General features: G+C 40.7%; 8 protein-coding genes and 2 non-coding genes across 14 annotated transcripts; 2 read left to right on the plus strand and 8 right to left on the minus strand.

Annotated features, from left to right (window-relative positions):
* The first annotated feature begins 817 nt into the window (after positions 1–817).
* Positions 818–9,915, plus strand: abhd11 (abhydrolase domain containing 11). The gene is made up of 6 exons (XM_068716081.1): positions 818–1,056; positions 3,389–3,524; positions 3,896–4,069; positions 5,926–6,096; positions 6,325–6,506; positions 7,786–9,915. The coding sequence occupies exons 1-6, from the start codon at positions 923–925 to the stop codon at positions 7,919–7,921; spliced, it is 933 nt and encodes a 310-aa protein (XP_068572182.1). The 5' UTR covers positions 818–922; the 3' UTR covers positions 7,922–9,915.
* bicdl2l (bicaudal-D-related protein 2-like) lies at positions 9,848–14,561 on the minus strand. Its single transcript, XM_068716079.1, has 6 exons — positions 13,895–14,561; positions 13,115–13,234; positions 12,858–13,019; positions 12,289–12,371; positions 12,032–12,152; positions 9,848–10,923 (listed from the first exon to the last, which is right to left on the minus strand). The coding sequence occupies exons 1-6, from the start codon at positions 14,417–14,419 to the stop codon at positions 10,570–10,572; spliced, it is 1,365 nt and encodes a 454-aa protein (XP_068572180.1). The 5' UTR covers positions 14,420–14,561; the 3' UTR covers positions 9,848–10,569.
* Positions 14,562–15,176: 615 nt separating this feature from the next.
* sumf2 (sulfatase modifying factor 2) lies at positions 15,177–19,097 on the minus strand. Of its 2 annotated transcripts, none has more exons than XM_068716541.1 (9): positions 18,914–19,097; positions 18,680–18,824; positions 18,470–18,584; positions 18,113–18,157; positions 17,860–18,010; positions 17,612–17,667; positions 17,066–17,150; positions 16,712–16,853; positions 15,177–16,612 (listed from the first exon to the last, which is right to left on the minus strand). In XM_068716541.1, the coding sequence occupies exons 1-9, from the start codon at positions 18,966–18,968 to the stop codon at positions 16,510–16,512; spliced, it is 897 nt and encodes a 298-aa protein (XP_068572642.1). In that variant the 5' UTR covers positions 18,969–19,097; the 3' UTR covers positions 15,177–16,509. The 2 variants fall into 2 exon arrangements, with proteins under 2 accessions (XP_068572642.1, XP_068572641.1); XM_068716540.1 differs by having other exon boundaries at positions 15,184–16,612; positions 18,680–18,827.
* Positions 19,098–20,061: 964 nt separating this feature from the next.
* Positions 20,062–27,033, minus strand: cct6a (chaperonin containing TCP1, subunit 6A (zeta 1)). Its single transcript, XM_068716082.1, has 13 exons — positions 26,809–27,033; positions 26,061–26,124; positions 25,557–25,691; positions 24,903–25,076; positions 24,524–24,627; positions 24,139–24,409; positions 22,977–23,059; positions 22,342–22,438; positions 21,916–22,063; positions 21,430–21,563; positions 21,170–21,272; positions 20,545–20,617; positions 20,062–20,440 (listed from the first exon to the last, which is right to left on the minus strand). The coding sequence occupies exons 1-13, from the start codon at positions 26,943–26,945 to the stop codon at positions 20,368–20,370; spliced, it is 1,596 nt and encodes a 531-aa protein (XP_068572183.1). The 5' UTR covers positions 26,946–27,033; the 3' UTR covers positions 20,062–20,367.
* Positions 23,146–23,282, minus strand: LOC137876865 (small nucleolar RNA SNORA22). Its single transcript, XR_011103478.1, has one exon. It is a non-coding gene; the product is annotated as a small nucleolar RNA SNORA22 (small nucleolar RNA).
* Positions 25,216–25,352, minus strand: LOC137876866 (small nucleolar RNA SNORA22). Its single transcript, XR_011103479.1, has one exon. It is a non-coding gene; the product is annotated as a small nucleolar RNA SNORA22 (small nucleolar RNA).
* A 6,851-nt stretch (positions 27,034–33,884) lies between the features above and the next one.
* On the plus strand, positions 33,885–35,057 carry LOC137876745 (ribosomal RNA-processing protein 8-like). The gene is made up of 3 exons (XM_068716542.1): positions 33,885–34,622; positions 34,766–34,856; positions 34,967–35,057. Exons 1-2 carry the CDS (start codon positions 34,252–34,254, stop codon positions 34,842–34,844), a joined length of 450 nt encoding a protein of 149 aa, XP_068572643.1. The 5' UTR covers positions 33,885–34,251; the 3' UTR covers positions 34,845–34,856; positions 34,967–35,057.
* Positions 35,058–35,351: 294 nt separating this feature from the next.
* On the minus strand, positions 35,352–41,254 carry LOC137876746 (LHFPL tetraspan subfamily member 6 protein-like). 4 transcript variants are annotated; one of them, XM_068716545.1, is made up of 8 exons: positions 40,798–40,846; positions 40,616–40,690; positions 40,364–40,459; positions 39,221–39,304; positions 38,794–39,002; positions 36,823–37,681; positions 36,592–36,727; positions 35,352–36,497 (listed from the first exon to the last, which is right to left on the minus strand). In XM_068716545.1, exon 6 carries the CDS (start codon positions 37,544–37,546, stop codon positions 37,190–37,192), a length of 357 nt encoding a protein of 118 aa, XP_068572646.1. In that variant the 5' UTR covers positions 37,547–37,681; positions 38,794–39,002; positions 39,221–39,304; positions 40,364–40,459; positions 40,616–40,690; positions 40,798–40,846; the 3' UTR covers positions 35,352–36,497; positions 36,592–36,727; positions 36,823–37,189. The 4 variants fall into 4 exon arrangements, with proteins under 4 accessions (XP_068572646.1, XP_068572644.1, XP_068572647.1 ...); XM_068716543.1 differs by lacking the exon at positions 39,221–39,304; XM_068716546.1 differs by lacking the exons at positions 39,221–39,304; positions 40,616–40,690; positions 40,798–40,846 and adding an exon at positions 41,224–41,254.
* Positions 41,255–43,086: 1,832 nt separating this feature from the next.
* On the minus strand, positions 43,087–51,095 carry LOC137876482 (protein NipSnap homolog 2-like). Its single transcript, XM_068716083.1, has 10 exons — positions 50,867–51,095; positions 49,688–49,815; positions 49,495–49,540; positions 49,303–49,397; positions 46,626–46,696; positions 46,247–46,387; positions 46,094–46,125; positions 45,414–45,508; positions 45,023–45,106; positions 43,087–44,532 (listed from the first exon to the last, which is right to left on the minus strand). The coding sequence occupies exons 1-10, from the start codon at positions 50,956–50,958 to the stop codon at positions 44,468–44,470; spliced, it is 849 nt and encodes a 282-aa protein (XP_068572184.1). The 5' UTR covers positions 50,959–51,095; the 3' UTR covers positions 43,087–44,467.
* Positions 51,096–51,436: 341 nt separating this feature from the next.
* mrps17 (mitochondrial ribosomal protein S17) lies at positions 51,437–53,502 on the minus strand. Its single transcript, XM_068716084.1, has 3 exons — positions 53,416–53,502; positions 52,810–52,953; positions 51,437–51,990 (listed from the first exon to the last, which is right to left on the minus strand). Exons 2-3 carry the CDS (start codon positions 52,930–52,932, stop codon positions 51,667–51,669), a joined length of 447 nt encoding a protein of 148 aa, XP_068572185.1. The 5' UTR covers positions 52,933–52,953; positions 53,416–53,502; the 3' UTR covers positions 51,437–51,666.
* Positions 53,503–68,808: the final 15,306 nt, after the last annotated feature.

Consider the following 68,808-nt stretch of genomic DNA (forward strand, 5'->3'; position numbering starts at 1 on the left):
ACTCTCCTGATGTACAGTGTAAACCCATATACAATGCAGCAGTAGGCCCCAACATAATATGGTGTTTTAGCCTTTTTCAAAATGAAAGAGCAGCTTGGTGAGGGAGACATTGACATCTACAGAGTTAGGTATCCGCTACAAGGCAATTAAAAGTTCTGGTCATTAACGGCCAGCTGTTCTCACAGCGTACAGCTCTATATTCAGTGCAGTAAGGAAATAATTGTGATGGGGAAGAGGTGTAGCCCACATCGTGCTGCTCTGTCGCCACCTAGTGGCCCAACAAAGAAATGTGTATATTTACTTCTTGGTGCTGCTTTTTCCTCCTCTTTTATTGTCCAAATGCAAAGTGCATGCATTTAAAAAAGACTAAAACCATATTGAACAAATCCGAGATTCAGATCCACGTCTAGGATCATTTTAAATTAACAAACTAATAAGGCTATGGAAATAAGAGGGTTTACACAGAGGCTACATTCATCTCAAGTCATGTCTCACCTCTTAACTGGAGGTTTATTTTTAATAAACAAAAACCTACAAGTAAAAAAACAACAACTATTATTTAACATTAAAAAGTTTGTCTTTGAATATATCAGCTTAGACGGGCAATTCATTTAAATGAGTACAAATTCATACCTTAGATTGAAGTCAGCTCGATACGGGTCAAACAAAAATATTCATACTAAATCGCAGCAGAAATATATAATGTGTTACGCTCATAATGCAGCCTGAGAGACTAAACTCAGGGAAAAACGCATCACACTACGTAACACGTGTGCGTTCTACGTCATGACGCAACCTCAGCTGTGCTCTTCTCGACCTCCCGGGCGCTCAGTGCATACTCTGTCAGAGTCCTGTCATTCTAGCCGTTTTTTTTAACGCACATGCGGTTTGTCGATCGCCGGGTAACGGAGCATATGCTGCTATGAGTGCTTTCTGTCGCCTGATCCACAGAGGACTGTTGAGGCTCCGACCGTCATGTCGTTTGTTCCCTGGACAGCAGGATGTGTGTGGAGGGGCTCCGGTGGCTCCCACGGTCCGGGCAGCCAGCTCATCCAGGTATCCCTGCTAGCTCCCCGGCTAACTGATGCCCTCTGCGGTGTGGTGTGATGCTGCTGGGTGGACATGGCAGCTCAATGTTCGTCTTTTAAAGCAGCGCGTTCAATTCATCACCGTGTCTTTGTATCTCTATTAGCTAATGTAACGGTTAACTTTAAACAGTTTAAACATAAATGACATTCAGACGGTTAGCACGATGGTTCACCAGCAGTTGAGCTATCATCAAAGAGGATGTTAGTTATGGATTCCATGTCTGTTGCTTTATTTTATTTGGTTATTATGCAGCTATATATAAACGATGATTGGTGTCATATTTTGTATATAGTACGCTATGCTACATATGTGCTAAGCTGCCAGTTTATTAGGTAAGCTTAGCTAAAATTAATGCTGTCTAATACAACACCCCGTTCAATAAATGCAATATTTATGAATGGTAGGTTTGTGTTGAAACTGGTTTTGAGAGGAATTGTTTACACTTACTGTCTGTGATATTGATTTTAAACAGAGAAGAGTGTCTACTATTTCAGACACACTATTAGAAACACCTCTATGAAGGTGAGATGTATTGCAGGGCTGTTGTACTAGACTGCATGAGATTTAGCTAGGTGTAGTCATTGCAATGTAATATATCAGCAGAGGTGACAAGAGTACTACAATATTATACTACTCAGGTAAAAGTACTGTTACTTTAAAGACATTTTACTCAAGCAAAAATACTTGTGGAAAATGTACTAAAGTAGGTATAAAATGTGATATAAAACTACTAAATTAAGGAGTAGGCTACAAACTAGATTAAATATCGACTTGTACACAAGTTAGACAATATCAGCAACAAGTCCTATTTAGTCCAAACAGACGGGCACTCTGCAGTCAGTCCATACAACTGATTAATTATACATAATATGGATATTATAAATAAACAACTGCCTTCTTCAGTGTAGCCTCACAAGAATTAATCAGAAAAGAGAGAAAACTCAGACAATGAAACAAAAATGATCGACAATAATCAAAACGAGCTATGGACAAAACAGCACTTGAATCTTCTTTCAACAGTAGAACAAAACATCACCAAAGCAGACAACACGTCCACACTTGCTGCAGCCACAAACACACATATTACAGCTAAGCAGAGACTGCACAGTTTTAACACACCACACATGCACACTCCACTACATCGTTGCTGCAACAAAGTAGTTGTTGGCGTTCTGCTCTGCAGTGTGTTGATGTACTCACTTGTCTGAACGACAGACCTGAAGCACTTCACAATCTGGTTCAACTTCTCTACTCGTTCTTTCACTCAAACATAATACAACCAGTGCACTCGGCCTCTCTTGTCCCACTGCAGTGCTCAAACTAAAACGTTTAAGCATCAGGGTTTAACAGTTTTAATAAACAGCACAAAGTCCTCACACACCTCACTGAAGTTAAAACCTCGTGCACTGACTGTTCAGGTCACAAACATTGCATGTGTGGCACTTTGTGCTCACCAGGTGGCGCATTAAATCAGTCATTAATCAGGATAGATGAAACTATGCTGAGGTACAATAATGCTAACTATAACCACACCCTATATGTGATCCTTCATTTAACTGGGCTTGAATTGGCCCAGACCCATGAATGCAAACATTCATAACGTATCATTTCTGCAGGGTCACCCCTTTGGGTGTACCCTTTAACACAGTACAACATATCACAAACCACAGGGCCCTTAAAGTTATTATTGAGTTTATCGCTGAAGTTATTATTGATTTATCAGTTCATTGAACGACTGAATAATAATCTTTTAAGTAATTTATCCCCCCAAAAATGGGCCAATGTCGACTCAAATGTAAATATTTTCATGTTTTCTCTGTTCAGTATCATTTTAATTTAACAAATGAGTAATTTCAGGCTCTGAGACTCTGTCAAGTGCATTTTCCATTATTTTGTCACATTTTATAGACTGAGGACGAAGGATCCAAAAAAGTCACAACCCTTATAGAGTTGAGTCAACACCATTTCAACTTTTAAAAACAATGTATTTCTACATGTGTGTTTACTTAATGTTGAACCAGCAAAATAGATACCTCACATATCATTGAACAATGCTGCCACTGCCTTCCTCTCTTTGAATAATATCCCTTGATATCCTGTTTGAAACTGTCAAATTAGGAGAGCAAGGTGCTCTGCAAATTCTTTGTCACTGTGAGTTTAAGCAATCAAGTCAGCATTTCACCTCCCTGACAGTTTCATCAGTTGTGTACCTTATATGCAACTGTAGTTTTGACATAGTTCTCACCACAGACATTACCAGATTCTACCTGATTTTTCCAACCGTTTTTCTTTCCCTCAGCCCAGTCAACTTGACCTATGATGTCTTCGATGGGAAGGGTGACAGCACTCCCCTGGTGTTTCTTCATGGCCTTTTTGGCAGCAAATCTAACTTCCACTCAATAGCGAAGTCCTTGGTGCAGCGCACAGGCCGAAAGGTAATGCAGTGATGAAGACATCACACCTGTCTGTGTTGTTACACCAAAAACAATTCACCTTTATGTGTTTGAGTTTGTTCTCAGCAGCCTGACAATAGCACTCTTACAAAAGGCATGGGAATGCACAACAACCAGTCATTTGATACAACTCCTCACCAGTCTGTACAGTTGTAATAAATACTGAGAGAGAATCTGCTCTTTGGCTTGCTTGAGGAAACTCATCACCTTATGTGCACAATACAGCCTTTGTTTGTGCTGCCACTTTCAAAGCCAAAAGAAACAATCCAGCTGACATAAAGTGTTCTTGTTTCCACTCTGTTGGCTCTTTTCCCCCCCATTCCAAGTGTCCTAACTGTCCTTTGTCCAGTTAGGTGCTGACTGTAGATGCCCGTAACCACGGCAACAGCCCTCACAGCTCGGAGCTGACCTACGAAGCGATGACCGATGACTTGAAACACCTCCTCGCCCAGCTGCACATCGAGAAGTGTGTCCTCGTCGGCCACAGCATGGGCGGGAAAACGGCCATGACGACCGCCCTGACTCAGGTTAGCAGCCAAAGAGAAATGTCACCATGACTTAATGATGACACTGCAGTCGCTGGATGTCACCTGATCCTTCTCACTGTACATTCCTGTCCTCTCTGAACCTAATAATCCTCCTCTGGTCTGCATGCCACAACTTGCTGTCCTGATTGGTTTTCCCCCAATTACAGTACCTTGCAAAAGTATTGACCCCCCCCTTGGCGTTTTTCTTTTTTTGTTGCCTGGAATTAAAATTGATTTTTTCGGGGTTTGTATCATTTGATTTACACAACATGCCTACCACTTTGAAGATGCAAAATATGTTTTATTGTGAAACAAACAAGAAATAAGACAAAAAAACAGAAAACTTGAGCGTGCATAACTATTCACCCCCCCAAAGTCAATACTTTGTAGAGCCACCTTTTGCAGCAATTACAGCTGCAAGTCTCTTGGGGTATGTATCTATAAGCTTGGCACATCTAGCCACTGGGAGTTTTGCCCATTCTTCAAGGCAAAACTGCTCCAGCTCCTTCAAGTTGGATGGGTTCCGCTGGTGTACAGCAATCTTTAAGTCATACCACAGATTCTCAATTGGATTGAGGTCTGGGCTTTGACTAGGCCATTCCAGGACATTTAAATGTTTCCCCTTAAACCACTCGAGTGTTGCTTTAGCAATATGCTTAGGGTCATTGTCCTGCTGGAAGGTGAACCTCCATCCCAGTCTCAAATCTCTGGAAGACTGAAACAGGTTTCCCTCAAGAATTTCCCTGTATTTAGCGTCATCCATCATTCCTTTAATTCTGACCAGTTTCCCAGTCCCTGCCGATGAAAAACATCCCCACAGCATGATGCTGCCACCACCATGCTTCACTGTGGGGATGGTGTTTTCGGGGTGATGAGAGGTGTTGGGTTTGCGCCAGACATAGCGTTTTCCTTGATGGCCAAAAAGCTCAATTTTAGTCTCATCTGACCAGAGTACCTTCTTCCATATGTTTGGGGAGTCTCCCACATGCCTTTTGGCGAACACCAAACGTGTTTGCTTATTTTTTTCTTTAAGCAATGGCTTTTTTCTGGCCACTCTTCCGTAACGCCCAGCTCTGTGGAGTGTACGGCTTAAAGTGGTCCTATAGACAGAAACTCCAATCTTCGCTATGGAGCTTTGCAGCTCCTTCAGGGTTATCTTTGGTCTCTTTGTTGCCTCTCTGATTAATGCCCTCCTTGCCTGGTCCGTGTGAGTTTTGGTGGGCGGCCCTCTCTTGCCAGGTTTGTTGTGGTGCCATATTCTTTCCATTTTTTAATAATGGCTTTAATGGTGCAACGTGGGATGTTCAAAGTTTTGGATATTTTTTTATAACCCAACCCTGATCTGTACTTCTCCACAACTTTGTCCCTGACCTGTTTGGAGAGCTCCTTGGTCTTCATGGTGCCGCTTGCTTGGTGGTGCCCCTTGCTTAGTGGTGTTGTAGACTCTGGGGCCTTTCAGAACAGGTGTGTATATATATATATATATACTGAGATCATGTGACACTTAGATTGCACACAGGTGGACTTTATTTAACCAAATACGTGACTTCTGAAGGTAATTGGTTGCACCAGATCTTATTTAGAAGCTTAATAGCAAAGGGGGTGAATACATATGCACGCACCACTTTTCCGTTATTTATTTTTTAGAAGTTTTTGAAACAAGTTATTTTTTTCATTTCATTTCACCAATTTGGAGTATTTTGTGTATGTCCATTACATGAAATCCAAATAAAAATCAATTTTAATTCCAAGTTGTAAGGCAACAAAATAGGAAAAACACCAAGGGGGGTCAATACTTTTGCAAGGCACTGTACATCTCTCTACCTACCGGTTTGCCTATCTCTCTCTCTTTGCAGTCTGGTTTAGTGGAGAGGCTGGTGGTAGTGGACATCAGTCCAGCCCAGACCACCACACGCACCAACTTCCGCTATTACATCCAGGCCATGCAGGAGGTGAAGATCTCCAGCGACATCCCACGTTCCACCGCCAGGCGGATGGCTGAGGATCAGCTGCGCAGTTTAGTCAAGGTCAGTTTCTTCTAGTTTGTCTAGAACTTTATGAATAGTAAATATATATTTCTGCTCAGGTAGACACTACTCTATTATATCGATAATAGTTGTTTGCTGCTATATTAATGCTCTGAATGTTAAATACAGATCCTTTAATAGAAAAATCTGGATTGTAGCTGCTTTAAAGTCAAACTGTGAAACTAAAAAAGTATTTGTCTAATCATTGATTGTCCTTGCCTCCCTCAGGAACGCTCAGTGCGTCAGTTCCTGCTGACTAACCTGGTGGAGCTGAATGGCCACTATGCCTGGAGGGTCAACCTGGAGGCCATCTCTGCGCACCTTGAAGACATCATGAGCTTCCCCAGCTTCAACACAGTCTATGACGGACCTACATTGTTTTTGGGTGGAGCCAGTTCTGCTTATATCAGGTATAAAACCACAGACAGGTGGCTTATTTTTTTTATAGGAACAGATACATAAGCTTAGAATACTTAAATTGCCAATTAAATGTTTTTATATTTATATTTTTCCATCAATCACATCTTCTTTAGCCACAAACAGCACTAACAAACATCACATTATTTATTTATTTATATATTCATATATATAGTAGCGGATTTGGCAATTTGAAAATGCCAGTCAGAGTCTGACGAATAATAATAATGAAATAGAAAGACAATTGCTCAGTCAATACTCAGTAGCAATCAAATATATGTCACCAAACATCAGTACCGCAAAAACAAATAGACCACAACTCAATTCAGCTTCCAATAGTGTTATTCAACCCACCAGGCAAAGCAATGTGGATGTGTGAGCGTGCAAGAGCCTCCGAGTTCAGTCCACCCGGTAAAACACACAGAAACAAAAGAAAAAGACAACTCAAAACTCCGCTCCGGGTTTTCACGCGGATCCTCACAGACAAACCAATCGAGAGGTCAAATTAAAAATAAAAACAGCGTCTGTATTCGCAGTTGACAAACAGTGGTTATTCACTACAGGCTACCAGGTACTCACGGTCAGTCAGGTTTGCAGCGTTCACTCCGCCAAGATACCGGCGACTCCTGCAGAAAACTCCGATTAGGAAATTTATTTATTATTTTCTCCTCCTGACACGGAGTTGTCTACAAAGACGCGGACTGTACGATGAAAAACGATGCCGGTGGTGAAGCTGCCTCCTTCGTTGACTTCCACATGTTGGCGTCTCTGAGACACACTGATGGAGTTGTGATGAGGGTTGTTTCATACTACGCGGTTTGTTCGAGGGTTGTGATTGGATTGTTAGAAGATTGTGGGCGTTTACCGTTAAAAGCGTGAATGAACTCTTGACGGGTGATTTAATTCATCTTACATGTGATGATCACATAGATACACACATTTTAAAATGATGGCAATCCACAACAGGCGACCAAACTTGAAAGCATTCCCCCATAAATATAAACTGCATATGCAATAACAGAAAAGTAATAATGACAATAAATGTACAATTAAAATTTTAAAAATCACCAGAACCATGTCAACACCCCTGATGAAATGATTAGTTCACGCTTCATTTGAATTTATACTGCAGCAACTGAATGTGTGAACACACCCACTGTGTTTCATCGTTACCTGTTCATCTTCCTCTCTCTTATGCCCTCCCATCACCTCGTTTTGCTTGATATTCTAATGACTCCTCCCCGCCCCCTCGTGTCTCCACTCCTGATCCAGCTCCGACGATTACCCAGAAATCCAGAGGCTGTTCCCTAACGCTGACATCCAGTACATCCCGGATGCAAGCCACTGGATCCACGCAGATAAACCCTTAGATTTCATCAGCTCCATCAGCTCCTTTCTCCAGTCCTAGCTGCCTCCCGCCTACGCCTCAGGACTTTTATCAATGCTCAGCACTCCTGAGCGAGCCCTCACTGAAAATGACGGTTAGTATTCTGCAGCCTCAGCAAGAGCAAGTGGAGTCACTAATGATGCTAATATTTGCCAACACTGGACCAAACTTGCCCTTTACAGCAGCCAATCCTCCTCTTAACATTATTAGTGTAGTGTAGCGTAGCGTAGGTGAACATTTCTTTTGTTTTCTGCAGGTAGTGCTACTAGCTTGGCTGGTTTTTAGATGTGGTTTTATTGGTCGGTAGGGAGACAATATATAATTTAATGGGGCTGTTTAGGAGGTGATGTACTAATCCAAAGAAACTCTCATTTGCAGAGTGCTTTCTTTATGTTATGCCAGTAGGAAAAGTTTCATTAGGCCAAGTATATTCTGTGACGGCTGAGGTGGACCAGCAGTAAGACGGTTGGATTTGAAAGTGTTGACAGCACTGGAATGGAATGAATACTGTATATACGAGAAGCTGAGTTAAGATTATTCTAAGCAAAAGATGTTTCTTTGCCCGAGGGAGTTTGGTGTTGTGTCAGGAGATTTGAGCTCTGCAGAGAGACTGTAATGCAGACTTTACGTGTACAGATGGTTTGTTGTAGAGACTTATTTTGATGTTGATAAGTGTGATATATATATATTCGATATTTTGGCCTGGAACTATTTCTCAAGGTCCTCTCCTCCGTGTACCTGCTGCACGTCAGAGACGAGGATTTACAGGTCAATGACTCGAGGTGATCGAGAGCGCTGGTTATATTTTTATGGCAACATGATCTATAATCTATAAACATAATATATGAAAACCAATCTGAAACATTCAAATGCAGTATTGTCACAATCTGTTTCCTGAATATCTCAGGTTACAAGTGGATATGCTAATTATTAAACGATTATACTATTCTCCCGTCTGTCTGGCAATAAGCCGTAGTAACGTAGTTATGTCTTTGTATTTGTCCATGCAGTGTTTTGATTAAACATGTTTTATCGAGTTATTATCTATATCTCACTTATCTTTTTGATTAAAGACAAGGTGATATGGGTATCTCAAAAATATATGCTGCAGCAATGTATGTTGTTATCTAATCGTAACAGTGTTAATATTATTTCTGTTTCCTCTGTTTGGAGCAGGACAGTCCTGTAGTGAAACTGCCATCTGTATGAATAAGCAGGGTGTTGTAAATGTGTGCCTCTTCTGTCAAGAGCTCCTTTTTCCATTTCTGTAAGACTTGATAAGAAAAATGAAACAAAAAAAATGATTCTTCAATATTAACTAGCAGACTTCCAATTGGCAGCTGGGTTGCCAGTTCTGTGTGAATTTTCTCACAAGGAAGCTTAACGGATGAGGGCGTATCCCTTCATGGCGCTAGATGTTTACAACAATCTTGTGTTTTATGTTCGTTTGGGGTGAGTACAGAAGTCTAAAAGGCTTTAAACGGTTGGATTTTATGAGTTAAACTCTTAGTTTTTATAAAGCTCTAGTTAGTGGAGAAGCATCCCCCTGTGCTCCTCAGCCACAGGACAGATTTGTCTTGGTGCATGCACCATATGAATAGATTGTTGGGGTGTTGGGTGACGCTTTGAATGCAGGCCCTGCTTCAGCTTCTGTAGTGTTGCACTGCTATGAGTGTCTCTGTTTAAAGGGGGGGGGGGGGACTCTCTGTGTCAACAATATAGAAGATTGAATTTATTCAAGCCTACTGAAAAGCTGTTAGAAGACTGTAATCAACTGTTCAGGATTGTATATTGGTCCACTATGAGCATGCCTTTTCTCTCGTCATCAGGTGTAACTTTGCTGTGCTATATACGTCTCAGTTTGTTCAACATGTTGCCACAATGGTGGCACTTATTCTAGAATAGTGGCATATATACATTTTAAATATGACAAAGAAGCATATAGGAGTGGGTTGATTATATAATTGAAAATGTACAAACTGATATTACACAATAAAATGACAAATCTGCAACAACGTTTATGCTTTTTTCTTTTGAATCTTGAAAATGCAACAATAAAAACAAGTGCAGACAATGAAAGTTCTAAAGTGAAGTGTAAGGCATTCAACTGTCACAGTATTAAACCATTATATGGGTCATTTATGATCCCAGTTATATTTTATGAATAAATTACAACAGTCAAAGATCCAAAGCATGTTTTCCCAAGAATGTATGAAAGATCCCCTCCCACAAAGAGGTTCAATTACCTTGTTAAACTTCTTAAAATGACATCTATTCCTCCCTCATTGAATCTATGAATATGTAAATATTAACTTCAGAGATTTAACTGCTGGACTCAAGATGTCTTCCGAACTCAATGAAAAGTCCATTCTCAGTGTTTGTGCACTGGAGGCTTTGTGTTTCCACATCACACTTAATATAAGTTGCATACTGGACCACCATTGGTTACTATCTGTGATGTCACAAATCATTCATGTACGTACACGTGTTGGACTCAGATTTAAATAAGCACAGAGAAACTTTCCCCCTTCAGCAGATGAATGTGAAAACAGCCTTCTTGTGTCACAAGTGATGCACAAGTGATGATAAGTTAAACACATTTGTGACTGGAGGGGGACTTTAAATTGCCAGACATGAGTAATTGTACTCAGTGCAAAGTCGTCTCCGCTTCAATCGAGTGATATGACCTGGAAGTTGCCGCCATCCTTTCCCCCTGACTCCTGCGGCGCTGCACTCTGGCCTCCATCAGGAGCGTTCTTGGTCCTCCTCAGCTTGTCCCTCCAGTTGCGTTGGGGAGGAGGCGTGCTGGGAGTCGGAGCAGCCGAAGCTGCAGCTCTGGGGATGAAGATCTGGTTGGGGTTGGTTACGGGAGCGACAGGCTGTGACAACGGGAAGTTTGTTGGCCGCTGGAGGGGTGCTTTGTTGGTTCTCCTCAGGATGCCCAGACGGGAGGGCTTCCTCTGGGCCTGCTCTGCCTGCTGCTGAGTCTGCAGCTGCTGGTGGAGGATACGCTGAATGTCCTCCTGAATCAAAAGGGAAACAAACAGGCTGTCAGAGCACACATATACATAAAAAAGGATGAAATTGTCACAAATGAAAGGTTTAGTGTACAAATTGGTCATGAAGGTGCCTTTTTATGTCACATCACAGTCAACTAGTTCCCCCTTTAGCATTTAGTGAAATGTCTAATATTAGGTTGGCTCATATTATAATTCAAGTGTAGCCTTTAATTTTGTATCTCTTCATTCTAAAATAGTGGCTGTAATATTCATAATTTTCTATTTTCCATACATTTGTAAATTACTAATTCCACTTCTAGTGTGTGTTTTGGTGATTATTGGAAAAATAAATGTGATTCCACTGATGGTGGAAATAATGGTGAAACAAGTATCAAGTCAGTACTATAATTTAAGACAATAAAAAGTGAAACAAATGAAATTGTGTTCCACTGTCTGACCAAAAGACAGTTTAAAGGTACAAAGAGAGGAGGGTACAGAGTGCAACTTTACTAAAAAAATTCAAATTAAAATACACCAAAGACAAATATCAAGAGAAATGGAGCCAGTGATGGTTCGATCATATCCAGAGATGGAATTGACCAAAATAGAATGGAAAAAAAATAAATAATGGCAATCCTGACATTTTGGTATTTTAGCTCTAAATAGCAAACACTTACTGCAAAATATGCAATATGTTACACAAAAAAAAACGAAATCTTTTTTTTCTTTTATTAAAGCAGTTGAGGTAAAATCTGTTTGGATTTCGAGGTTACAGCTGAAGCACACGCTGCTGCTTCTGTCACCAGTAAACTCAACAAAATGCAAAGTAGTTTAAGTTTAACCCTGCAGGGAGCCAGACGCTCACCAGATGTGGGCCGAGGCCAACACACAACACTGGCAGGATATCAGCTGGCAGTAACGCCTGCAATGTGCTGAATATAATGTGTGTGGACTTCAATTGTTTATTGTATTGTGTGTGTTTTAAGGCTGAACACGGTCTGAGTCCTGAAAGTATCATGTTTACTTAAACTTCTGTATTTCATTTATATTTTAGTTATTTATTTGTCTTTCCCAGTTCAGTATATTCACTGTTTTTGTCTCTGTTAAACTTTAAACCTGTCTCAGGTTTTACCTTCCAGTTCTCGACCTCCAGCGACAGCTCCAGACGTTTCTGCACAGCCTCCAGCAGCTGGTTGTTCAGCAACATCATCTCTGTTTTACTCCGCAGTAGCTCGGTCTCCATCGCCTTCTTCCTGCACAGCGGAACAGAAAGAATGACACATTCCTCAAAATAGATTCATGACTCCTAGCTTCCTTTTTTTCCCTTCTTGAATCTTGATTCATTTGTTCTTTAGAGGAGGTGACTGCGTGCGTCATGTTTGTACTTACTTCTCTATGGCCTCATCTCTGTCCCGTAACGCCTGCTGCAGAATAGTGCTCTCATCTGCTCCTTCTCCTTTTCCAGATTTGAACTTTCGAACGAACAAGAAAGGGAGGCAGGTTATGTTTGGGCAGGACTCTTGTTATTCTGTCTCTAACCTCACTGACTTCACTTTGTATCTTTTTTTTTTTAAACAGTATTCTGATCTAATCCCACCGACAGTCACACGCCTCGTGACTTTCTCTACAGTAAAAACCAGAAAGACTCAGATCACTGATACCGTTGCTTGTAAACCTGTCAGGCCACATAGCTGGGCTATCTTGTTGATGGCATAAATTCCGTGCTGTGTTGCCAAAAATGCATTCATGGCTCTTTTTTTGTAAAGGTGAAAAAGTCTTGCCACTTCTTGTATCAAGTTAATATAGTCAGTTATAATTAGCTGCCACCTTTCCTTTAGTTCTACTTGTACATGCAAAGCAGACATTCTTCTGGGTAACACGCCCACAAAAATGTACTCAATCACATCAACCTCAGTTTAACGGGTAAGGAGCTTTATCTCAGTGGGTGTTGCCTTTACCTGTTTGGTGTGGCTGAATGCCAGTTCGCGGGCCACATTCTGCAGCTGGGCCAGGGAAGTGTCCAGTTGGTTTTCCCCATGAGATGTTTTAGGATCAAGGCTGGACCCCGACTCTGTAAGGGGGCGCAGCAGCCGCAGAATGGACAGAACCTCGTCTGTGACCTGGGGATAGAAAGGAACAGAAAGAAATTATAACAATCCTGCAGAGTTCTGCGGAGGTGATGTACACTTTGCCCTGATGGTGTGTGTATTCTTACCTGCTCTCTGTGCTGGCTCCATGCCGGTCCATCTCTGTTCTCCTGCAGTTTGTCCACCTGCGCCTTAAGCTTGATACTTCGTTTCCGAGACAGCGCCACCTCTCTGCGAACTTCTTTAAGCTGCAAACAACAATAAACATCACATCAGTACATTTTCACAAGTCAACACTTTTTTTTACACAATGTAAACAGAAACTGCTGATCTAGATTACTGAGTGAAACTGTAGACAAGAAATGCAGTTGTACAAGCTGAGGAGTCATTCAGCGCTTGCAAACATTGCAAATATGCACGAAAGAATGCATTTATTAAGACACTCAAAGACACGTGAAGATAATAGGGTTATGAAAGTCATTGACAAAGTATGAGGCACAAAACATTTCCCACCAACGCTGTTTCCATCATTACTCTCTTAACCACAAATCAAGTCGTGTCAGGTGTAAAATCATAAAAGTTCTTCACTGCAAAACTGAAGTTTATTGCTCTTTGACGTCAGAGCATCAAACTCATCTACACTCATCACACTACGTTATGTTGCAGTACAGGATTTCTTGGTGTTCTGGGAACAAATTTGCATCTTAAATTCTGTGCTTTTCTGTTTGGCATACCGATACTCCTGAGTGGCCGATGGGACTAACCCCTCCCTGAATAACAGGTTTTGTTGTTCGACAAGCTTGTTTGTTGCAGATTAGATTTAAATTCATGCACTGTAAAAGAAAAGTGTTTGTGGACACTGACAAATTCTCCCCCATTTCAAACACATACAAAGACCATCATCCTACCGTCTCTGAGACATGTCCCAGTGTACGACGTCTGCCGAGCATCTTGCCACTGTTGAGCAGGTCTGGTAATGTCCCGTTCATGCCGCTCCTCTGGAAGGGGCCCTCACCTTCACCGTCCAAAGGTACCGACTGTGAGGAATGGCCTGACCCCTCTGAGGCCAGCTCACCTGGTTGGTCTTTCTCCTCAGACGAGGAAATGCTTCTGTTGTCGTCAGCCAGCTCCACTCCTCGAAAGTCGTTTAAACTTATCTCAGTGATGAGGATTGGGCTGTTCAACAGATCAGCACAGTTGTCTTCGTCAGAGACCAAACCTTCCTGCTCCGAGTCGTCTTCAGGTTCGGTTTGGGAGACTTTCGGTTCTGGTTCTGTTGGCACAACTGTGGGTCGGCTGGATGACGATTTGCTCCTGAGCGAGGCCACCTGTCTGTCCTCCAATCTGTTCAGAGAGGAGTGGAGCTGTTCATTGGCGGTGAATCGAGGTCTCAGCCTCTCGTTGAGGACTGAGAAAGAATGAGCGTGTTCCATGATCCGCTTGGTTGAAAGTCGCAGGCAGAAGCAGAGTCAATCAAACCGTCTGCAGATACTGTCTGGTTATATATAACCACAGAAGAGCGAGGCAGAAAAATAAGGAGGGAAGGTGAAAACAGAATGTCCCCAAACTCGTTTTTCCTGACTTGCGTGCGTCTTCACAGAGACGCGACATGACATGATATGATGTCACTGCTGCCTGTGGCCTGCATTTTTTTCTTCCTCCTTCGCAGTTGCTATTCAAACATGTGACGTTCAAACATACCAGAGCTGCAGGGGAACAAAAGGAGGAGGACTGTTGATCCCTCGCGACGATCAGATTGTTCAGGCTTGATTCATGATACCTGATTTAAACTGCTCTTATAATCAAGCAACGTGCGGCACACAAAGCAAAGGGCTGGAGATGGAGACCAGAAAAAACAGATAAAGTTATCTACAGTCAGTGTCAGATGAAGCCATGTTTAATCTCTGTGTTGTAACTTCTAAGTCATTTTTTCCTTCGCCTAAGCCATCAATTTATTTTTAGGTTAAAATGCTTTGTGGGAAAACACCAGTTGTAGTCATTTCTTGCAGTTAAGAGAGGGGATTTTTGGTGACAAATCACCCACATACATGAGCAGAGTTTATGAGTCGGTAACACATAAACTTCTTTTATAACTGATTACTTGCCGATGTTTTTGTTGGTACAAGAGAAAGCTTCATGCAGGTGTGAGTTGATTTGAAGGTTACACCCAAAGAACAAAACTACACTACAATTATCAGTTATTTTAAATTCAATTAAAGAATTTATTTTCAAGTTTATGACCATGTTTCAGAGGGCCACATACTGTTCTGCCAGCTTTTCAGTCATGCCACGTTTTAAGTTGTCACGTTGTACATGAGTGACGTACTCTAGTTACACTTTGTACATTCTTTTCTAGGAAGTAGGTCACTGCTTAATAAGGTAGGTGGAATCTTCAGATTAAAACCATTTTCTCCTTTGTCATCTCCAATCATTTGCATTTTATTCTAAATAGGTGAAACTTAATTTAGTCTCATAACAGGTTGATTTATTATTCAACACGTGGAAATAATGTCACGTTGTTGACTAAACTTTGAGTCATGAGTTTGCAAGCATCCAGATTGTGCATGTAAACAATTAATTTATTATGCAGCAGGCTCACATCATGAGACTAATATAGGAGACTGCAAGAAATAGAAAAAAGTCCAATTTAAAATAGTTTTGCATAATTTGCTTCTTTTTTTTCTTCTTTTTTTTTAAACTACACGTTACATTTTTGTCTATTTAAAAATTGCAACAGTGTCCATGTTACAAGAACAAAACAGTCAGCTCTGATTTTCCCTTGTGTAAATATTTGGCAATACAAATTTGTACTAAAACCACTTTTCACTCCACTTGCATAATATCTATGATTGTGTGACCAGATCAAAAATACCTGATCACTTCTTGGCTTTTATACAGTTACTTGATACTCAAAACAAAACTGGAGTATAAATAAAAACTTCTTATCTCTGGTGTTTAACAGAATGAGTCCAAACGTCCACTCAGCGGGGTATTCATAATGAGAAAGTAAACAAAAAGACAAAGACGGGATTATACGAGGCGGTGACTAAACAGACGGACCGATTTACTCTCCAGTCACATAAGACGCTCAACAAAAGACAGATCCCAGCGTGTCAAAGGAAGACTGGCAATAACAGTGAAAGAGTGTCCTACTTACATTCAGTGGTTAATCAACAAGTCTCTTCAGTCATTCCTTTATAATGATATGGATATTCTTGTTCAGTGGTGTGAACTAAATTATGAAAAACATTTCATAATTTTTTAGTCTTTGCAAAAGTATTTATTTCTTGAATGTTAGGTATTAGTATGTTTGTGTTTATTCTTTTAATTCATAAAAAAGAAAAGGGTTCTCCACAGGAGAAATACAGTTTGTTTCCTCCTGTCACCATCATCATCATCCATTAAAATTCATGGTTAGTCATTGATACTTACTCTGTCCCTTGATTTTTTTTTCCATTATCTTTGTTTCGCTCCGAAGAACATTATTGTCCTTCTCTTAATTTTTAGGACTTCCTGTGAGTTGCTAAAGTTCAGTTTTGTCTTTTTTCTTCCCTTGTTTGTGTCCATCGCCGGCAGCACACCTGAATCCCAGGTTGTCAGAGGCAGAGTCAGGAGTGTTGCCCATCCTTTAGGACACAGAATCAGAACATCAGTCACTGTCGTACTGATGCTCTGGGGACTTAAGAGTCTGAAAGTGTAGCGTCTCTTACTTTTAAAGAACTCACCTGGTTGTGATTCGTGCTTTATGATTGGCTGAACCATCCGCGGTGTCGATCCAGGAGCCCCCGCGCAGCACGTACATTGGTTGTGCTGCTGGAAAGAGTGTGGACGTCCATTCCCATGTGTTTCCCATCATGTCATACAGTCCTGCATGAGGAATCAACATTGTTGTATATACTATTAGGAAGCACACCTATATAATATTACATGGCCTGGACTCTCTTCGGTTTGTACATTTTCTGGAAAAATGTATTTCTGTCTATTGCTTTCAACTAAAGTCATCTCTGTTTCAAACTAGCACTTTTAATCTTATATCATCTCATTAATGTTTTTTTCAACTTCAATACATGGACAGTTACCATAACTGTTCTGAGAAGGAAAGGCTGTGACAGGAGAGACCCCATGATATCCATCCTCTGCAGTGTCTCCATCCGGAAATGAACCCTAAAACATTACGAAGATTAAGTTATTGCAAGGCATGTGTGTTCACATTTCCATATGCTTTCACAAGAACATTTCTATGTGAAAGCGTGACAACATATCTATAATATCTGTTGGTATTCACTGATTTAAAGAGTAAAATAGTACCAAACACGATATTTTGGTGCAACGTCTTTTTCTAAATGTATCTAAGTTAATACAAATTAACATTTTGGTCAAGTCAATATGGTCTATTATAAAACAACCCCACATAATTATCTTTAGAAAGGTAGATCTTATGAAGTTTACTAAGTTCTGCACCCACATTTTTATATTTAGCTCAATATCTATCTGCAGAAATTAGCAGAAAACTTCCACATCACTGAAAAAGAAAAACATATCAGCGAATCCCTAGTCAAAGCTTCCTATGGGGACAATGAACTGTGCTAATGCTACTGCAACATGCATTAATGTTATAAGCTGACCTGCCACAGGTTGGTTCTGTTGCCCTGGAACTTGTTTCCCCACGGGTAATTCCGACCTGGAACACAAGAGGAAGGAGAGACTTAAGAGGACAGCAAAAAATTAAATATATAGTCTTTGACTAAGCGTTAATGTAAGTAAAAGCATGGTTCTAGCTGTGTTCAATAAATGTTAGTCATGTGTAGAAAAAGTATCATAATGATGGTACATACAGTATTTCTTCAATATATTCAGTGTGTAAACTGTGTACCTTGCAGCCCCCCACGCGCAGCCCACTCCCACTCCTCCTCAGTAGGCAGTCTCTTGTTCTTCCACCGGCAGAAGGCCTGAGCATCGTTCCAGCTCACCTGAACCACCGGGAAGCTCAGGCGCTCCCGAATGCCTGAACCGGGTCCTGCAGGCTAGACAGTAGAGGGTCAAAGGAGTGAAAGGCGGGCAATAAAGGCGTGCTAGGAGATGTACAAAAAACCATAGCAGAGATAGGGATTCACTCGTGACCTCACCTGTCTCCAAAACACTCGTTCTATGGGCAACCACCAAGGAGCTGACTGGATGGGAAATAAGAGCCACAAGTTATTCACCAGAGGACCTTACGAATGGTAATTGCGATCCATACATTTTGTAGATAGAGAATTTCAATAGTGTACTTACATTATGTGTCAGCCAAATGTTTATTGTAATGTTTATAGAGCACCAACTACTGACTATGTTTTCATTATCAACTGATCTACTTATCCTTTGAATAATATAGTAATTGTTTAGCCTTTAAAATGTTTTTAAAAACTGTCAGAATTCTCACAATGAAGTTAGTATTACAATTAGACTAACAATTAAAAATGATTAACTCAAAACCCCAGTACCTCAATTCTCTGTGTGACTTTGCTCTTCTGCTCTTCTGGCACAAAGTCTTGAAACACAAAGCTCCAACCAAACGTCTCAGCTTCAGTTTTGTACTTCTGCGCTCTCACAAAGTCTCTGTGGTGAATGAAGGCCAAGTGAATGGCTTTGTTACATCTTTTTTTATCATTTATTATCAAAAACACCCCAATATCAATGTCAAGTTTGATTACCTGAAATCGGCATTGGTGACAGGATATGTGTCTATTTCAAAGGGCTGCAGTTGAACCTCCTTGGTGGGAGCCTCTCCGTCTCTCCCATCAGCTGCACTGGTTCCCATTAACATATTTCCTCCCGGTATATTCAACATCTCACCTGCTGCTGTTTGTTGGGAGGAAACTTAACTCCATCATGTTGATATATTTCATGTTTTGTTATGTTTAGAATTTAAAAAGGTGATTTCTTACCCGCCACTGCCAGTAAAAACACCGCAGATATCAAGTAAACCGTGTTAACGTTCATTTTTGACGGGCTGGTTTTCGCTAACGTTAATTTGACAATAGCGGTATATTTAAATACAAGTTTAAGATTAAACTAGCTGAAAAAACTTCTCATACTTCGATTAATGGTTACATTTCTCTGTCGGAGACATTTCACCGTCGCAACGGAAATGTGTTCAACGATAAAAAGGTTCCGTGTAAAACAAAAATCCCGAATTATTTAAAACTCCAACACACCAGCGTTAATTTATTTTTTGCAGAAAAACAGAAACTTTTCATGTTATCAATAATAAGCTGCGGGTCAGTTGCGCAAAGAACTGAAACAAAGGGTTTTGTACCATCTGAGCTATTAAAGATTTACTACCACCATAGAAATAGTTCTACTACTAAGCGACTCATCGAGCCAGAAAAACACATCGCTCCCCTTTATAAATACATTTGTAGCTATGATTTATACATTAAACTACTGTATGTCCCAGTTTTAAAACGTGAAGAGTACTGCGATCTAAAAAAAAAAAAGGCTAAATATTTTTATTTTGTGTTTATACTAAAGCTTAACTTTAGACTCTTAAAATGCTAATTCATCATGCATAGATTTAGTTTCAGCAAATGCAATCACTTACGTTCTTACAGTTCAGTTGTGTGCAGGTGTAGCAGAAACGTTATCAAGTAGTAGATAATATAGGTTTATAATGTATTCTTGTGAGAAGCACTTTAATGTAACAGGTGGAGATGAAGCCAAGTTCAATTATCATATACAGTCGGACAGTTTAATCTCTAACAGTGCGTATTTAAGTGTACGTTTTGTGTAAAATATGTTTGAAGTAAATATAGCTTCTATTATAATAGTGTTAAAAGTAAAATATTTATTTTGAAATTAAGTAGCAGAAAATTGTGACGCTCAAGTCCAAGTACCAAAAACTATAAAAAGTTACACTCCACCTCTGTTTGTGTTACTGTTCCAACAGCTTAGTCTGGATGTAGTTTTTAATACAACACTTCCAAGCAAAAAAAATATATATATATATATTTTTGAGGTTGAGCACCCAGCTTCTGTCTCACAAATCAGCAAATATATTTTATGGATCCAATTACTATTCAAGAACAACCAAATCTTTCAAGAGCCAAGAAAATCTTTAATGGGTAGAAACAGAACTGAGGGGTAGAGGCCAGTGCTTTTAACAAAATCTCATAAATAAACCAATCAGAGGAGGGCATTGACAAATCCATGAAAAAACAAAAACTATGACTAGCATAACAATGGTTCTGACGGACGCTGTGATGGATGCCATGGGGTTTATAGCTGGTCGTCCATCAGACTGGGGTGCTTCAGACTTCCTGGAGCAGGTCCACTTTGACTGAACCATCAGGTAAACAACTGTCGCCATGAATATCAAAACAGCTGCTTCTTCAGTTCACCTTTAACCTTTGAGAGAAGACATTCCAGCGCGCATGATCTCATCCACTAACAAGATGTTGCTGGCGATGACCGTGCTGTAGAGGAATAAAAAGCCACATGAGAGATTAATGGAGACAATGCATAGGAGAATTTAAAATATTTAAAAGGTCTTAGACCATTTAGAAATGTGTATTCTCACCATGAATGGAGAAGCTGTTTCTTTACACTGTAATTATCCCAAACGCCTGCTTCTCCTGCCACCATGGGTTCCCCTGAAGAACAACGCAATTCAATTCAAAACAAGTTTGTGATAAAAGTGCAACCAAACTAGGTTTTGGAAAGAATCCAACACGGCTCAAACAGTAAAAATAAATAAAAATCAAAGAAAACAGCGAGACTCAAAATACAAAACGTACAGTCTCAGAGTGGAACAATTGATGAAGTGTTTGCCTCATTGATTATGCTTTCTGATACTACGGTGGCGGTGAATCCTCTTTTAAAAGCATGTTACTCTGCAGCTCTTCTGCTCTGTTTGTTCAGTCTTTTGCCAATTTATTGCCGTATGTACCACAGTGAGCATGTACTTGATGTTCAGTGTGTTAAAAAGGCTCAAATTTGCTACACTTTATTAGACAGTTTGATCTCAATTAAACTGTCGTTTAAAGAAACTTGAAAAGGAAAACACCTCAAAATTCGTTATGTTAATAGTCTTGTTATGGATTGCTGCTTTAGAAAATCAAAAACTGATATTGCAATGTATTGTGGAGGGCTTGAAATCTATTGCGTGGCACAATCTTCTAATAACGGTGTGTTGTGGTTCTAACCTGTGCTGAGGTCCACTCCCACCAGCTGACCACTTTCTTTGTACTCCGTCTGCAGCTTCAGCAAGGTCTCCATTTGGTCGTAGCCAGAGTTCTGGGCCAGAACCTACCCAGGAAGATGCATTATTAAAATCAACAGAGGTTGATACAGTATGAACGTTGACGAATAATAAATCCTGTTTACCATTTATTTTCTGTCTAATATAACTTTGGTAAGAGGACCATAGATATTATTGGTAGCATAATGCAGAAGCAACCTTTACCTTGGGGATGACGAGAAGAGCATCTGCAAAAGCTTGGACTCCCAGCTGGGCTCTGCCTTTCACATTGGGCTTGTGTTTCACCAGAGCGTCGGCCACAGCCACCTCGAACGCACCCGCGCCGGACACAACACATCCTGAAGAGACGAAGAGAAGACACTCAGAAAACACATGTCGAATTGCCTTTGTCCAAGAAGGCAAGAACAATGCATTTGAAAAAAAAAAAATTAAAAAAAATCACTGGGGAGTTTGTTCTGATCAGCTAATACATGTAGGAGAGACTGAAACGCTCCCAATGCAGAGGAAAAGACCAGAGTCACTGTAGCACAGACATGAAAGGCCAGGGAGAGCCATGTTAGCATCCCCGGGTGTTCGCTGTGCAAACGAGACCTATTGCAATTTACAGGAACACATAACTGACCACAATTTTCAGGTGTCAAATGACACAAACGCACAGAAAAAATTATGTTAGGTTCCATAGTGTCTTACCATCTTCTATGGCGTTCTTGACTGCCCGTAAACCATCTCTCACGGCATCTTTGATCTGTGTCAGGGTGTGTTTGTTGGGTCCCTTCACCAGCAGGGTAACTGAGCGAGGGTTCCCACACTTCTCGATGAACGTGAACTTCTCCTCTCCCTGCAAACATGGGCGGGGATTAACAACTCTGCTTCAATATCATAAGGACCTCATTTTCCCCACTTTATGCATCTAAGTGACTAATGTGAACTTATTTTGCGTATCTTTTGCTATTGTGTCATGTGACTCAATACATAACCGTCAATACCATCTGCAGCGTTCTCGCTCATACTGGACCCATTTTAAAAAACAGGGAAATAGTGTCAATGTTAAAAAAAAAATATATATACGGAAGTTACATAAAAAAAGAATACACACAGAAAAACACAAATACTCACCAGTGTGTGTTCAAAAATCAACCCAGCGTATCCCAAGCAATCAGGTGTGAGGTCATCAATTGAATTCATGGCAATACCACCGCAAGCGAGGGTGAGCCTGCCGAGGGAAAAACAAACTGTATGAATAACTCAGTTTATGATGCGATTTATGAAGGAAAAACATCACGCGTTTGTTCTGTGGACGTTTGTTAGTTAATCAGAGAAAAATGTTAAAATACATTTTAAATTGAGAGACTGAAACTAAACATTTAGTTTACACTTAGATTTCCACAATTAAGAAACATTTGCTAAATGGGGCCAGCAGGGTGAGATGTCACATCTCATAATATAGTTAACACAACCGACTGGCCTAACATTCCAGACCTCTACAATTTTGATTATCTCTCTGATAAAAACAAACAAGATATAGAAGCAAATGACGGATTGTACTGATGGTCCCACATCTGTGCTGCAGGGCACTCCCTTGTGGCTAAACAAAGTACGACTGTTAAAGAAGCAGGAGTGCTGTGGTGGGATCATGGATCGTAGATTTTAGTGTTACACAGGTGCTAGCCCCCCAAAACAGAGCAACTACACTCCATTGCACAGAAAAGGACACTTATATATGCAACAAGTAAAATATGTTTCTTTCTTACCTCTCCATATTCCTCCTCTTTGCCCGGCGCAGGGCTACAATGCCCTCCTTGGCTAGGGCATCCAGGGAGAATGGGTCAATACCCTACACAACAGAGAAAAACATTACATTTATCTTCATTTTTCAAGAAATAATTCACTGTGTATTTATGTCAGTCAAAGCAATATCAAGTTTATTCTGATCCGCTGAATACATGTAGGGGAGGAAGGAACTCTCCTAATGCAGAGGTACAGATCAGAGTTACTGTAGCACAGATACAAGACACCAGGGGGAGCTACGTTAGCATCCTTGGGTGTTCTCTGTGCACTTAAGATTGATTAGCCCTTTATTTTCACTGACGTGTTGCAAAACACAGAATACTAAGTGTCCATATAAAAATTCTACGTCTTGATTCATTTGTGAATTTTCCTGTAGCGTGGTGAACATTAGAGGTGTGGAAATTGCTTAAATCCAAGATGCATCGCAAAGCGGACGTGAACCATTTTTCATCGAGTCAGTGAAGGAACATAATCGGCAGACACCTGGGAGTCTACAAGCTTGTGGCTCTTGCTACCAATATTAGCTGCTGTGATTCAAACATCACTCCCTGTTGTGAGATTCCGTTACTTAAACCAAGTAAGAGCAGAAGAGCTGTGAGTAAGGAAACGCTGAGCCGCTATGTGAAGGAAGGATTTAAGTTTGGTTTTTGTAATGTATATGTAAACAGATACTGGTATTGTCAGTTCAGATTGATCTGTAGCAATATGCAGTAGTATAGAAACTTGAGGATGTGAGGCCAGTGAAGATTCACAACTCACTGCTGTTAAAGTCAAGCCGGTATTTCCCAGTTTCTGCTTGATACGATAACCTCAAATCATTGCTGTGACTTCTGAGCAGCACCATCTACACATTATGACGACGGACTAAACATATACCCATTATCTAAATTCTTCAGGGAACTCTGAAGTTTAGTCCTTTTAAAAAACAAACACTTCCAACACAATCAGATTATCTGCTCATATTCTGTTGTAATCCTTCACTGTTTTACAGGACTGGTCACCCCATATGATATTATTGAGCTTCATAATTGTTTAAAGCACATTTTGAAATTTAAGGAGACAATAAACAGCGCAAGTGCTGTGCAGTTAAAACACCAATACTGCATGAATCCTCTTCGAGCATACCTTCTGGTTAATGACGACGAAGCCCTTCTCCCCATTGGGACACACTTTGTTCTTGAAGCTGATGATCTTCTGCACGCGGTCTTCGATGAACTTCCTTTCCGCAGCCACAAGCTTCTCCCTCTCCTCGGCACTCTTGTAGAAGAAGCCAGAGTTGACTTCGGTCTTCTCATACTCCAAGGAGATGTTGCAAGTCAGCACGTAGGCATCCTCCACCCTCTTCTTCATGTCTGGGTGTCGGGCACCGTGGTCCAACACCAAACCTCTGATCAGCCTGAGAAAGATAGAAACCCAACACTCTTTAGATGTTTGGGACCCCGATATACTTCTGCACCACCATCAGTAAATGGATATGAGAGAGAGTCTTCAGATTCTTATTAAAACTCACTGTGTATCGCAGTCGGTCTTGTGCTTCATCTCCATAATTTCCACCATGTACAGGTCAATGGGCTCATTAGGTTTAGTGATGGCCAGCACAGCATCTACTACAGCCTGCAGACAAACGCATCAACACCAACCATTGGAAAAAATATATGACAGGAAATAATAATCAGTTGACAGTAAGTCGGGGGTCATATGACTAACTGAGTAAAGATATCACTTTGAGTTGTGGTAACTTATGGGGTACATTTGTCATTATTAGACAGCTTACAGCCAAAAGGGATAAACTAGTCAATAACGAAGAAAACAATATTTTTTTGGTGCTGTACGGTTAATTGCTGACCCTGCGTTCTTTGTACACTGAGCTCCATTCCCTCATGTCTCACCTCAGTGAGCAGGTCTGCCAGCTCTGCATAGACCTTGGTTCTGAGGGAGGTGCGTGCTACGTTGATGAGGGTCTCTCTGTCCATTTCCCGAGTCACCTTCAACTCCTCCAGAACAGCCAAGGCTTTCTCTTTCGCCGCCTCAAAGCCCTCAGCAATGATTCTGGGATGAAGACCCTGCAGCACGAAATCAAAAGGGAGTTATGGAAGGAAAACATATCCAGGCCTGTGACTGTAGAGCTTTAAAATGACATGCCTTCTTAATTTTTCCAAGAAATAATTCACTGTGTATTTATGTCAGTTTAAGCAATATTACGTTTATTCTGATCCGCTGAATACATGTAGGGGAGGAAGGAACTCTCCTAATGCAGAGGTACAGATCAGAGTTACTGTAGCACAGATACAAGAGACCAGGAGGAGCTACGTTAGCATCCTTGGGTGTTCTCTGTGCACAAAATCAAAGGGCATTATGGAAGGAAAACATATCCAGCTCCAAATACTGAACATTGAAATGCATTCTGAAGAGACTCATATACTCAAAATGTTTACTTTCTTGTTGGATAACCAGACAGGCCTGTCACTGTAGAGCTTTAAAATGACACAGCTTTTTCCTTAATTTTTCAAGAAATAATTCGTTGTGTATTTATGCCAGTTCACCTCCGACACGTAGAGGTCCGCCTGCTTCAGAAGTTCACCGATGATGAGGACATTCGATGTGGTTCCGTCTCCCGTTATGTCATCCTGTGCTGTGGCAACCTTCGCAATGAGGGATGCTGTCGGGTGCTGAATTTGCTGCGCGGTGAAAAATAGAAAGAAAGTCCTCAGGGTGCAACTAACGATCACTTTTGTGACTGATTATTGGCAACCACACTTTCACAGAGCCCTTGAGGTGACTGCAGATATCTTGGCAATTCAAGTCTGCTCAAATATAAGCATGCTCTACAAAAACTATTTATATTTGACACAAAAAAGAAATCCCTCAAATAATGAATGTTCTCCAATGAAGTACTTTGCTAAATTCATACAGACAAAAAATTGTGTTTTCAGTGTGCAAGTAAATGGAACCCACATAAATTTGGGGTGTGGTCGCTCCAGCTGTAAAGAAGGAAGCACAATAAAAGGACACCACAGAATAAGTCAGTTTACAGATCACTTCCTTACCATCTCGTGCAACAAGACGTTTCCATCTTTGGTCAGCTTTATGTCTCCTGCACCAGACACCAGCCTGCGGATCCAAATAGCGAGGGAAGCTTTAATGAGAGCTGGTTCGCTGCAACACACAGCCTTCTACTATACTGTTGGTCAACAGTTAAGTCAGGAAACGTTTTAATCCAGACATAACCACGTTTAGGGTTCGTTTACCAAGTTAACTGACAAAGATTCAGTAGCCGGTAGCTGGTGTTATCTGACTAAACTTTAGGAAACAGCGTTAATCCTCAATAATTAACGTTACCAGTGATCGAGTCATTCATTCGCTCATTACTAATTATAATAACATGCTAATTTAGTTACCGGTAAAGTTACGGTAACAGACACTTTATTTGTATTTTACCGTTATCGTAATCAGATAACGGATGATACAAACATGCTAACGTTAGCTCGGTGGCTGTCGAAACGCATCCTGGCGATGACTGCGCACGACAACGTGCGCTGGGGAACTCCGCCAGTGGAGGCCTAAACTGACCAAAATTGTGATTTAATACTTTGTGACGCAGGAGGACACATCTGTACACAAGGGTTGATTTCCGATTTCCAATTTCCAAAAGAAATCCATGATAAATGTGCAGAATAACCACAGTGATAACGTTACATGCGCAGACAGCCAAACGTTACCGGTGAATCGCAGCTAACGTTACTTAGCAGTGTTAGCTAAGCACGCATGCTGCACAAAGGGCTCCGGAGCACTCACATTTTCATGGTCCCCTTCGGTCCCAGGTTACTTTTCAGCACATCCTGAAGCCCACGGGCGGCACTGATGTTAACCGCCAGGGCGGCCTGGGCTCGGGCCACCTCTGCTTTAGGGTTCAGAGATTTTATGGCAGACATGGCGAAGCAGCTCAACCAGCGATGTAAAAGTAAAAAGTAACGCTGGTAGAGAGTCCGCACTGCTCGGGCTCAGACGCTCTCGAAAGGAGGGACGGTTTCTAGAAGGCTCCAACGCGTGTTCTCGTGATGCGTTTAAGTAACCAGTCCATGCTCGGACAATAGGCTTTTTAAGAAAGCTTTAAACTCACCGTTTACTTCTGAGAGCACAACATGAATCCTGATTACAAGTAATTGTGCAAAAGATCAGGATAAAACATCTAGATTGCAGTTCGTTTTCTTAATCACAATGACTGGTAGATAAAAGGCTAAATATTAAACCAAACTCCTGCAACTAATACCTACAAGTCGCTGTTTTTAAAAGTTATGGAAACGTGTGCCAATTTCTTAAAGCTTGTTTTTTTGTTTTTTATATTTTGGGGGATAATATTCTGCAAATCATATGTTTACAAATACATCCAAACTATAACTAATATTGCTAATGTAACAACTATTGTCACTCTTACGTTAAGCTATTCGCTTTCACTAGATCCTGGGGACATTACATTACAGTTATTTAGCAGACGCTTTTATCCAAAGCGACTTACAATAAGTGCATTCAACATTGGTAATCAAAAGAACTACTAGTCACCAGAAGTCATAAGTACATTTCCTTTTCCAAACAAGCATCTAAGAGCATGAAGCAGAGCATAACTCAGAGCCAAAGTACAGTGCAGAAACAAGAAAAACAGTTAGTGCTATAAGTAATACGAATACAATAAGTATTCAATAATAATTCAACAATAATTCAACAATAAGTGTGCGTAAAGGGACGCACATTACACTCAATTCCCCCCAATTTTTACAATGATCACTACTTCGTCGGAGCCGTGCATTGTTGAGGGTTATGAGATTTCCGACATACAATGGAGGTAGCATAAGTCACACCCTAGAGTCTAGGTAACTTTGCCTGGGTAAAAAAAAATGGATCACACCGCGTGCATGCTTCAAATACATTTTGTAAGTATTTCGTAAGTATGTACGAGGCGTGATCCAGTTTTTTTTCTTCCCAGGTAAAAGCTTTGATGACGTTATGATTGTTTGTGTAACCAAATAAAAGCTGAAGTATGAAGAGTCAACATGCCTGTTGGAGAATGTTGTCCTCCTGTTGCCCATATTTGTTTCAAATTCAAGTCCTCAGTCAAGATACCTTTGATGATATACATTTTTTTTCCCTCAATTATTTTAAATACATTAGGGTAATTACAGAGGCCTAGATACAAAAATCGGCCATACTTGTCAATTCAATTAAACAGGGAAGTCACAAACCTTTCACATTAAGGGATATATGTTTATAGTGCACCTGCACTCACTTGCTGCTACACTATGAATCTTTTTTAAAAAGGACTTGCCGTCAAAATAAAACTTAGGCTTGTGGATAATGAACTCAACAGGTCATGTTTGACATGAGGTACACCAAGTTAAATTGCACATTTTGGGTAAAGTTCAAATTACAGGGGACCATAGGGACACAACTACATTTGACCCTTATTGCAATTGCTGCAATTCCACATAATCACCAGTAGAGGTCAACAAACGGTAACAATAGTTGTGTTTGTTTTTTACCAGCTTTTCATAACATGATGAAAGTGCCCTCAGAAACAACCAGGCACATTTTGTCCAAAAAAGAGCAGATTATATGTCGATATATCAAAGTAATTTGATTTTATAAATACTCTGATTCCTTTAAAATCATGTCATGTGTTTTATGTTCTCTTGCTTTTCACACAGTTGTTCTGATTAGACCTCTGCTCAGGTTAAAAACGGGCAGAGCTACGGTGTAAAATAATGTGCCTCCATGTACTAATAAGAATGATCAAAGTGTAATTCGTCCTATACCTTAACAGATGCACTAGAGCTGTTAATCAAACTACCGGTTTGTGCACACAGACACAAGCCTGAGAAGAGGCCGATCCAGGGATTTTAAAAGTCATCTAAATCACCTGTGAGTGTTTCCTGGGTGCACAGGCTTGTTTGTAGAGGGTGACCGAGGGTCATAGAGCTGTTCATAGAACAGTTCACTGTTAAAGACTGCACCCCTTCTCAACAGTAGAGTCTAAGGGATTTAGGGAACAACTAATAAGTCTGTCAGTGTATATTGATTTGTTTCATACATAGTTATTAATAAGGGAAGCAGCTGTGTTGTTATAAGCTAGTGTTAGAAGTTATTTTGAAGCTGCTCGTCCCACTACCACTCCACCCAACACACCTTAAGTTTAAATAGTTTAAGAGTTCAATGATAGTAGCTCTCAACTCCAAATATATCTTAATATATAATAATAATAATAATAATAATAATAATAATAATAATAATATACTCCCTGTAGGAATGTTCTCAGAGTTACATTTGTTGTTGCCATGGAAACAGTAGTCAACAATAGTGAGTTATTTAAACATTGCTGCGGTCGCTGTTAAAAGCTTAACATGAATAATAAAGCAATGTTGATTCTTTTTTAAATTAATTATCTTCTTTGCTTCATGTATTCAACACATGAACCAGTGAATCACAATCACAAAGACAACATGTTGAAGTAGTTTACAACTCTCTGTTAATTCAATTATAATACCGGTAAATAATGCTAATATTAAACATATCCATAAACCCGTCAGTGATGAAGGTCATATGCTTTTACTGTAGAATGAAATCTTTGTTTTTAAACTCAAATACCATTTGGAACTTCTTTTATGAAACTTTGATCATTTTAGCTGCAGTTTTGTTAAAATCACTTAAACTTAAACCGATTCCAGTACTTCTTCTTTATAGTCACCATCATGTCATACAACTCTATTAATACGATATATAATTAATTAGAGAGCTAGAAACATAGAACATTGATTTGATTTTTTATTTGATTTTGTTGATTGAAAGGACTGAGGTGCTCAGGCGGAGCGGACTCGGACTCTCGGAGTCGGAGATACCTGTATGTCGATCTGCTTGTCCTCCCTCCGATGTCGATTCACGGGACATCACGCCGTCGATCTGCCTTCCCTCCGGTGTCGATTCACGAGACATCACGCCGTCGATCTGCCTTCCCTCCGGTGTCGACTCACGGGACATCACGCCGTCGATCTGCCTTCCCTCCGGTGTCGATTGACGGGACATCACGCCGTCGATCTGCCTTCCCTCCGGTGTCGATTCACGGGACATCACGCCGTCGATCTGCCTGCCCTCCGGTGTCGATTCACGGGACATCACGCCGTCGATCTGTCCCATGGATCGACACAGGAGGGCAGAAGGGCTTCGGACACAGGTGCTCACAAGGACGGCCGGACTGCCGAACTTGCTCCCGACAAAGGTGCTCAGGCGGATCGGACTCTCGGAGTTGGGGCTCCGGGAAACAGGATGCTGGCCCGGCGGCGGAAACTGAAGGTCGCTGCAGCTCGACGGCGTGGTGTTCCGTGGATCGACACCGGAGGGCAGGCCGATTGGCGGCGTGGTGTCCCGTGGATCGACACCGGAGGGCAGGCAGCGACCTCCAGCTCCCGCCAGAATCCTGTTCCCCGGAGACCCGACTCCGAGAGTCCGAGTCTGGTCCGCCTGAGCACCGGTGTTCGGAGCAGGTTTGGTAGTCCGGCCGTCCGCCGGATCACCGGTGTCTGGAGCCCTTCTGCCCTTCTGCCCTCCGGTGTTGCTCCACGGGACATCACGCCGTCGATCTGCCTCCGCTGTCGAGTCTGGTACGCCTGAGCACCTGTGTCTGGAGCAGGTTCGGCGGACTGTCCGGATGCTGGTGGTGTCACGTGGATCGACACCGGAGGGCAGAAGGGCTCTGGACACAGGTGCTCAGAAGGACGGCTTGCATCTGGCAGTCCTGCGGCCGCGATGGTGGCGATGGTCTGGCCGGTAGCTCCGAGCCCGGAGTGGACAGCGGCGGCGGCGGCGGTGGTGGCGATGGTCTGGCTTGTGTCTGACAGTCCTACGGCGGCAGCAGCCGGTCGCTCCAAGCCTGGAGTCGACGGCAGCTGCGGCCGCGGCGGCTGTCTTGCGGCTGGCAGTCCTGCGGCGACGGCAGCCGGTCGCTCCGAGCCCGGAGTCGACGGCAGCGGTGGCGGCAATGGTCTGGCTTCTGTCTGGCAGTCCTACGGCGGCGGCAGCCGGTCGCTCCAAGCCTGGAGTCGATGGCAGCGGCAGCCGCGGCGGCTGTCTTGCGGCTGGCAGTCCTGCGGCGACGGCAGCCGGTCGCTCCGAGCCCGGAGTCGACGGCAGCGGTGGCGGCAATGGTCTGGCTTGTGTCTGGGAGTCCTACGGCGGCAGCAGCCGGTCGCTCCAAGCCTGGAGTCGACGGCAGCGGCAGCCGCAGTGGCTGTCTTGCGGCTGGCAGTCCTGCAGCGACGGCAGCCGGTCGCTCCGAGCCTGGAGTCGACGGCAGCGGCGGCCGCGGCGGCTGTCTTGCGGCTGGCAGTCCTGCAGCGACGGCAGCCGGTCGCTCCGAGCCCGGAGTCGACGGCAGCGGTGGCGGCAATGGTCTGGCTTGTGTCTGGCAGTCCTACGGCGGCAGCTGCCGGTCGCTCCAAACCTGGAGTCGACGGCAGCGGCGGCCGCAGCGGCTGTCTTGCGGCTGGCAGTCCTGCGGCGACGGCAGCCGGTCGCTCCGAGCCCGGAGTCGACGGCAGCGGTGGCGGCAATGGAGAGACAGGAGAGATGGAGCAGAGGTTGGATGAAGGTAGGGGAGATGGAGTAGGGAGGTGGGGGTGGAGGGAGAGGTGAAGCGGAGAGGAAGGTGTTGCTATTCAACATTTCTGTCACGTCTTTTTCGTGACAGAAAGCTGAAGCACCCTGTAGCTTTCTTCTTTTCCTTCTCCTCCACCACTTTCCTTGGATTTCCCAACCTTCTGGAGAAGAATCATTTCTTCTTCTTCTTCTTCTCCTCCTTTGCTGGTTGACAGAGGTATATCAGGTCTTTATTGACCTCTATCAGCTCCTGGATGTCAGCCTCCTGGCTCCGATGTATCTCGGCCAACAGGTGACTCTTAGCCATCTCCGTGCTCAGTTTTTCAGTAAGTTCTTGGTTGGCCGATTCCAACTCGGCCACGATGGCTCTCCAGGTCTCGTCCCTTCGGTCCAGGACCTTATTGCTCTGGATGTCATAGTTCATCTTCCAGGCCTTAAGGTTCTGAGCGAGGTTCTCTTGCACAGTAACGAGTAGATCTTCGGACTCGTTAAGCTGCTGCTTGAGTGTGACGATCCTGCCGTCAGCGACCGTCAGACTCTGGTGTAGACGGGTAGCTTTAAGCACACCGTCATAAAAACGCCGACAGAAATCCCACTTCGCAGGGTCAGACTTCTGGTTAGCTGCTTCCAGGTCTCCGATCTGCTGCCTCAGACGGTAGATCTCCTTGTTTGCATCAACGAGCTCGGGGTCCATCTTAAAGAGGTTAGTCCTCAGAGGTCTAGCGGCCTGCGGTGGTGAGGAAACCACGGTGGTTTCGGTGGGAATCGGTATCAGAATGCAGGTGTCTTTGCTAGTTATCCTGCGCTCGACGTTGTTTCGGATATCCATGACTTTATCCATTGCACCAACAGACGTGTCTTTGAAAAGACTGATGGTTTATCTTCAGTCTTTAAAAAGACTGTTGGTTTATCTTCAGTCTTTAAAAAGACTGTTGTTGTGTCTTTAAAAAGACAGTAAATCTTCTCTGTTAAATCCTCTCTGTTTATTCCTCTGTTTATTCCTCTGTTCAATCCTCTGTTTAATCCTCTCTGTTCAATCCTCTGTTTAATCCTCAGTTTATTCCTCTGTTAAATCCTCAGTTTATTCCTCTGTTAAATCCTCTGTTTATTCCTCTGTTTAATCCTCTCTGTTCAATGCTTTCTGTTCACTTCTCTGTTAAATGCTTTCTGCTAAATGCTCTTTGCTAACTGCTCTCTGGTGGCTGGATGGCTGTGAAAAAATGTCTCTTCATTTGAAGCCAAACAATCCATCTCCATGGATACATATCATTTCTCTGTCTGTGTGTGTGTGTGTGTGTGTGTGTGTGTGTGTGTGTGTGTGTGTGTGTGTGTGTGTGTGTGTGTGTGTGTGTGTGTGTGTGTGTGCGTGCGTGCGTGTGCGTGTGTGTGTGTGTGTGTGTGTGTGTGTGTGGGTGTGGGGGGGGGGGGGGGGGGGGGGGGGTTTGAGTGTTTTAGTTTGTTTGTTTATGAATTGGCTTACACTGGGGACACCTGTGGCTACATGAGTCGGCAGCTACAGGATGTCATAGACAATGTTGAAGCACTTTAACGTTTGGATCTGCATGAAACTCATCAGTATGAAACATAAAGTGTGTTTGATAAAAACTAAATCCACCAGCTTTTTTTAAGCAACTACTGAACCTTTTTATAAAGAATGAAACTATACATTTGTGTTTTTAAAGATATTTATTTGACCAGAAGCTGACAGATGAAGGTGTCGATAAGTAGAATCAAAGTGATCCCTTCACATCACAGGACATGTTATAAGGTCTGCATGTTTTTATGAATCTGTTTTCACAATAAAACCCTCACAAGTAAGAGAGGAAGCAGCAGCAGTTTATCACAACATGAAGCAAACAAGCAGAACATCAATGTGTTTGTGGAACAGCCGTTATATATGTATATAATATATATATACATATATATTACTATATTATGACCGTTATGCACTAAATTACTAATACAAAGTCCTTGCATGTGTAAACATGTCAACAAACCTGTCAGTAACGGATCTAAGCATGTTTAAGTAAAATGCATATAGTACAGTAGAGTATAAATGTGAAACAAGACTTTATAAACACGTATTCATTCATTCAGGTTCAGAGGGCTTATGATAAATATTATTAGTGATACAAATAGCCTCGTTACATTTTGAACTCTACACATCCTGAATAAGAGCAGAGGATGTCGGCTCGATCTAAGAACTAGTTGTGAAGATGGTGAAACCTTTAAAAAGGACCGATGACAGAGGAGACACTTGCAACAAAACAGAGGAAGAAAGACAACAAATTTGGTGAGTAATTAACTAGTTAAAGGCTTACATTTCATCAATTTAAAAACGGAAGAAGTCAAAATAGATTCATGTGGGAACAACAACGGTCAGACACCAGCCAAGAAAAAGGAAAAGCAAAGTAAACCACAGAAATGAAAAAGCCAGAAGAGGACACAGACTTATCCGGGACAACAGACACACAGACGCTCGGAGAGGAAAAGCAGCGAGTCGGTGGCAAAGTTGAAAAAGATGCGACTGCATCTTCTGCCGATGGATGAAAACAGAAAGCAGACGCACCTGAAGTGGAGATCGCAGGTGAGCGTCCCATGAAAAGACTGAAACCTGAGCTGAGCAAAGAACAGATTCTGAAAAGAGAGAAGCTCCGGAAGTTGCTCCGCAGACAGGAACCGGTCCAGCAGGAGAGTCCTGCGGAGACGACAGACGAGCCCGCGGTCCCAGAAGAAGAGGCGAAAGAGGACCGCTCCGCCTCCCTGAGGTCCCGCATGGAGCGGCGGCTGGAGTCGGCCCGTTTCCGATACATCAATGAGGTTTCGTACGGCGCGTCCAGCGGCGAGGCGAAGCGTATGTTCAAGCAGGACCCACAGGCCTTCTGGATCTACCACAGAGGACACATGGCGCAGGTTCAGAGACCGCCCGCCAATCCAGTGGACGCCATCATCTCTTACATCAGACAAAAGTGAGACGTTATAATCAATGTATAAAATGCATCGTTACAGACACGCCTCTTTAGTTCAGCTTTTTCTCAAAACATTAACAAGGCCGTCCCTCTACACCGCCAAAACAGTAAACAGAATTTAATAAAATGCTTTGTCTCTGCAGGTCCCGCTTGGTGACGGCTCTGTGGACATCGCCGTGTTCTGCCTCTCTCTCATCGGAACCAACCTGGCAGATTTTCTAGCAGAGGCCAACCGTGTGTTAAAGAAGGGGTCAAATATGTCACTGATTTAGAACAGGCACGGCAGGTTTCTTTGGTGCATGTATAGGACATGTCTGGATAACTGATTTGCACATTTGTTGTAGGGGTGTCCTGAAAATAGCAGAAGAGGCGAGCAGGTTCCAGAACGTGCGGAACTTCGTCTGAAATTCAAGATGGTGATCGAGGAGAGACAACAAACGAGGGACATTGGGGACAGAGAAACACTTCCTTGTTCATCTAGTTTCTCTTGTTTTTTTAATAGAAACAAAGTGTAGATGAAATAAAATGGCTCAAAATCCAATCATGAGAACCCTGATGAAGCAGACAGTTAGTCTCACATGTAAACACCTTCATTTTACACTTTTGTTTCCAGCTGTAAAATCTTAAACAAACATTGACAAATATGCAATAATATTTATTGTCATGACATCAGGATTCATTTTGTTTCCTTTTAAAGGCAGTTTTCTCAAAGAGGGAATAAGCGGCTGGAAGCTGCATCTTTCATAATGTTTAGTTAGAGGTTGTGCTGCTTTGGGCAGGAAACCTCAGGGAGAAAATATGTTCAGTAAACTGGTTTATTGTTGACAAAAAATTAAAGTTAGACGTACATAATTTAAACAGCTCAGTCTGAAGATTTGAACCAACGATGTGTTCGTCCATCTCTCACATGTTTCTGACTTCCTACTCTGTTTACACCTCATCTCTTCCTACACTTTAGGCAGAAATGTTCAAAATTGCACCCAACATATGAAGTTTAATTTGTTTGCTAAAAGGCTCAGTAATTTCCTCTTTGCACATTAGTTTGCAGATTTAAACACATTTGGTCTTCTAGTGAGTATTTGCAGCAGAATATGTGGAGTTGATCCAAAAAAAAAAAAACCTACAGTACAGTTCATGGGATTATAGAATCTCTCTAAACTCATACTTTAATGTCAAAGTTATGCTGGGTGATGTCCATGATGCTACATCTCCAGGCTGATAATTGTTAACTCTGGGTGTAATAGCTCCTATAAATTGGGCGAACATGTCATTTAGTGCCGTACACTGTGCGTACAGCTGCATCCTCATCAGCTGGTAGATAGAGGAGGACACATCACCTTGTACAGATGAGGTCGTACTCTGGCACATTGCCTTCGGCTCGGAGCAGCACTCTCTGGTTGAGAAGATTTTCCTGGAGAGCCAGTCTGTGTGTGATGGTTTCACCACCGTAGTGGCTTTGCAGAGGACTCTCACAGAGGAGACATCTTCAGAAAAGTCAGTTTAGCAGTCAGCTGAATGCATTTGTGTGAATCACTACTTTTGGAGCAACTGAAGTGTGCAGGCGCTCGTAAGAGCATCGTTTCTAAATTCACGGTATCTGGTGACGTAAATGGTCTTTTTCTCTGTGGCTCCATGATCAAAACGATACACACAGGTCAGGTCCTGCCCCTCATGAAGGACCAGAGGAAACTGGTAAGTCAGCCTGGCTTTAATGCGGCCCTCATGCTCTGAGTGCAGGGATGTTTGGCCTTTGGCATTTTTCGGGAAGAACCCAGGAGAGGTCAGCCCCGACACCCTCCCTTCTGCAGTCACTCACTGCCAGCCAGAGAGGAGAGTCCTGCCGTCTCACCAGAGACACACTCAGCAGAGGGGCTTCTGAAAAAGACAACAAGGGGACAGGAAGGCGATGAGCAGCTGTGTGAGTTTGTGATTCACAGAGAGAAATATCACAAAGAAAGAAATAACGTACTGTGCACAAGAATGTGTATTGTTCTTTTTTTCTGGTGCCTCCAGGCTTGGATGCTTCTCTCTGCAGGTCAAATACACCTTTGTGAACTCGTCACCGTCTTTCCACCCCGTTGCGTCCAAATAAACTCCAGACAGATCTGCAGAACAATAAAGCACATCTCTGTTTTCCTGTAACGTCTACCTCATGAGCATCAGCAGTTATTTTAAAAGGTGAAACATTGCTCATACTCACAAACAGACGGCAGTGTTGTGACTCGTGACACTTGGTGTGTAAATCTGGGGCGGTCGAACACACGAGTGACATTACGGCCCTCATACACTGTTGCAGGAGGACGACCAAGCTTGTCTGCATGTCTGAGTCTGTGTTGTCCTCTCTCTGCAGCTCTTTGTCGCCGTTCAAAGCCAAGGCGATGTCAGCGTCAGGTCTCACTCCAGATGAAATGCACGAGACCACCCTGAACTCACTTCCTCCTCGTTGTACCATCTCTGCTTTAATGCTTACATTTGGCCTCGCTAAAAGAGCAGGAAGAAAGGCGAGAAGAGTTATTCTTTCTCCAGGTCTGATGTTTTTCATTCAGCTGTGGTAACTATTGTGGTAACTATTGTAGCGATGCAGCTAGATCGCCGATTGTACGTGAGATGAGGTCAGAGATGCAGCAGCCCATGAGAGCAGTGAGGGCCACCAGCAGGAGGAGGCCGCAGCCCACGCCCGTCACCACCGTGCACATTCTCCACTCCAGGCTGGGGATGCCGAGAAAGGAGGCGTAGCGGCCGCACTGCTCCATCATCACCGTGGCCTGCCTCTCCTCGTCCCTCACAGGGTAGGAACAGCGGCGGAACGTGCCAAAGGACACCGGCTTGTCCATCGGTGTCCCCGGCAGCCAGTAGGGCATGAAGAAGCCAACAGCGCACAGCAGGGCCCAGATGACACCCGGCCATGTGAGACTAGACGCCATGGTAAACAAGCCTGCGAGCGGTTCACACAGTCACTGAACTAACAGCAGTTATATGAGCAGTCGCAGTGTGGTAGGGAAGCCTCACGGTGAGCATTTAACACCAGCAGCCTTCACCTTCTCAGTGACTCCCGGTCCCTGTCAGGAGGAAGAGACAGAGAAGACAAAACAAAAAGTCATCTGTGGGAACAAGTTGTTGGCTTTTGGAATAATCTTATTCTTTAGACTAAACAAAACTGGGCGTCGTTTAATAAGAGGCACAGTTATTCAATCACTTCAATAAGATTTGGAAACACAATTCATCAATTATCAAACTCAGGCTGATGCATTATCAACTCAAGTATGATAAGATGAACAGTTATTCTCTTTTTCCTTTATAATCACAGAGGAATGCAAGAGAAAGAAATAAAGCATTCTAGTTAGTTCACAAAATTCCACAGAATTATGAAATTTCTGTGAGGCTAACAATAAAATCATTGTTTCAAAGCCATGTATTTATGCCTTCAACAAACACAGATGTACTAGTTGAATAAACATATAATTCTTGCTTCAGTGAGATAGAAATCTTCCTAGTTAACTCAATGAAAATGCATGTTGCTGTAATTGTATTAAAGGAATTCTCAAGAAATACATTAACACATATAATAAAAGGGCACATAGCTCAAAGTTAGCTCAAACCTTGTTGATTTCTCCTTGGTAAAAAGGTTTTGAACATGAGTTAAAAGTACTCAATGAGGTCAGTCTGGCCTTCAGTAAACAATGGATTGACACTGGATTCAGCACAGCAACTATGTTAACAATAGTCAATGCAAAACACTTGAATATGTCCCTGAATATATACTTGTACATATATATATATACACACACACACACACACACACACACACACACATATGTGTGTGTGTGTATATATGTATCTGTATACAGTATATGTATATAATAGGTGTTATATTATATAACTTATACCTGAGTACCGACAATGAACATGAATAGTTCAAACACTGGATTTGTCCCTATTGTGAACTGGCAACTGATATTTTTACAAATTCGGTGAATCTGAGGCGAAGGTGACTTAATTGGTTAAACATGAGAACGAACAGCTATGCACTCAAACAGGAAACAAAAACAAAGCTTTAGGTCTGGATCCCCATCACATTTAGAGCAAAAGCTTTGTTTTCAGAGACCATATGCGCTGCGAGCATCAAGAGCCAAGCTTGAAAAAGATAGTCTGAATCACTTCGAAGGTTTACCTCATCTCCTTTGGATAATCAACGTTCATGGCATACAGTAGACCAAAGAGGTACGCAGAGGCAGTAGAGAGGTCTGGTAGGTCATGAAGCACGATGGTCCCTTCCAACACAGCCGCTACATCTCGCACATTTGGTGATATGGCAGCATCATCATCTTCAATGATGGCAACAGACACACCTCTGAGTTCTCTTTCTTCATGGTCAGTGTCCTGAGGAAAAGCAACACATGCATGACTGAGTGCTGAGGGAAATTTAAAGACAAAATACATTTCTATTAATTTTAAATTCAGTATCATTTTACTGACTCTTGCCATTCGGCTTGTGGACGTTTTAAAAAGAAATGTTAAAATTGTGACTCAACAGCACAGTTGCTATCACCCAACGTACAGTATAGGATTTTATCGTGGATCCTGAATAAAACACTCACAATAAGTTGATGGTGAATATCCTCATGAGTGATCTGAAAAAGCTGTCTAGCTTGGCATCATGGTGGAGGAGTGAAAAATAGAGCCTGATTTTAAAAGAAATACACAAATTATCGCATCAGAAATAACAGACTCACTAATTTGTCTTATTTATGCAGGGGTGTCTTATGATGTACAATTACCTTATTTAAGATTGTTTGATTGTTTTTTACCGAAAAGGACATCCACTTAAAAAATGTGTCTTATCTGTGATGGAATAAAAATATTCGTTCCTTAACAAAAAGTAAGATTATGTTATTATCGTGAATATTTTGGCCAGAATCATCATGACATGAAATCTTCATATTGTCCCATGCCTGCCCACCAACCTTGTTGTGACTAGTTTTTTTAAGGAAGTATTTCTGCCAAAGAACAGCCAACAATGGCCAGCTGTTCAGGGTTGACTGTTGCCCCTCGGCAGAAAGAAAGAGTCATAGAAAACTCACTCATTCTTTAAACATCACTGGGATCAAAATAAAACCTTCCACAAAGTATTATGCATACAATTATTAGCATTTAGCTTAAGAGTTATAGTTCTGAGCATATTCTAAATGTTATAATAGTAGTTTTGGGGCGTTTCTTTCCTCCCGTCACATTTTACTCCGTGGCCTCGTTTTTTCTGCACAATCATGGATAGAAGTCGAGAGAACTCAAACATGTCTTGTGTGCAATAGAACAAAGTCAGAATGCTATAAAAGAAAAATAACGCAAGCTGATTTTTATGATAATTCATTTATATAGAAAACAATAGAATCTATATATCCAACATTTGTCAAGTGTTGCCAATCTTGAGAATTTGGGGAAAAAAAATTGGGACAATGGAGGCTCCACGTTCTGTATTGAACTATTTACATTTTTACAACCTTGTCCTCTCCTCAAATGCACTGTGTTCAGCAGCCTGCAATTCAGTCGAAATTTCACGGTATTTTTGTCACATGACTGTTGGTCTCAGCGAAATCAATCATGGCTTCTAAGTTGCACTGAGGAACGCAGAATTTAATGTTTTTTACAGGATCTGGTTCAAGCAAAGGAATTTTTCGTGGCGAGATTTTAAATGAGACATGTAGAATAAAATGTTTTTGATGAATTACCACAATTTTACTTACCAAGCACTCCAGGAAGAACTTTGTTGGGTCGTCCCGGACAAAAATGGGCAGGTCTCTCAGTGCTGCTGTCTTTCACTGAGACACAATGTCCGATGTCTAAGGAGTATTCAGTGGAAAACACAAAAGCACAACAATTAGTATAGTGCCTTAGTGAAGTTACACAAAATCTGACATTATTTATAGCAATGAGGAGGATAAAGCTCAGGTCAGACCCAAGTATCATTATCACTCCCTCCAGTAAATACACAACACCTTTAGTTTGTTTCCACTGATGGATTTATTCCTCGTCGTACGCCACCGTCCTCAACACACCGTCGAACTCACTGGCTGCACACAACAGAGAGGGAAATGAGTCCACTTAATATGTCCGATCAAAGATGATCACTTTAACTTAAACGGTAACGCTTTTACTTCAGTTTACTTCACTTAAACACCTTTAGCGACTTCTGCCGCTTCACGTGTCCTGCTTTCACCGTGCCACAGTCAAAACACGTCCCAGTACAACGACGCACGCAACAATAGTCCCCCCCCCCCCCTTTATAGAAAACAAAACGAAAAACCCATACTCATAAAACAAACCGTACAAACAACAACATATAAACAAGCATACTAAACAACAACATAAATAACCTTTATGGCAGTTAAAAACATGCTTAAGAATGAAAGAAAAAAAACTCCAATCCTGCGGGCAATTTTACTTTCTACTTTTACAAGATATAAATACTATTTTCAACTGGGAAGAAAGGCTTTGGTGGACAAGGCTCCTTATACTGCTGCTTAAAATAGCAAGTGCTCCAAATTTTGAGGACCAGCCAACAGGTTAACTTATGCATGCCCTTAGCTTCAGGCGCTTCACTCACCTGTTCATCAAGCTTTTCCAGGAGGTCTTCCATCTTCTGACCAAAAGCTCCCTTCCTCGTCTGGTAAAGTCTCAGCAGGCGAGGCACATATTTTTCAAGGGATGCACTTAAAATCCCCAGGAGGTCTTTGCTGGTGAGCCGATGGAATTCTTCAGATATCTTAACAGAATAACAAAACAATGAAATACCATGTGTACATAAAATGACTGGGTAGCAGTCTTGTTCAAAGTATGCACCATTTTAAAGAGATATTTCAGATTGTTTGAAGTGTGTTTGTATGAGGTTCTTCTCCTTAGTCAGTGTACTGCTGTGGATGTATTTTAGACACCTAAAGAAAATGTTAATCAGTTTAAGTGTACACTATATTAAGAATAGTTTCGGCTCTTTATCCTGCTGTCAGACAGATCTTACTGTAGGGGAAATTAAGCCTTTATCAATGCTCTACTCAAAGCTAGTAGACAAATACAGTCATTTATCTCACGGGACACAGGAGCTGCTGGCCTACCACTGCCTTGATCAATTAGTTTACTGTGACTTTATAGTTAATTTGGATTAACAAAAGTCACAACAGTCCCCCAATTCTACTAATAACCACTAATAATGACTTCTTTAGATGTCTAAAATAAGTTTTGCTGCTGCCCTGTCAACAGCATTACATTGCATTTCTGTCTATACACTGAACTAGCATATATTTGCATACATAAAATAGTTTGCAAATATATATCATTTAGTTCCAGCAAGAAAGTTTCATAATGTATTGGCATTTGTAAACGTGAATCTTAAGGATCGACAATTCAATAAAAATTCGACAATGACATTCATTGTTTTCAGTTTGACAGCAGTTTGTTTTACAAATTTCGGGATTGATGGTGTACTGGGGTGGAGTACTTTTAAAATAAAAGTGCACAATACACTACTTTTGAATTCATTATTGAACATTGCGCATAACAATGCGTTTAATCGCAGAAAATCATGCAATTAATCGCAATTAAAAATGTTAATCGTTGCCCAGCACTAATTTAAAACAAAAAAATGAAGACAAAAATGGTGCCAAACCCCCCGAAAAGTCTAAATTTACAATCCTGACTTCATTAAGTACGGCTTTGTGAACGGAGGTAACGAGGCGGAGCCGAGAGCCCAGTGTGTGGACTGTTGTGACTGTTGTTATTGTTCATTTGTCACAGATATGAAGAATAACTTCTGGTTCTGCCATGCAAAAATTAAGACTGCTGAAGCATATCATTTGCATATTATAAGGCTATATTTTCATTTGCACTTTATTTCAATTCTATTTACAGTTTATTTAATTTGAAACTTATTATTTTTAATTTACTTTATTACCACATATTTATCAAATTTCCATTTTTTTCTCAGTTTTTTTGAGAGTCCCTTCTTTTTTCTGCAGTAAAACCTAATTATTAGTTATTTTTGTGTTAAGCATGACTTGAGCCTTTAAATTTGTTCTTGTATTACCTTGATTTGTTCCATGAATTGTTAGCCTGTTGGGCGTCTTGTTGTATTTGTATGCAGGTTTACATACACATGATAAATAAATGTGATGATCACATTGTATCATGTAATTTATTTGACAAGGCTTTTGATTGTTAAACTGTAAGTGAATTTGATTTTGTTATTGAATACAAATCAAACCTAGAGTGCAATCAATTAGTTAAACTAATAGTGTTAATATTTGAATGGGCCCCAGGCCACTTTGTACTTGAAAAGTTGGGCCCCGAGGTCAAAAAGGTTAAGAACCCCTGCCCTAGACGACGCACTGTCTGCATCACCTTTGCTGATATGTAGTCTGTATGTAATACAGTCATTTCAAACGACAGCCTGCATGAAAAAAGGAGTCCAAGACTGTTTTCCATTGTTATCAGACGTTTAATTCAATATGTACAACTAATCTTATTAAAGCACTGCAATTCGCATTTACCACATTGGGATACTCCTCCTCTCCTCCTGTCCACTTGTCATCAGATAGTTTAGAGTACCCCACTTCATTAACAGATACAGAGTTGACCATATCTCTGGCTTGATCAATAAACCGACTATGTATATCTACAATCTGACCATTTAAAAAAAAACAAACCATTAATCTCAGTTAGAGCACACATTAACCCAGTTGGCATTAATGTCTTGACAGAGGGATAAGTCAAACTAGTCAGTGTACAGCAGATTGTATTTACAGATTATTTATGAAATCAAAAACATTGTCTAATCATTTGAATCGTCTTTAAAAGGACAACTTTGGCAGATTCACCACAACTTCACCGCAAGAACTGGACATTGTTGTCACGTATCCGGCCGGTATGAAAAGACTGTGCACTAAATCACAGTCTGGCTTACTGTTCTGACTAGTCTGACACTTGTGATGCGTTAGTGAACTTTAATTTATGAGTCTTCAAACAACTGGTACACGCCATAATCATTTGACTTGAACAAAGCCATGTAAACATAAAGTCACATTTTCTTGATGGATAGACCTGTTGAAATGCTACCGAATGTAAAGCCAGAGTCTGACTGTGACCCTACAATACAGGCTTCCATCTCTGACAATCAGCTTCATCTGTGATTTCAGAACACTGATTTATAATCAGCATGCTCCTCTTTGTAAAACTGACCATCACCATTTAAAGAAGCTTATCCAGTTCATATTGATAGCGAACTGTGAGCTCTGGAGGCAGTGTTTTTGTTGTGAGATACTGGAAGCAGTAACTTTTGTTTGATTTGTTATGAATGCTAGTGCAACAGAGTCATGTTTCTGAAAGACCTTCAGACATTTTCAGCCCCTGTGACCAGCACTAGAACTGCTAAATGTTTGATCTGTTCCTGGTACCACATTCACACACTGATGTTTTTAAATCATCAAAAAAATAAGAAGACAAGCCTCTTAAAATCAGACCCTTTAAAAAGATAGAGACAGAGATGGAGAGTGAAGAGGAGGGGGCATGTGAAATAATATGTTGTCTCCACAACGTGCATTAATGGATCAGTAACTGCTGTAACAGATCCGGTTTTGGTGATAACCGTTTTAACCTCATCATCTGAAATAAGACATTCTAGGCCCACAAAGAAAAGGGGAGTGAAGAAACAAACAAGAAGAAGAAAACAAAAACTGAAACAACACGTTGATGTTATGCAGATTTCCCCGGGCAGTGCACCAACTGATGGTTGGTTACCCTCTCCACAGATCAGTGCGACAGTCGCAGTGGCTGTTGAGAGGTTCCTCCGGTGTTTGTGGTTACTTCAGGGGCGAATTCTTCAAGGGAATCATTATTCTAGATTCCATGTGCTGAATAAGAGGGACTGTCGAATGGGGAAGAGACAAAACGGTCTTAGAAACAGATTTCTGTGTCATGCAGTAATGTAAAACAAAATAATAATATATAATATTATATTTCTTAGCATAATTTATATCAATAAATGACAGATACAACAATACATGTAAAAACAATTCAAACTGAGAAAATGGTTGAACTAATAAAAATGTAACAAAAAAATTGTGTTTCTTTTTGTTTTCTGTATTAATTAGATTTTCTGTTTGTTTGTTGACATTTGCCTCTGTGGGTTTTAAGCGTTTGTTGAAAACATCAATAAAAACTGTATACAATGAATTGTGTGTAGGATACAAACTCCAGTAATATATTTTGTTAGTTTGCTTTTAGAGAAATAATAACACGTTAGAATCATATCCTCATTATGACACAATCTTCTCACAGATGATGGTTGATAATATTGTCCAGTGATATCAGAAAAGGTAAAAAGAGGAGAAATAAGACATCAAACTGAGACCTACCTGTGTAATAAACAACCTCATCCCAGCCATCATGCTGCCAAGCGGAATTTCTTGTGTCTTCTCTGGACTGAAGGTCTTTGTAAGCTGAAAGAAAAAAAAGAAAAAGAAAAATGCTTGTTTTATAATCTTTACTCAAAATTCACATAAAATATATACATTATAAACTCTTAAAAAAGTGCTGAATTCTGAAACATTTGCGATACAATTCATACAATATATTTCCTGAATAGTAACAGGCACTTCGAAGGGACATCAGAGAAGCACCTCGTAAGCTGCTACATATATTATAAACTCATTTTTGTGCAATCATTTGCAATACAGTGATGCCTTCATAAATGTATAATCCCACATATGTAAACTTGGAACTTAAAAACTAGGAAACACTGCTCACCCCACAAGTGGTGAACCGTGTACAGACTTCCAATCTGTGAGAAAAAGCCTCCCACTGCCTCGTGGTTCTGCTGGCGAAACTCAATGGCACGCGCCCTGCAGAGCACCAACATGTTACGTTACATTACAAAAACACTAACAGCTTGTAATTGAATGGTTGCGTCGATTAAAACATTGGTGCGAATTTGTAAGATTTTAAAGTACAAATGAAACCGACATTCACAGATATCCCAATAATTATCTTTCAATTCAAAACCTCACATTTTGATATTACAACCTCAGAATGTTTGGTTTTATTACATTAACAGGCAAATTTCCCAGTCATTATCAAATTATTCAGATACGAACATATATGAAATACAGGGTAAATAGGTAAATTATGCTTGAGATTTACAAATTGTTTTTCTGAAATATCTTTCGTCATGCTTTGGAGTCATGCATAGATTGTGTAGCCAAAAAGTACCGTTGACTGATATTCATCTGCTACAATCTGCAAAACCAATAAAGCAGTAGTGAGGAAAGGTACATAATAATGGTAGCTCTACTGTATTATTGCAGCATCATGGAGAGAAAGCTGAGGAGCTTTTCAGACTAATTATCTAAATGAATCTAATTTCATGACTTTCTGATACTACGTGTAAAAAAAAGAAAAGGAGAAAGATTTAGAAAGTTGCACCTCACCAGTAATTTCCCCACTCGATCATCGTCCCTGGCTGAAAAAAGAATGTGAAGAGAAGAAAGTAAGTTGTCTGACGTTACATACATACATACACGTTACTGAAAAACACATTTATGTATAACGAGAGGAAGCATGTATATTTTCTGCGGCGTTACCCTGAGTTGGTATGATCGGAGCTCATAGATGTTGGGTCCTGGACGAGGGACAGGTTCGTTCCAGAAACTGAACTCCAGCAGCAGCTGGTTCCTACGAGACAGCAGCATCTTCCCCCTCTCGTTCCTGTAGCGCGTAAACTCCTACAGACAACAACAGACAACAGCAACACACCACTCTGTAAATCTGCCTCAGACCACCAACTCCTAAACTATAAAAAAAATATTAAATTCTGTTTTGGGGGTTAACATCCAGTACAAACACACAACTGTATTCTTGTATTATCTAAATAAATAATTTACTTATTTAATTCTGAACAATGTTATATTCTTCTTCGATCACCAGCTGCCAGTAAACTGAACTAATCCGAGCACCCGTTACCTCGTTCTGCCGGAGTTTGCTCATGACCTCGGTGAGAGCCGGGTATCCTCCCCGATATCTCCACAGGTGAACTAGAACAGAAGGAGCAGAGGAGCCAGAAATAATGCAGCTCTTGAATACATCTCGGTGTGTCAATATTTCTCCGGGCAAGATACAGTTAGGTCCATAAATATTTGGACATTGACACAATTTTCATCATTTTGGCTCTGTACACCACGACAATGGATTTTGAATGAAAGAATCAGGATGTGCTTTAAGTGCAGACTTTCAGCTTTAATTTGAGGGTATTTACATCCAAAGCAGGTTAACGGTGTAGGAATTACAACACATTTTATATGTGGCCCCTCCTTTTTAAGGGACCAAAAGTAATTGGACAATTGGCTGCTCAGCTGTTCCATGGCCAGGTGTGTGTTATTCCCTCTTTATTTCATTGACAAGGAGCAGATAAAAGGTCTAGAGTTCATTTCAAGTGTGGTATTTGTGTTTGGAATCTGTTGCTGTCGACTCTCAATATGAAGTCCAAAGAGCTGTCACTATCAGTGAAGCAAGCCATCATTAGGCTGAAAAATCAAAACAAACCTATCAGAGAGATTGCAAAAACATTAGGTGTGGCCAAATCAACTGTTTGGCACAGTCTTAAAAAGAAAGAACGCACTGGTGAGCTCAGCAACACCAAAAGACCTGGAAGACCACGAAAAACAACTGTGGTGGATGACAGAAGAATTATTTCCCTGGTGAAGAAAAACCCCTTCACAACAGTTGGCCAGATCAAGAACACTCTCCAGGAGGTAGGCGTATCTGTGTCAAAGTCAACAATCAAGAGAAGACTTCACCAGAGTAAATACAGAGGGTTCACCACAAGATGTAAACCATTGGTGAGCCTCAAAAACAGGAAGACCAGATTAGAGTTTGCCAAAAAACATCTAAAAGAGCCTGTACAGTTCTGGAACAACATCCTATGGACAGATGAGACAAAGATCAACTTGTACCAGAATGATGGGAAGAGAAGAGTATGGAGAAGGGAAGGAACTGCTCATGATCCAAAGCATACCACCTCATCAGTGAAGCATGGTGGAGGTAGTGTTATGGCGTGGGCATGTATGGCTGCCAATGGAACTGGTTCCCTTGTATTTATTAATGATGTGACTGCTGACAAAAGCAGCAGGATGAATTCTGAAGTGTTTCGGGCAATATTATCTGCTCATATTCAGCCAAATGCTTCAGAACTCATTGGACGGCGCTTCACAGTGCAGATGGACAATGACCCGAAGCATACTGCGAAAGCAACCAAAGAGCTTTTTAAGGCAAAGGAGTGGAATGTTCTGCAATGGCCAAGTCAATCACCGGACCTGAATCCAGTTGAGCATGCATTTCACTTGCTGAAGACAAAACTGAAGGGAAAATGCCCCAAGAACAAGCAGGAACTGAAGACAGTTGCAGTAGAGGCCTGGCAGAGCATCACCAGGGATGAAATCCAGCGTCTGGTGATGTCTATGGGTTCCAGACTTCAGGCTGTCATTGACTGCAAAGGATTTGCAACCAAGTATTAAAAGTGACAATTACATTGATGATTATGTTAGTTTGTCCAATTACTTTTGGTCCCTTAAAAAGGAGGGGCCACATATAAAATGTGTTGTAATTCCTACACTGTTCACCTGATTGGGATGTAAATACCCTCAAATTAAAGCTGAAAGTCTGCACTTAAAGCACATCTTGATTGTTTCATTTCAAATCCATTGTGGTGGTGTACAGAGCCAAAATGATGAAAATTGTGTCAATGTCCAAATATTTATGGACCTAACTGTATGTTTATTTTTTACATTAACAACTGTAGTTTAATTATTTGAAGAGAAAGAATCATGAATCTCTAGTTAATTTATATGAGAAAACACAGCAGAAAATCATCTTTACATCTGGTAAAAATCTGAGTCTGACTGAAAAATGCTGTGTTAAAGAAGCAACAACACCTTCTATAATATATTCACATTTTGTAATTTAGTAAAATGAAAACAAGAAAATGCAAAAGATTTTACCATCAGGTAGATGAGCATTGTCTCTAATATGCACATGAGAAGGTATCAGCTGAACCTGATTAGTACTAAAAACCTCACAACAGTGCAGGTTAATAATATTCTGAATCCAGTGATCAAGATGAAAAATTGACAACTGAATAAAGAAATCACTTATGAATACTGCAACTTTACAGGAAGCATAGTACTGAATATCATTTCCTAGTGCACATGTTGTGAACATGTTTTATTAATACAGACTTTAAGATTATCTTTACTGAGGTTGCTAATATTACTGTGCTGTAACATTAGAGGCAGATTACAACTGAGGAATGACAAAATGGACAGTGGCCAGGAGAAGTGCAATACAGTAAAATATAAAAGCTGTCAAAGTGGCGGTTTGGGTCACCGGGGAGGAGGGAAACTGCAACATTCTTAAGAAATGTCTAAAATAAACACAGTTTTCACTTTATTCCCTATCACCTACAGAAAACAAAGTATGAAGAAAGAAGTAACCTTTGCAGGTCTATGAGAGACATTTTCAAGGAAACCTATTTCTAACTGATTCCTGTAAGTGTTTAAATACAATGCAACTTCAAAAACTTGTAGTTAATACGAAATCAATGTATTATCGGGTTAAATGACCCAGAGCTTGATGCTGCTCTCACCTGCCTGATCCTGCTCTCCGTACCACGTGTTCCAGGTGCCCACAAGCTCACACGGGTATTCAGGATCAGCATGAATGGAAGGCAAGACGTCCTCACTATGGACACACACACAAACACAGATGTGTAAAGAATCTGCACCAGTTCCTCAACAAGAATCTGAATGAAGTCATTTAAGGGACAGGGACTTCCTACCAAAGTTCATTGTAAGCATCAAGGCACTCAGGCTTGACATTGTGAACTGCAAGGAAACAACAAAACATGAGTGGATAATACACCATCTAACAGATTTCATAAGATCATTCTAGGGGGAAATCAACAATAAAACACATGCAGTCAGGGCAATGATTTACAATGTACCACCAGAACAGTCACAAACAATACATACACTGTATTTTGTACAGATTGTTGTCTTCCTTCTTGGCGAGCAGATGAGCGTGAGCGTCTTTTCGGGGGTCGACCTTTCTAACAAACAGAGACTTGAACCAGCTGTCTTCACGGTGAGCTGAGAGGCTCCTGAGGTTAAACAATAACACAAGCGTTGAATTCGGCACCACCACTTCTTCTGCTACACAATGAAGAAATAAGTCACTAAAAACAACAGCAAACTGCTTGTACTCTCTACTACAAAGTCTCTGAAGCCCTTAATGGTTTTAAACGTCTGGCCTGCTCACTTACTGCTGTCCAGTCAGACACCTCAGGTCATCAGCTGCTGTGTTGGTCACAATTCTTTCAAAAGCAAATTAAAGGAATCCCTATCAGAGGTTTTACTTGTGATGAAACGTACAATATAAATAAAACTGCAAGGATGCATTATATGCGCGTCATATCTGCAGCAAACTTAGAACTTAGTACAGTTGTCTTTAAACTATCTAACTCATTCATCGCAACAGAAACCTCCAGCTCAGAAGCCAGCAGACGATACGGATATAAGCTGTACATACCGTACAAAACCAGAGGATTAGTCTACATGGACCCTTAAGAGCCCTCCCACATGAGTTGTATTAAATTACAGACACAAACACAACTATTACTTTACACTGTGCATTCGTTATATATGGTGTATTATATTAGTATATCATCGTTAACATGATTAACGTTACACACCTGCCGCAGTAAGAACGTGAGAAACTAGGTCATTGACTTATCAAAAGTAACGTTGTACAAGCGATTCACAGCATTCTGACCTTGAAGTTTGGGAATGACATAAAGTTGTGATTTTGTAGTATTTATACTAGTGGCAACTATACATCTACGCATACAAGTACTTAGTGCGCAGGGATAAGTGCTAACACAAGTTGTCTCACAACTTTGTAAAGTGTCAGGGTAATAATTAGCATTAGCAAAGAGTTAGCACGTTTAGAGCCAGAGGGCTAATGCTATATACGTTACACGGTGATCTGAACGTAACGTTAGCCAACGTCCTTACGTTAGCGTTAACTTTAGCGTTAGCTTAGCCACCTAGCCTAACAGAATTTGTCATTGGCGTCAACTCTACGGAGGATAAAACATTTTAAAGTAGCATTTATACTGCTGCACTGGCAAATATCAACTGAAAAAGTCTAACCTTACGACCACCGTGACCCGTCCGTTCTTCTGAAGCCCATTTCTCGTCTGAGTAAGGCCTTTGCCAACTCTTTGAAGGACTCGGGTCGCCATCTTTCCCTTGAAAGCTCTCAGTTGGAGGTTGTTTTGACACGGCTGGTCTCGGTGGAGCTGACGTTACTTAACGTTAACGTTACTTCAAGGTAACCCCGTGATAACTTTAATATGTACCTGGGTTTTAAGTCTTTTGACAATCTGACATAAACATAGCTCTGTTGTTGATTTATATTTTCACCTCGAATTCTACTTTCACCACTTACAAAATAAAAGACCTTTTCAATCAGGTGTATCATCATGCACATTTATATGACTATTCAAATGTATGAAAGAGAACATAAATTAGAGAAGATTTACTGAAGACATTAGTAGCAATGCCAGATAAAGAATTCCCTAGCGACTGATACAATTTAAAATGCTTATGCGTATGGTCCTATTTGGACCAGGATAAGTGGCAATATGGTATTTGATTGTAATGTCTTTAAAACAGATCTTTGGTCCAACAGTAAATGGATATGAACACCATGCATACATGTTTGTGAATGAAACCATGCATCCATGTCATTTTATTGTAAATTCATCAGAAATGTGTCTTGAATTCAAAACTACCGCAACAGGAAGCAACTAACATTTATTTTCCACATTAACTGATGTATATTGACGACTGGTTTATAAATGTATATTTACACGAACACCTGAAACAGAAACATAATTGCAGAGTGACATTTCAGCTAACCTTACTGCATAAAAGAATGCAGTATTCTATCATAAAGTGGGAGCTTGTGCTGGCGGAGAATCAGCCTCACTGGAGGCGGCAGAGATGTTGAGCTCCTGCAGTTTTTCTGATAACGTTGTGTCCTCTCTCAGGCTGAGCGGAAGGTCAGTCAGAGGCTCCACAAACTCAGTTCCTTCAACCCTCTTTCCCGTCAGTGGGTCGACCACCCGGCCAACTTTATACACAATCTCAGACAATTCATGTTTCACATGTTTGGACCTGGGCTCAGGCAGAGCCTTGAGAAGGACGATATCTCCCACAGTGCACTGTCGCAAAGCATCATGGGCAAAGTAGGTCTTCCTCTTATTGTAGTACTATTGGGAAGAAAAGACAACATTAGACTTAAATACATAGTCATTGTACACCAAGCAATCACTAATCTCTAAAATGATTAATATTTAGTTGTATATACTAACGTTGATTTACTTCACCTTTGGCTACAGGTGCTGAATTAATCATTTATGTAGAATTATAATTACTTGCAATTTTAGATTATTTATCGTAACTTTAACAGATTGTTGTGACAAATTATTTCCATCAAATAATGGCAAATGAAAATCACAAGTTACAACAGCTAACCAAGTCAACTGCAAGCCAAATAACCCAAAGTTTTAATGTGTTATCTCTTCAAGGGAAAATGCATGGGTCAGAAAACTATGAGATGAGACACAGGAGGAGTAGTAGTACTGTTATTAACAGTAAAGGTAGCTGTAGCTGCCATGGTAGCTGCAGCTGCCATGGTAGCTGCCGTGGGGAACTAGAGGCAGCTAAAAATATCTCCTCACAAACAGCTGTCAAAAGTGTTCTCTTACTGCCAACGATATATTCATTCCATTTCCCAATTTCTTTAGCAAAAGTAATTGTGCAGCTGTCTGTATTACAATAACATTGTACACTGACGCACAGGGAAGTTTGCCATATTCTACTGAAGGAAAAAAATACTTTTGTTGAAACATATCTTCATTTCTCAAACTACGACAAAAAAAAAAGTATTGATTTAACATCCATAGCAAAACTCAGGTATCATAATTGCATCAGTATCCTAAAATTTCAAACGTTTTCAAGTCCTGTGTATCCTCCACCTGTCCTTCCTGTATGCATCAGCAGTGGATGAACATTATTAAAAGGTTCACCTTGAGCAGGTATGGGTCCAGCACCAGCCTTGTGACTCTCACTTTGGCAGTTTTGTACATCTTGGTCCCTATTACTCTGCCGATGATCCATTTTGCATGGACTGACACATGCTTGACCGACATCCTGGAAAGCTGAATTCCAACCTGTAGTACAGCAATAAAGAAAAGTTGACATTTGCCTGGAGCCACTATCTGACACATGATCAGCTGAAGGCTCAATTCCTCTCTTGTTACCTACATGTCATGATATCATGTATAACTGGCCTCCATCACGCTTTAATTTATTGCGATTTTATTGACTCAGCATTGAAAGGTAACAATTTAGCATAGCTCCAATTTGTGCAAAACTTAACATTTGCAAAACAACATAATTTTGCATTAGTAATTACTTTGACTTTACAAATTCAGATTGAAAAAGGAGGATGAAGTGAAGAAAAGCAGTGGCTAACGTTGCGTGACGTGAACACAAACAGGGGCTAGCTAGCCTAGCTGGAGCTAACGTTAGCTTTAACTTCACAAAAAATAAAATGCAGGATTTACAAACTTCATCGACTTTGACATTATCACAGATTTACTCTGAAGGTAGCATGTAAAGAATCAACTCACCGGAACAATATGAAGGGAACAATTTTAGAAGGTCAAAAAAGCTTCAGAGAGGGTTCCTCCATGCTTCTCAGGTCGGCTTGTTTTGATGACGTAATCTACGGCAAGTAACGAGGGACAGAGGCCCTCGTTCGCTTTTTGGGTTGGATTGGACCTAAACTTAAAAATTTAAAGACGATCTATGACATCAATTGAAAACCACAAGATCATTTCTTTGTTTTAAAAGTGTTTGATATTTTCTATATCACACTCTATATATTTAATTTAATTCTAGTCAGTTTTTATGTGTTCAATGATTGCTGTTGTTGTGTTCTACTCATTTAATTTGTGTGTTATTTAAATAAACCATAGGTATCATGTGATACAGAATATATATTATGTTCTATATTATCCTCCCTGTTTTGTTTATAGAGATAAAAAAAATCTCCTGTAGGCTAGAAAAATGATGACAAATGGTATGTGACCCATGGAATTGGAGCTAGACTATATAATGTAACTTAAGTCATGTACATCTATTGGGATGTATGGATGTGGAAAAAGTCTCAGTCTCTCAGCAAGAAAACTAAAGTTTTGTTTCTTCAAGTTGCTTTCGTCAGTTTAATGAAATTTTCCCTTTGGCCACGAGATGGTAGCAAACATCCCTTCTTAACATGGAGGGGGAACTCAGAGCACTGAAAGAAGAATGAGATACTGTAATGTTCCTAGTTAAGAAATTGGGTGGCAAAAACTAGGAGGTAAGCCCTAAGACTAATAATCAAAACATTTATTAGCGCAGCAGGAAAGGTGTGATGGATTCTTAGTAGGATAGCCTACTGACCAGCAGATGGTTCTCCTCAAACCACCTGATGACACAAAGTTTAACTGATTAAAATCAACCAGGACTGCAGATGAGACGGGAGGGGCTTTGAAAACATGTCATCCTCAAAGAGAAAGGAGGTGACAATCAACAACACAGCATCAAAACTCATTATGAAAAATGTAAGTATGTGTGAGAAAAATAAGTTTGTAGCACGGTTTATGGCGACCCTGGTTGCAATATTGTTTTTCAGTTGTGTTATCTCAAGATGAGGAGTAAATTGTCTTGCTATCTCTTGATAACCAAGCTGTTTTCCCAAGATACAAGTATTTTCTTATCTCGAGATAACAATACATCGTTTTATCATGTTAGAATGCACAGATGCTGTGGGTGTCCTAACACAGCATCTGATTTGATCTGATAATATCAGATACAGGAGTCCACGTCATTTATCCATCATCCATTTGGTCATAAACCAAAGTATTGAAACCAATTGGCACTAGATGAAAGGTCAGGGGATCAGTAAGTTGTATCCTTTGAGGACCATGAATGTCACAGAATGTCATGGCAATCCATCCAATACTTCCAATAATGCCATCCCTAAAGCCAAAAGTATCAGTAGGATGGCTGAAATACATTTCCTTGTAAGAGTCATTTCCTTGAATGCTCGAGTCCGATTTTAATGAAATTATAAAATGATCATGTTATCTTGAGATAATATGCATTACAAGATAGTTATCTTGGAAAAAATACCTTTTGTTTTCTTAACCAATCATCATGAGAGAACCTCTCCTAATCTTGAGATAATGGGCTAGAGAGAAAAAGTGCATCCTTCAACATCTGTATGGTGGAATACTTGTGTCTTTGTGTGACTTAGAGATACGCACAAGATTTCCAATGTACCGTTACTGTCCTGTTCCTGTGTAAATGGCAAGAAATCTAGTCAGAATCTGAATTCCTTGATATTGATTTCTTTATGTTAGACTTCTGTGAAAGGACCACAACATTACCAATTCCCTAACCAGCCATTTGGCAATGACATGAGCTCTTCTGGATCTCCACTAAAGCAGATATAAGTGGCTGGAATGGGGGAGAGATCAACATTGATGCATTCATACCACAACGTTAACAGTCTTGTCCCTGAGTAGGACTTGGCTGTGGTTCAGAACCAACCACAGGCAGACCAATCTGATCTTAATCAGAGCCATGTTGTAGTAAAGCACAGGTCTGGGTCTCTGTTTCCCATTTAAGGCAGTGCAGCATTGATATACCTCTGCCAGAATTACAGCATGAGCCCACTTTAGTCTCCTTCATACAAGAACACTGAGACAATTCACATTTCACCAACTGTTTTCATACCGTTCCCTGTTAAACCTGTTGTCTGACAAATAACGCTAGACTAAGCTGATGTACAGCTGAACAACATGACACAAAATAGAGATTCTGCGTACATTGAATGCCACCATCATACAAAATATATTCATGGGACTATAGAACAGAAAGTCTGTTTCATTGCACCCTTACAAAAAAAAGCACATTGGTCTACCTCTTATCAAATCTGTGGGTAAGTGCAGATCACACGGTATCAATGGCCATTTTACAATATTTACCAAAGATAATCGCATACATACCTAATTGCAAATGCAGCCAATGTTTTTATACATAAGTGAGCTGACATGGTCGGTTATCAGCTCTGAATCATGTGAAACCATGGCTCCCGTGACATAAAACAGAGGCCTGCAAGCACATAGACTGTGTGATTACTCATGTATGTTTTCTATGATAACACAGTGACCTCTTGAGTTTTATATTTTCATGCTTGATTAACATGCCAGAATAATGTTGGCCTACATCCCCTTGTGTAAATTATTAATCTCCAGATATGACGTTTTTCAATAGATTAGACTGTTTCACTAGAGTGTTTGTGTATGACTTTGACCGAGTCCATCACTGAATTAAAATGAGCCCATAGGACCTGTGCATGGGGTCGTTTGTAAGCTGGGAAAAGTTTAGCGATTGTTTTTTGGAAATACGGGAAAGATTTGGTAATGAGATAATGTTTTGTTATTTTATCCACCGAAGGTGGCATATAGATATGGGACTTTTCTTCTCCTCAGACCCTGCACTACTCCCACCAAACTCTATTAGTGAAATGCTTTATGGATGGTTCAATGCAAGGGCCGTGTTTTGGGAATCATATGATGTGTGCTTTGACCACTCTGAAAGCAAAAGTTTCAAGACCTGTACCGACTAAAGTGGGTTTTAAAAGCCTGCCACCACAACCTCCTTATGGCTGCATCAACTGCCTCCCTGATCGCTCTCTCTGTGTTTTGCGTGTCTTTATAGTCTCATCACTCGAATCGTACAACCGGGGACACTTTCAATCAGTCTCTCCTGATGGCATTCATTGTGTTGCACTTGTTTGTACACAAAACGTTTGAAGTGTGAAGAATGACAAAAGAGAGCTTGAGAGAGAAGTTTGAACATCATTTACTGCACACCTTGCAATTCGCTGTATAAAGTGGGTTCAATTGTTGCACGCAGCCGTCCCTCTTCTGCAGTCGGAAACATGGTTTAACGATCTGACAGGCACTTTGTTTCAAGCATACTGAGGCTGCAGAGAGCACGATTTGCATACAGCCTGAATATAAGAAGTACCTGATAGACAACTAAAGTCAATAATCCCCTCAACATCCAGAAAAAAAACTGTAGGTCTGGGTATTCACACACGGTTCACAATGAGAAGATCCTGCAGATGCTCAAACACAAACTTTAGGTACTTTAGTACTTTCATTCTCATTCTCATTTCATAACTGGTTACATTTGAGGTGTGAGCAATGAGGCCTTATCATCCTGAAAAACATGTTAAATAGATATGATACAGTCTGGATGATAATTCTATTCATTCTAACCCCTTGTGTAGTCTGTGAAAACGAAAAGGTCAGTCAGTCAGCTTCATCCAGCTTCTAGCACTGAGGGTTAAAAGTTGAAAACAAGATAGCACAGTGATGGCAGAAATTAGCGAGGAAGGGCGAGGAAGGGCGGAGAGGAAAAAGCTTGGCAGCGCTAACATTTGTGGTCAACGTGAAAGGGCAGTGAGTCATAGAATGGTAAGCTAATGTGTTTGTTTTCACGGTGGATTGACTGTAGGGTTAATGAAAGTGTTCCCCTTTTGGGCTGCAGCCAAAATTTAAACAGAGCTGGTGATGATTAAACTGCGATGGTTATCCTCGAGACCCTGTATGTCTCCAGCTATCTGTGCACTTTCTCTCATCTTTTGTTCTCCTCATTACTGTAACAGTTGCAGTGTTGGTTTAACCTCAGTTACTGATGACTTGTCTTTGAGACAACAAGCGGCGGCATGAGGCAGATTAGTCATGTTTTCTGGACTGAGAGTTCACAAAGCCGCACAGCTAAAACAACAAGTTTGCTGAGCTTGTATAATTGCTTTTTGGTTCAGGTTTAATTATATTTTGTTCTGTACCCTTTAGGCTTTTTACATTCCACAACATATGGGCTGCATTTAGTTATGTGGCCTAAATGTTTGAGTTTTTTCTCTCAAAATTAGGTATAAAAAATTAGGGGTTTTTAGAATAGCTTGCTCTGACATATTGATAAAACAAATATGGTAACTGGACAGTGTAGTAGAAAAGTGTGAATACAATAATCAAAACAGAGCATAAGTTATTAAAACACAAAATAAAGGGTCTGTCCCAAAACTTGTCTTGTGTCCCACGTTTGGAAAAATTCAAACACGCAATACTCAACTTGAGTATCACTTGATGCAGTCTTCCCCTAATACCACTATCAAGTGGTGCACAGAGCTACGGTCAGTGTAAATCACAATTCACCATGATCCACTGCCCCTCACCAGTCCAGTTCGTGCTCATAGGCTTGGTTTAGGTCCGACAATACTCAACAGACACAAAGAAGTGGAAGTTTATGACATGTTGGTTCAACGAGATCTGAAAGCATCCTCCAGAGACCTGAGGGAACAAAGGATGCTCAGGACCTTTTCTAGCCACGCCACGTTTTGTAACAAGCTGTCTAATAGGCCTGAAGTCACAACTTAACTATGATGTCAGGTGGAATATTAGCACAATCTCAATGAGAGTTTTGTAAACAATTTCTACAACTGACCGACTCAGTCTGAAGCAGTTCAATCTCCTCAGAAGATGAAAATATGGTAACTTTTGACAGTTTTGATTTTTGGAGTCCTCGCCCTACACAGGCTCTTTGAAAGTACTATTGGGGGAGTCACATAAAGAACATATAGAACATTCAAATGTTACATGTCTTTCACACAATCTATTCCTGTGTTTTACCTCCACACATCCAGTACGTATTCTTATTTAATTGGTGTCTGCACTTTAATACTCATGTAAGGATCCTTAACTATAGAAGTTTCGCATGATTACTCCAACCTCAGCTGGTGTCCACTTGAGTCAGAGGTGAGAGGGTTTTAACTGTCACTAAGCTCCTTGACAGCGCGACACTGTCACAACACATGACATCCTGTCTTTTCCTTGGTGCAGTTGTAGTATGTTCTCACTCTCCTGCCTCTGCAAACATTTGTTGCCACGGCTAATGAAAATAAATAAAAGCAACTGTTTATTTCATACTTTGCATGCAAGTGAACGTGAGTTGAATGTGTCACTATGCTCTGTTTATGCTGGTGTGGACAGACCGCTCTGTCTGTGCCCTGACAGGCATGAAGTTATTACATCAACATAGAGCTCAGGGAGGGGGGCATTAATCATGTAGTATTTGCCAAAATTATAACCAGCCTTTGTGGATCAAATGTTGAGAAAAGATTCATGCTCACTGTCTCTCTATCAATCTCACTATCATATTAACGGCAACGATGGGAGAGGCACTGATAAGCATGCATGTTTCATTTTCAGAAACACAGTAACATTTCTGAATGCTTGACTGTGAAGTATAATATTTATAGTGGATGTAGTGAGCATGTTAATGTACCTGTCTCAACTCCAAGCACTGTAGATGTTTTTGTATTTCTGTTATCACAAATGCTATTTGTGCAAAACCAAACTGGAAAAAGAGGACTGAAAAGAGACACATCAAGTTACATCCTGACATATAGTGTCTAGCTGTGTTGGACCGTGGTGGAAGATGTATTCAGACCCTTTAGGCCAGAAGGTGTAATCCCACAATAGACAATTACAAATACATTTTGAATGTCCTGCCTTCAAAATTTGTATTATCATCAAACTGCACTTCATTATTCAGAATAGGTCCATTCAGAGTGTTGTATTATTCTACATACATGATCATTACTAATGCATAAATGGGTCAGCAACACTTTTCATGGGTTTTTCACAATTTTGCATTTGATCCAGTTGGATCAAACTACTCTTCATGGCTGGGTACCTTCATTTATAAACATGCATTAAGGTTGTTTTTTAAGTATTTACTACTGCTGTCAAATACAGGTGACAAATACTGAAATATTTCCATTTCTGATAAATGTGGAAAAGGAGAAGAATATGAGCATAACATGGTGTAAATATTCTGTGACCTAGTGGTAAAGATGCAAGAAACATTCAAAACATCATTCAATGAATATATTCATATATTCAACCCCAGGTTGAATATAGTATATATTTACACAGACACACACAGTCTGTTGAGTGGAAGGAAGGTGTGACACCGATGCAGCTGAGTTATGTCACCCTGCATGTAGCGGCACTAGAGTCATGTTCAGTGCCATATGTTCCACCACAAACACACATTAAACATTAAAGTAGGTCATAGGTAACAATATGGTATCACTTTGACTAATGTGCTGTAAATTAAACATCCAAGTCGAGAGGGATTCAGAGATATTCCCCGGGCAGTGACATCACCTCTTCCTGTCTCCGCTGCCAGCCCCCTGACCTTGTACAGTGCAGTGCAGTGCATGTTGTAAGTGAATACTCCCTCTAAATGGAGCATCAAACATTCATAATAGGACTCGGTGGTTTGACGTAGGGGATATCTTTGACAATACCTGTTGCCGAAACTGTGTCATGCTTCTGAGCAGGACAGAGCGTGTGAAGCAGGCATGTTATTGTAAATCCCTCTGCTTTAAGATGTCGTGCAGGCAATGTGGTTCATATTTACAAATCATAACTCATGGTCGAACAATTTCAGTGTAGTTTATGAAGTCTAATTCCCCATCAATCTAGGTTAAGTCTTTGCATAATACAAACAGCGTAGTCTCACAAAAATGGACAGACAAAATAGAAGTACAGGCAGGTGAAAAGAAAAACATTTGGTTTTCCTAAACACGCGGTTAGGGAACACAATAATAAAACAACACAAAGACTTAATTCTACCTGGATCGGATACAGTGTTGACAACAATTAAACACTGTAACCTTCACAGAGGCTGAATTCCAGTTGCCTCTCATCAATCCCGGGTATTTATCAAATGCTGAAATGTGGGTTAACCAAAAGTCTAAGACACTATGTATATGCCATATGTAGAAATTACCATATTCTCACTCTGGACAACTCAGAACACGTAAATGTTATTAAATACAAAATAGGCTGTGAAAGGTTCAACACTAAATTTCAATCAATGTCTTTTTGTCTTCCTGATGATTTTGTTTTCATTTCCGACCCTCTCGTGTGCTTGATCATAAACTCTAGATCTCTGTCTTCTAGAGATTAAACTCCAGTTGTCATTTTTGCTAAATTAGTGCACATTTCTTAGTTTGAAGTCAAGGTGTGGCGTGGATTCTTAACAAGTCAAGAAGCCGAGGAGATTATAGGCTCAAGAGCCACGTGGTTTTGACACCTCCAGAAGAATGTAGCTTACTTTTTGTAGCAAGGATTAACAAATATTGTGGACAGTGATCCCAAACAGGTTATACGTTATAAATCCACGGAGAATGGTTTTTAATAGCGAATGTTTACAGATGTTGAATAAGTAGTGTTCCAAAGGCGTAGATTACAGCTGCTTTAGTTGATAAAATAAACAACAACGAGTGGATTATGCTGTAGAAGTGAGAAGTTTCTATGGATGCTTTTTTTTTTTTTTTTTTTGCTGTGAACCTGGGCCTTATGAATCCATTGTAACAGCTGTGAATCCAAACGGATCACAGCTTCGTCCTGCGTGGAACAGCAACACACAGACATTTCAGAACCACCTATTAAGTCTACCAGTACTGGGTATTTGATACTCAAAAGATAGTTGTCTGGGGAGTGTTTAGTCGGTGGGAATCCCAACCACATCCGTGTGAATCCCTATCATTACACCGACATAGAGAAAACATGATTAAATTAAACAGCGATGGAGGTAGAACACCACGGACTATTTCCCACAGTGCAGTGAGGTCATGGTTTTGGCTCGAGTCTGCTGGGACCTCCCCAGATAATGGAGCTCTATCTCTGAACACATGATGAAAAGACAACTTCAAGTCTCCACTGGCTTGTCTGTTCTGCAAACTCCCGCCAGAAAAAAAATAAATTTGGAGCACATTTATAGAGGCGGCATAATAGACCTGAATGAGCAATGACTGCCACATAAACGTTTTAATGTTTAAATTAAGTGCCAACAGCTGGGTCGTATTGAGCTGTATAGATATTTCCATCCTGTGTGGTTAAACGTATCAAATCTAGAGCAATCCACTGTCCAGGCTGAACTGAACTTTTGTGTTGCTAATCATTGATAATGTGCTGCATACGTCTCGAGTTTAGGTTTTGTCAGTATCATAAAATGTGTGATATGGTTTTATGAGTATATTTTGGCTGTAAATGGTATTTTTGTAATCATATTCATTTAACCCTTTTTTTAAATACACAGAGTAAATATTGACATCTTTTATCCAGGGTTTAAGAACTTTGTTGAAAGTACAGCTATCGGCTCAGTGTGTCCTATACTGTACATTGATGTCATAACTATACTCTAATGCAAACTAATCCTAACAGTACAGCAGGTTCTAAACCTGAAATTAATATATTGCATTATTTAGTACAATGAAAATTGACCCCCAACATCAGATAACTTCCACAAATAAAAAACATACATACACACATAACACACATGTTACTTATTTTTTTCTATTAACACAAAATCAACTTGTGTTTCCAATAACTACAGAATTCCAAAAAATGCTGTTGATTCACTATTCGCCATGTTTTCTCTTTTTTTAACAGCTCTTTTTAAAGCATGTTTCTAGTATTTTGACCACCCCATTCATATCAATGAAGGCAGGCAAAACATCTGTGAGTATAAGACCACAAAGTTCAACAGCACCACAAACTACAGCCTCCAAAATGACTATAAATTTAATCAACACTTCTCTAAAACAAAAATTTAACATTATGAGCATTCGTTGCAGGACTGCATGAGTTTCATGCAGTTTATTAACTATGTCTGGTCCTGGCTAGTATGTTTGAACTGTGACTGTTGCTGTTTGTAAATGTGATTTTTATCATCAACTCTGAGGTTTACAGCTCAGCCCTCCAAAATGTGAACAGATCATCAGAGCTAATTTTTATTTTTATCCATCCATAAGTAACAAAAACTAGTGTGTCTCCAGGAAACCAAACAATAAAATAATTAATAGCAAAGCATCTCTATGGCCACTGTTGTCCATCAGAATCAATCAACAACTTCCCCAAGTACATGTGTAACACTGTACATCAAGCACGAGTTTCCAGCCAGTGAAGGCATTCACCATCTATGAGAAATGGCACAGCCGACCAGACTGCTCAGATAGTCTATAAAAAGATTACAGTAACTTCATTAGTTTTATTTTCTCTCTTGTCTCTAAGAAACAGCCTTCAGTGCAGCTCATAGTTTCAGCATTTAGGTCACAGTTTTTGCTGCCAAAATGTCTCAACTCAATATTTATATCATGGCTGCCTGATTGTGCCTGATTCTATGTATGGTCAGGAGGAGAGGACGTATTGAAGGTATGCGTCACAAGCAGAGCTCATAAATCCTGCTGCCAAAGGCCTGAGTGGCAGTTCAGTCCAATTGTCTCATGTCTTTCTCTCCAAGTCTCTCTCGCCTTCCTTCTCTCTCACTGAAAAGTGGTTGAATTCTCCTGTTGCATTTTGGATGTGATTCAAAGATCCGACACTTTACAGTCATAGCTGTGGCATGCAATGGCAACACACACACACTGAACACACACAGTTCTGCACAGCACCGACATCCATGTGCAGACGACAAGTGAGTTTCTGATGTCTGTGCTCTCAATATAATGTAGTCCAAGGCTCTGACTATCAGACTAGAAAGAGATAATTGTAATTGCTGCATTAAGTCATCTGACAAGCTATGAATCTAGTCTGGTGAGTACGAATTTAACCCACTTTTTAATGACATCATTAGTTACATGACTGCTCACTGGCCCTCTGGGTACAAGACAAACTTTCTCAACTCTGGACAAATAACAGCACAATCATCTCTCTTCATTCATGTCACAATCACTGGGTCACTTGATGGTTTTTCTAACTTTTTTGAAGCCCATTCCTCTCTTTTTTGATGTTTCCTTTCACGTTGATGGCAGTTGCTTTAGAAAACCCAACATTTTGAAGACAACACATCCATCTCTGCTCTGCATATTCAAAGTAAGAACTGTAATGCATGTGTTTACAGTGGTGTAATCATTGCACAGGTCAGTGATGTTGTTCTCTCACACACAAACACAACATCCCTTAACTTTAACACTGTCTGGCTCAAACACTCGGATGCCAATGTTATGAGGCATGTAAGAGGGGCATCCCTCCAGAAAAAAAAGTCAGGGGTAGGGGCTGAGACTTTTGAAACATTTCCATTTGAATTCGGTTAGTCTATTAGGCCTTTATGTAAAGCTATGCTTCACTCGATTAACAAAATCTGCACTGCAGCCTGAATCGTGCGTGTGAATGTAAAAACTCTGCAAAAATTGTATATGGCCCGGGGAATGTTTTTAAAGACATGATAACACATGTCAGAACTTAGACAAGCTGCATCACAAAAGAGCAACAGCAGTTGAAAGTCAGAGTCAGGAGGAGGAGTAAGTTCTCTGTAACAGGGCAGTTTGTCAATGCCACCAAACAGAATATCCACAATATGTTGTGAGTGTCCTGTGTATGGCAGGATCCCACATGAAATGAGACACAGCTTTTGCTAACAATTTAGCTTTTGAGGCATCTACCAAAAATATCAGCATTCACCATGTAAATTAAAAAAGTTTACCGTTTGTAGACCAGCTGATTGCATATCCTGTTGAATGTGCAAAAAAAGAAGTCCACATTGGGATAAAACCATGAAACCCATAAAATATTCTGCCAACTGTTCAGGTGATAATACACCGGTGCCACCGGATGCTGTACACACAGCCACGGATATCAGGGATGAAGTCAAACGCGTTCAATAACTTTGGTTAAATAATAAAACATTATTCTGTCTGCATAAATAAATGTAGTTAATAGATAGGTTTACACAGCAGCTGACACGATGAATCAGGTTAAGTAATGTGGGTCTTTCTGTCAGATCACATACAGTTTAAAAGAGATGTAGATTTGCAGTTTAGTTCACTAGTGCACGAAATGCAGATTTGATGAGCAGCTAAGCGGCTTCCATGTATTTTTGGAAAAATTATGCACTGATGCAACTGACCGATGGCAAGAGAAGGTGGAACTTACAATCAGAATTGTTAAATCTTATGCCCACATTGCTATATAGATTATGCAGCAGTAACCAAACTTATTAACTCATAACAGAATAAAAGATCACAATAAAAATTAAAGATACAAGTCAAATGTTACGAAACGTTATGATTCATGACAGTATCCTATTCTTTGTGTCATTACTAAATCTTATAAAAGAAAGCGTGCATGGGGGCACATATTCCCTCAGCACATTTTTTTTAAATAAGTGACGCATACATTCCTTTTGTGCGAACACATTTCAGCTGCCTCCTGTCTGCCAAGATGGCAGGTAGGACTGAAGCTGCGGTGGGCCTATTAACTATTCATTGGTTATCAAGAGTTTCTCACTTCAGTCATATTTGACTCATTTATTCAAGCATGTTCCAATCGAAAGTCTTATTCTATCTTTCTCACAGTAATTAAGACAACAAAAGTAATTGAAACAGGTTTCAGTGCCAACAAAAATGTGTCAGCTGTGGTGTCTAAATGATGCATGTGCTGTATGTGAGAAATGTGTTCAACCTCAGGTCAGTGGATACGATATGGTGGGAGACTGTGCAACTGTGTAACGTCACAAGTGACGGACCCGGCCACCTGTCCACTGCAGCGGTGGCATTTAGATGACATTAATCATGGCGATAAGAAGCTGACACTCGCTGGGCACTTGGTTAATGTTCTAATGAGTCAGCAGAGTGAACGGTCTGTAACACAGCAGCGTGCAGTGTGAACATGTTGGATTTGGTCAAGTTACTGTTCAAAGTTTGGGTTAGTGATGGTTCAGTATAACTGAAAGTTTAATTACATTGTATGCAAAGTAAAACGCAGCATATCTGGCAGAGGGGCTTTTGATTGAATTTATAAAATAAAAATCCAACCACTCTGTTAAAATGTTCGGTGTTTATCCCCATATTTGCACTGAACTTTACCCTTGCCTCCATGACATGATGACAAAGAGATTCAAGGTACTAAAAGGGTGAGAAGGGTGCAAAAACAACAATTAAACAAACCTTTAATTTACATGCAAATTAAGAGCTGCAGGTTGGTCTTAGGTCTGTAATAACAATATGTCAGTATAGTTTAGGTCTCTTTATGTAATATCTGAGGTCTGGTTTAAACCAGTTACAAATAAACTTCTAGGTATTTACTGTACATGCTAATAATAAAGCCCTGATTGATTCTAGTGATTTCTCTTTTCAGATGGTGTTAAAATGTATAGTATTTCTTCTGGGGTCAATTATTGGACGTTTCAGTCAGTTAAAGAGACATCTGGATGTCTCATATTATCAAATGCTGGAGTCTGTGGCTAAAGATGAAATAGTATTATTTAAAATTAGACACAATATTCCCTGAAAATATTTCTACTTTGTTTTCTCAATTAAAAGCACAGTTTTAATATGACTTTGGATACTATAAATGTTATCTGTACTATCATAAAATTGCATTCATTATCCCAGGTGCGCTGTGCAGGTTTATTACTTCTCTCACTGTTCTCACAGTTTGTCACTCAGCTATTTACATAAGTCAAGCAGCAGGTCATCGTTCACTCTGGAAGTGGAGAGAAATCCAAGTGGGGGCTTCATCGGACTGGTCAGCGTCCATCTGGGTCCCTCTGCTAATAAAACAATATCAATCTGTTCCTGCTGGGAACTCAGGCATCATTTTTTCATGTCCTCCCTTTCAAGTCCATTCACTCTCCAGCTCGTTATCTTTGCTCCACTCAAACCTGCATGGAAACCCTACTTGTTTGCATTTTTTGTATAAAATCAAAGTCCTCATCCTTAATAGTTATTGCAAACAAAACTGGACTCACATGTTCATTTTCTGGACAGCGTGTTGGTAAGCTGTCATCTTACAGCGTGATGGACCTCTCTGACCTCTTCATGTTATTTCACCTTCTTCGGTGTTCATACCCTGAACAAACATGTGGCAAAAAAAAAGATGAACATGAGAATCATGAATCATTTTTATGCTAGACTTTCTGACATGAGTTATACTTGGCTATCCAATGACAGAGTCTGCCTCCAAATGCCTGTAAAATGGTGCTTTTGAGGGAAATTTCCTGTAGACGGTACAATTATGTTCTCACTGCTCATAAGCGGCACTACAGTTCACTTGGAAAAGGACCAAGAGCTATGATTTCAGGTGGTGTGGCTACAGATTGACTGGCAAGTTAAGCACCTGACCAACTGAAGAGAGTCGAGGGAGAAAGTAATATAATTTCAAACATACTTGGTGTGAACATGGCCTTAGACACAAGCACACACACTGCATGCTCTCACAACACACACACACACACACATACATACTTGCTGACTCTACGCTGTCATTACAAACCTAAACAAAGACATTGAATTGCACTTGTCCTCATCGTCACATCACCAAACTCATCATCATCATCTTTTAGACTGTGACCAATCACTGTGCAACTGCAGAAACCTCCATGATGGATGTGAACTGCATCAGCGGAGGTCGCATCAAGTTTATAGCGTACTCATTCATAAGTGTAAACGGCAATCTGATCAGGCAACAAGATAGATGAGCCTGCCATCTAATTGGCCCCCTCTGATGATGTCAGCAGCAGAATGAGATGATTTCAGTGTCCAAATTGCCTCCAGCTGGTCGCCTCGGTCCTGACGTTGTGGTGATGACAGAGATGGACGGGGTCCTCGGCTGGGTGATCCTCGCTAAACGGGGAGCTGAATGACTTCGGATTGCATGACCGGGGTTCCTGTTGCTGGGATGTTGTATTTCAATCCGTTGGGACTTCATGCTGCTTTAGGTCTGACCCATGCATGGCTCGGGATGGATTACAGTCCTGGCACTGGCTGTATTCCCACTATATAAACGTCTGCCACTGAATGTGGTGAAACAGGGAAAAGTGCAGGAGGTTAAAAAGTGAAAGCTAAGGAAGAAGGCAGAAATTTAAATTTGTTAGATGATTTAGATTCAAAGCTGCTGGCTGGGCCTTTCCATTTAGTTTGCATGTTCTCCCAGTGTTTTGCATAGGTTTTCCCCCCACAGTCCAATTACATGCAGGTTAGGTTATTCTACATTGCTCATAGGTGTGAATGTGAGCGTGAACAGATGTTTATCTCTATGTGTCAGCCCTGAGATTGACTGGCAACCTGTGCAGGCTTTACCAATCGGGATCAGCTCCAGCCCTTATTACTTATCCCTGTAAAAAATAAGCAGTGACAGATAATAGTAATTAAGCTGTATCAACATTAACTACAACATTTTTTCAAGGAGGAATAATGGGTTTGTTCAAATTGAATAAACTAACATTCTAGAGGTTTGGTCATTCAGCCGTCCTGCCCCTGTATCTGATGAATCTTGTATGTACAGTATGTTTTATGCACTTAAGTCTTAATGGAAGAGAGAGGTTTTCTCCCACTTAAAGGGAATTATTTTCGTTGAAATATATGTCTGTTTTACCAGGCCAGAAAGGTTTAAGATATATTTAATTAAAATGCCATTCAACTTTAAACTCAAGATTATAGCCCAGAGATTATTAGGCAAAAGAGACTATCTCAATTTGCAACTAGAAAAGTGCACTCAGTAGAGTGCATATTTGATCAGATTAGAAGTGTCTGCAGTGACCAATGCTATAATGTTTTATAAAATTAATACAAATCACAATTGCCCTCAGTTAGACCCCAAGAAAGACACTTTTTTCACTCCCACGTCTCATGCAACAGATATGCTCATATTTTAATCCATGCAGCTGTCTGCACCGGCTCCACGCAGCTAAACTGCAGTTCACTGTGTAACGCTTCATGTTGACTGTTTAACGCTTCTTCTGAACAGAAGATGTCAGTTCTGCTGTGTGTTTAGTTTTTGTTAGCCAAACACACTGTGGGACTCCCACGACCAGCTGCTAACAGCTAACTAGCTCTCCTCCTACCGACATAAGGGGACAAGTTCCGCTGTTGTCAGTGCTTGGTTCCGTTT

This window comes from Cebidichthys violaceus, unplaced genomic scaffold (genome assembly GCF_023349555.1).
Source record: "Cebidichthys violaceus isolate CVI_PGR_0920_01 unplaced genomic scaffold, fCebVio1.0.p SCAF_20, whole genome shotgun sequence".
Taxonomy (NCBI): Eukaryota; Metazoa; Chordata; class Actinopteri; order Perciformes; family Stichaeidae; genus Cebidichthys; species Cebidichthys violaceus.

What these genes read in the sequence shown, in the direction of transcription:
- abhd11 (XM_068716081.1), top strand. Translation starts at nt 923, where the DNA reads ATGAGTGCTTTCTGTCGCCTGATCCACAGAGGACTGTTGAGGCTCCGA. An exon ending in TGACGACCGCCCTGACTCAG is followed by an intron (nt 4,070 to 5,925) that starts GTTAGCAGCCAA and finishes CTCTCTTTGCAG; the next exon opens with TCTGGTTTAGTGGAGAGGCT. An exon ending in AGCTGCGCAGTTTAGTCAAG is followed by an intron (nt 6,097 to 6,324) that starts GTCAGTTTCTTC and finishes TGCCTCCCTCAG; the next exon opens with GAACGCTCAGTGCGTCAGTT.
- bicdl2l (XM_068716079.1), bottom strand. Translation starts at nt 14,419, where the DNA reads ATGGAACACGCTCATTCTTTCTCAGTCCTCAACGAGAGGCTGAGACCT. An exon ending in GGAGCCAGCACAGAGAGCAG is followed by an intron (nt 13,020 to 13,114) that starts GTAAGAATACAC and finishes TTCTATCCCCAG; the next exon opens with GTCACAGACGAGGTTCTGTC. An exon ending in TGGAGGTCGAGAACTGGAAG is followed by an intron (nt 10,924 to 12,031) that starts GTAAAACCTGAG and finishes CTTTTGATTCAG; the next exon opens with GAGGACATTCAGCGTATCCT.
- sumf2 (XM_068716540.1), bottom strand. Translation starts at nt 18,968, where the DNA reads ATGAACGTTAACACGGTTTACTTGATATCTGCGGTGTTTTTACTGGCA. An exon ending in GTCACCAATGCCGATTTCAG is followed by an intron (nt 18,585 to 18,679) that starts GTAATCAAACTT and finishes CATTCACCACAG; the next exon opens with AGACTTTGTGAGAGCGCAGA. An exon ending in AAGTCACACAGAGAATTGAG is followed by an intron (nt 18,158 to 18,469) that starts GTACTGGGGTTT and finishes TTTCCCATCCAG; the next exon opens with TCAGCTCCTTGGTGGTTGCC.
- cct6a (XM_068716082.1), bottom strand. Translation starts at nt 26,945, where the DNA reads ATGTCTGCCATAAAATCTCTGAACCCTAAAGCAGAGGTGGCCCGAGCC. An exon ending in AAGACCGACTGCGATACACA is followed by an intron (nt 24,410 to 24,523) that starts GTGAGTTTTAAT and finishes TATCTTTCTCAG; the next exon opens with GCTGATCAGAGGTTTGGTGT. An exon ending in CTCTTCTCGTCATCCCCAAG is followed by an intron (nt 21,273 to 21,429) that starts GTAAAGGTTGCT and finishes CTTCCTGGGTAG; the next exon opens with GTTCTGGCCCAGAACTCTGG.
- LOC137876745 (XM_068716542.1), top strand. Translation starts at nt 34,252, where the DNA reads ATGAAAAGACTGAAACCTGAGCTGAGCAAAGAACAGATTCTGAAAAGA. An exon ending in ATCTCTTACATCAGACAAAA is followed by an intron (nt 34,623 to 34,765) that starts GTGAGACGTTAT and finishes TTGTCTCTGCAG; the next exon opens with GTCCCGCTTGGTGACGGCTC.
- LOC137876746 (XM_068716546.1), bottom strand. Translation starts at nt 37,546, where the DNA reads ATGGCGTCTAGTCTCACATGGCCGGGTGTCATCTGGGCCCTGCTGTGC.
- LOC137876482 (XM_068716083.1), bottom strand. Translation starts at nt 50,958, where the DNA reads ATGGCGACCCGAGTCCTTCAAAGAGTTGGCAAAGGCCTTACTCAGACG. An exon ending in GATGCTTACAATGAACTTTG is followed by an intron (nt 49,398 to 49,494) that starts GTAGGAAGTCCC and finishes GTGTGTCCATAG; the next exon opens with TGAGGACGTCTTGCCTTCCA. An exon ending in GCAAACTCCGGCAGAACGAG is followed by an intron (nt 46,388 to 46,625) that starts GTAACGGGTGCT and finishes TGTTGTCTGTAG; the next exon opens with GAGTTTACGCGCTACAGGAA.
- mrps17 (XM_068716084.1), bottom strand. Translation starts at nt 52,932, where the DNA reads ATGTCGGTCAAGCATGTGTCAGTCCATGCAAAATGGATCATCGGCAGA. An exon ending in TGGACCCATACCTGCTCAAG is followed by an intron (nt 51,991 to 52,809) that starts GTGAACCTTTTA and finishes TCTTCCCAATAG; the next exon opens with TACTACAATAAGAGGAAGAC.